The 71,852-nt window shown below is 47.1% G+C and overlaps 1 protein-coding gene across 4 annotated transcripts; it reads left to right on the top strand.

Annotated features, from left to right (window-relative positions):
- Positions 1 to 21,085: 21,085 nt before the first annotated feature.
- Positions 21,086 to 67,681, top strand: LOC137427757 (uncharacterized). Of its 4 annotated transcripts, XM_068117476.2 has the most exons (7): positions 21,093 to 21,336; positions 21,483 to 21,539; positions 21,651 to 21,707; positions 21,871 to 21,978; positions 60,501 to 60,557; positions 62,733 to 62,840; positions 64,628 to 67,681. In XM_068117476.2, the coding sequence occupies exons 1-7, from the start codon at positions 21,159 to 21,161 to the stop codon at positions 65,695 to 65,697; spliced, it is 1,635 nt and encodes a 544-aa protein (XP_067973577.1). In that variant the 5' UTR covers positions 21,093 to 21,158; the 3' UTR covers positions 65,698 to 67,681. The 4 variants fall into 4 exon arrangements, with proteins under 4 accessions (XP_067973574.2, XP_067973577.1, XP_067973575.2 ...); XM_068117473.2 differs by lacking the exons at positions 60,501 to 60,557; positions 62,733 to 62,840; positions 64,628 to 67,681 and adding an exon at positions 38,326 to 42,884 and having other exon boundaries at positions 21,086 to 21,336; XM_068117477.2 differs by lacking the exons at positions 21,093 to 21,336; positions 21,483 to 21,539; positions 21,651 to 21,707; positions 21,871 to 21,978 and adding an exon at positions 55,289 to 55,673.
- Positions 67,682 to 71,852: the final 4,171 nt, after the last annotated feature.

Genomic DNA, 71,852 nt, shown 5'->3' with positions numbered 1-71,852 from the left:
CCATCTTGGAAAAACGGGCAAAATTTGCACCACTATATCTCCGAAAGTACTGAACAGAAAAAATTGAGACATGGCTCATTGTGAAGAACTCTCCATGGGGAATAAAATATGTTAATGATAACGTCATATGTCACGTGGTTCGGCCGCCATCTTGGAAAAACCGAAACATTTTGCACCTCCACATCTCCGAAAGTGCTGAATAGAAAAAATTGAGACATTGCTCATTGTAAAGAAGTCTCCATGGGGAATAAAATATGTTAATGATGATGTCATAGGTGCCTCCATTATGACGTCATAATTCGCCAAGTACAAAACTTCATCCGATCAAGATGAAATTTCTTGAGCATCATCAAGGAATAAATTAGTTTAGAAAACAAATAATGATGACTTCAGCGGTCACGTGGTTCGGCCGCCATATTTGTCCTAAATGGCCGATAAAAAAGTACATTCCGGCAAGTCCTCGGTCTCTGACCGATTTTTCATTTGTCTGTCTGTCTGTTTGCAGCACTACGTCTACACCGTTGCACATAGAATAGCCAAACTTTGCGCACGTATTTGTCTTGCCCTCTAATATACTGTGCCCAAATGATGATGTCATCGGTCACGTGGTTTGGCCGCCATCTTGGAAAACCCAAAAATTTTGCACCTCCATATCTCCGAAAGTGCTGAACAGAAAAAATTGAGACATGGCTCATTGTAAAGAACTCTCGACGGGGAATAAAATATGTTAATGATGACGTCATTGGTCACGTGGTTTGGCCGCCATCTTGGAAAAACCGGAAAACATTCGAAAAGGAGAATCTTTCCATACGTAGAATAGCCAAACTTTGCACACGTATTTGTCTTACCCTCTAATATACTGTGCCCAAATGATGACGTCATCGGTCACGTGGTTCGGTCGCCATCTTGGAAAAACTTTGCAGCTCTATATCTCCGAAAGTACTGAACAGAAAAAATTGAGACATGGCTCATTGTAAAGAACTCTCCATGGGGAATAAAATATGTTAATGATGACGTCATCAGTCACGTGGTTCGGCCGCCATCTTGGAAAAACAGAAAAATTTGCACCTCCATATCTCCGAAAGTACTGAATAGAAAAAATTGAGACATGGCTCATTGTAAAGAACTCTCCATGGGGAATAAAATATGTTAATGATGACGTCATCAGTCACGTGGTTCGGTCGCCATCTTGGAAAAACCGAAAAACTTAGCAGTTCCATATCTCCAACAGTGCTGAACAGAAAAAATTGAGACATGGCTCATTGTAAAAAACTCTCCATTGGGAATAAAATATGTTAAGGATGACATCATCGGTCACGTGGTTCGGCCGCCATCTTGGAAAAACCGAAAAACTTTGCACCTCCATATGTCCGAAAGTGCTGAATAGAAAAAATTGAGACATGGCTCATTGTAAAGAACTCTCCATGGGGAATAAAATATGCTAATGATGACATCATAGGTCACGTGGTTCGGCCGCCATATTTGTTCTAAATGGCCAATAAAAAAGTACATTCCGGCAAGTCCTCGGTCTCTGACCGATTTTTCATCTGTCTGTCTGTTTGTTTGTTTGTCACCGGCCTACAGGTCACAATTCTAAACTGATCGTCACGAAACTTCACCAAGTTGTATAGGTCGTCCCAATTGAGAAGCCTATTGTTTTGGGGGTCAAAAGGTCAAAAGGTCAACATAGGCCAAAAGGTCAACACCGGCAAGATTTCTAAAATCCTCAATTTTCATCCGATTGACTTGAAATTTGAAGAGAACTTGCATATCTGGTCACTGAATTCAACCACCAAGTATCTTTGAGGTAAACATAGGCCAAAAGGTCAACATAGGCCAAATTTCTAAAATCCTCAATTTTCATCCAATTGACTTGAAATTTGAAGATGACTTGCATATCTGGTCACTGAATTCAACCACAAATTATATCTTTGGTGAACGTGGGCCAAAAGGTCAACATAGGCCAAATTTCTAAAATCACCAATTTTCATTTGATTGACTTGAATTTCTAAGAGGATTTACATATATGGTCACTGAATTCAACCACCAACTATTTTTGAGATCAACACAGGCCAAGTTTTTAAAACCCTCAATTTTCATCCGATTGACTTGAAAAGTCAACAGTATTTGCACATTGAGTCACTAAATAGGGAAACTAACTATTTTTGAGGTCAAGAGGTCAAAGGTCAACTCAAGGTCAACCTTATAAAATCATCATTTTTCATCTGAAAAATCGTCACTTTTCTTCCTGTTGACCCGAGCTTTGATCAAGATTGTCAATTTTAATCTTGATGAAATGGACAATTTGCTGTATCAATGGAATTTTTTTACTTGGGGGTGGAGGGCGGATTTTGCAAGTATCGTGCTCCGCATGACGTCTTCTTGTTTACTCGTTTGTGGTTTCGAGGGAAAACCCCGTGGTGGCCGTCTGTTCAGCTAAGGCTTCGGGGGGCCTTTCCCGCGTGTGCAAAAAGATAATCCCGCCAAGTTTCGAAATACACCTCGGAGTTAACTGTTCGGCTATCTGTCCAAGGCTGGTCTTCATCGTCTACGGACTTGACAATATTCATGAGAATGGAAAGGTACACAACTGTTGTAATTGTAAGAAATGGTTTATATGAAAGACATGAAATGATTCACGAGGGAGTAAAGCCACTCAAATTGTTACGGATCCGTCACTTCTGCCTTTGTTGTCATTATATACTTGTAGGATTTTTAGTTTCAGGTAATATTGTTGTTAAGATTTTTGTGTGAAATGGAGATGACTTTAGTGAAAGCTAAAAATAAGTGTTTGTGAAGGAAAACTCGGCAAAGAGACCGGAAGAAGAGCGATCGATATGGGCTGAGAGAGGAGGAGAGAGAGCTGTGAGTCAGGACGAGGCTGCGAGCGGACTTGTTTTTATATATTGGTTGCGAATGAGTTGAGGTTTCCCGTGAAAGGGATTGCGTGACATGGTCATATACTGTATTGCGAGTGCAATTAAACCTGCATCACAGGTTTTATCACCAAGTGTGAGTCATCGTTGGAGAAATCAAGCGCCTCCATTACGGGTCTATACGCCATTTTGTCCTCAAAGAAGAAGAGGCTGTCTGCTTGGTGCATCATGTTTGGCCGTTGGGATTTCCGTATCGACCTCATCGTGTTGATTGCCCTTGGTTTACCTATCGACACAATTCCCATATCGATCTCTCACCTCATAACTCCTTATCCACAGTTGCGCCAAAATCTGCCTGTTGTTTTGCCGTTCTGCACGACCTCGACCTTCACCCCGCGTGGAGATTCATACACCGACTTTGGGGAATGTTACATTCAACTCACTGTTAGCGTATTGTGAGTTCATTGCTTTGAGAACATTGGGGAATGATGTGTCCTGTGATTCCCCTCGGTGAAGACCGGGAAATCACGGATAGCAAATCGAGCGTTAATTGAGGTGGTGTTCAATAGCAGATTTTATATCTACACGCAGGAGGAAGAAAGAAGATGAAGAAGAAGAAACTGGAAGCTTTTACCTGTCGCGATCCCGCCGGGCAGTCTTCAAACCTGTGGAAATTAACTCAAACCGAGGCGGATTTAAAATGTACAAAAAAATTAACTGGTTTATTTAAAGGAACCTGAGAACAAGGAAAACGCGACGCTCAAATAAATGTCCTAAATTGGGATCCCTCACACCAGATTTATAACACACACGAGGGGAGAATTCAAATGAAAATAAAAGCGTCGTGTGTGTGTGTGTGTGTTTGTGTGTGTGTGTGTGTGATCAGCTCAACCACTCAGGGTTTCGTTGGGGTTCGTCAGCTCGTCCGGTGCGTTGGCGGAAACCGCTTGGTCGTTGGTTCAGCATACGGTTAGCCATGGTTCAGCATACCATATCATTCACAACGTGCTGGGGTTCCGCAAAGTGTGTGCAAGGTGGGTGCCGAGACAACTCGCATCCAAACTGAAAGAATGGCGAGTGGCCGCATGTGAAGAACGTCTGCGACGTTACGAAACAGAAAGCGATGCTTTCTTACAGCGCATAGTGACTGGGGATGAAAGCTGGGTCCACTACTGTCAGCCAGAAACAAAGAGGGCAAGCAAAGAGTGGTGCCATTCAACTTCATCGAAGCCCAAAAAAATTCCGCACACAGCCGTCCGCTCTAGAAATGATGCTGACACTCTTCTGGGATAGCCGAGGCCCACTTGTAGAGCATTACATGCCCTGAGGGACCACAGTCACCAGTGCATCATACTGCGACCTTAAAAATCATCTGAAACCAGCAATCAGATCAAAACATCGTGGACTACTCGCTCCCGGTGTTTTGCTGCAACATGACAATGCTCGGCCCCATACTGCCCGTGCTATAGCTGCAACAATCGAGGACCGGCATTTTGAGTGTCTTCCTCATCCACCCTACTTGCCAGACCTCGGCCCTTCAGATTACCACATCTTTGGGCCACTTGAGGAGGCGCTTGGTGGAACCACTTTCCGATCCGACGAAGAGGTCTAGGAGGTGGTGCACGAATGGCTACACAAGCAGCCAATTTATTTTTTTTTCTCGAGGAATCCAGGCCTTGGTAAAGCGCTGGAAAAAATGCATTGAATGCCATGGAGATTATGTTGAAAAATAACAGTTGTTACACACGTACAGTCGTACATGCAATAAACGAGTTCGGAAAAATATTTTAAGGTTACTTATTGACTGCCCCTCGTATATACTTCTACCAAGTTTGGTCAAAATCCCATCACTGGTTCACAAGTTAGCGCAGTAACAGAATTTTTACCGAACAAGACCTCTGACCTTTGACCCCTCGATCACATAATCAAATCCGTTTATCTTTACATCATTATACATACTTGTACCAAGTTTGACTTGGTTCCCTTCAGCCGTTCTTAATTTATCATGGAAACGAAAACCGATCACGAACGGACAGCCGGACAGACGGACAACCCGAAAACATAATGCCTCCGGCGACTTTGTCGGCTGAGGCATAAAAAAAAACAGTGGTGTGTGTTTTTCCGGAGGAGGTGTTACGGACAATCTGCAAGAGCAGGTAGCTCTGCAAGTACTCGCCTGACTCAGATGTTGGCTGTCCAATCTGGCTAATCTGATTGATCTGCCCTGGCTGGCCAAGAGGTGGTGTAGATCGCTGAAGCGTTCCTGCTGCAAACACAAGTATAACCAGGGAAAGGAGGATCATTGCAAATCTATTTCAAAAGGACCATGTTTGCGACTCATTTTAAAAGACATTCCCAAACAAATAAATACCAACTTACGCTCACTTGAAAGTTTGAAAGTGGTTGGATGTCAATGAAAGATAGTCTGTTGGGAGCCGTTGGTGAGGTATGTGGATGGACAAAAGGACCACCGTGGCACTGGGAAACATGGTGGTGGGATGATGAAGTTGGAAAGAGGATTGACGAGAAGAGGAAGAAGTTCAAGGAGTGGCAGAAGGCGAAGGGTACGGGGGCAGAAAAGGCAGAGCATGAAAGTTATAAGGCAACCAAGAAGGCTGCAAAGAAAGACGTCGCAAAGGTGCAGGAGGCATGAAGGAAAATGTTTGGAGAACGCTAAGATTCGGATGAGGGTCAGAGAGCGGTATTCAGGATTGCATAGCAGATAGCGAAAGAGAGGTGTGATGTGATGGGGGTGAGTTGCTTGAAGGATGAAGTTGGACAAATGGTTGTCGACCCAGATGAAATTGAAGGAAGATGGAAGAGATATATGGAAATGCTGTTGAATGCAGAGAATGAATGGGACGGCAACATCGAGAGTCACCCGGTTTTAGGACCGCCAGAGAAGATAACTGAGAAGGAAGTTGAGGAAGCGATAAAAGCAATGAAGGGTAGAAAAGCGGGAGGGCCGACGGGAGTTGTGGGAGATATGTTGAAGGCAGCAGGAAGTTGGGGTGTGAAGAGAATGACAGAGATCTGTAATCTGGTGCTGAAAGAAGGCCGCACTCCCGTGAATTGGGAACTGAGTACCCTCGTCCCTCTATACAAGGGAAAGGTTAACCCTCTGAACTGTGGCTCGTATCGAGCGATAAAGTTATTGGAGCATGGAATTAAGGTATTGGAAAGGGTGTTGGAGAGGACCATAAGGAAGAAAATGAAGATCGACGAAATGCAGTTTGGATTTATGCAAGGAAGAGGAACGACAGATGCGCTTTTCATTGTATGGCAGTGGCAGGAGAAGTACATGGAGAAGAGGGGGAAGTTGTTTCTTGGGTTTGTTGATCTGGAGAAAGCATTTGATAGGGTTCCACGCGAAGTAGTGACATGGGCATTGAGGAAGTTAGGAGTGGAGGAATGGTTGATCAGAGTGGTGATGGGAATGTACGGAAGAGCGCGCACAGCTGTGAGGACAAAGGATGGGAACAGTGTGTGTCTGCATTCCCGTGGATTGGGAACAGAGTACCCTCATCCCTCTATACAAGGGAAGGGTGACCGTCTGAACTGTGGCTCGTATCGAGCGATAAAGTCTGCATGAAGTCATTCAGTGCACAGGTCTCCAGATACACATGTGAACACACACTGGTGAGAAGACATTTAACTGCACCTTCTGCAGTAAGTCAATCAGTACACAGGTCGCCGGGCACCCATGAGGACTCATACTGGGGAGAAGCCGTTTATGTGCACTATTTGCAACATATCATTTATTCATAATTCAAAGTACCAAGCACACATGAGGACCCACACAGTTTGAGACATGAGGACCCACACAGTTTGAGACATGATGACCCACACAGTTTGAGACATGAGGACCCACACAGTTTGAGACATGAGGACCCACACAGTTTGAGACATGATGACCCACACAGTTTGAGACATGAGGACACACACAGTTTGAGACATGAGGACCCACACAGTTTGAGACATGAGGACCCACACAGTTTGAGAGATGAGGACCCACACAGTGACGAAAGAGCAGGAAAAACTTAAAAAGAGCTTCCCGGAATAGGGATCAACAAGGAAAGCTTATTGGAATGGCTAAGAAGAGGTCAAATTAATTGGGATGGAGAACATGTCATCAAAAATGCTCAAGACCAAGAACACTACATTAATACCTCAAAGAAAATGGCGGAATTTAACCAATCGGACAAATACAGGTTTTGTGAGGTAGAAACAGAAAGTGCCGGTCACTTCCTTTTGGGATATAAAAAACTCGTGTCAGAACAATTGTACACAGAAAGACATGACGGCATCTGAAGAGTATAATCAACTGGTACATCTGTAAACATTTCAACATTCGGATTCCAGAACAATCAAGCACAAACCACATCTGATTCTTGAAAATGAGTATATAGTGCTCATGCAGAACAAGATGATCCGATCAAGCGTGGACATTGCAGGTGGAGTATTGCGTCCGAACATAGTGCTTGAACACAAAAAGGAAAAAAATCGGCATTGTTGACTGAGGCTTCAGTTCCCAATTACTTTGGACTAAATACAGCAGGAATCAGGAAAATGACCAAATACAAGGATCTGAAAAATGAGGTGAAGAGGACTTGGAAATTGTAGAAAGCTGAAATTGTACCAGTGATGAATTGTACCAGAACAACAAGAGTGATGAAAAATCACTCATAGAGCGACACTTGGCAAAAGAGGAGAAAGCAGAATGGCACTCAGGAGAGCATCCTTTTGACCTCAAAAACAATCGGTGGTTGAATTCAGTAACCTGATATGTAAATCGTCAATCGGTTGAATTCAGCAGACAGACAAACACACAAACACAAACCGATGTGATCAACATACTTGTTAATAAAAAAAGAGCCAAGTAATAAAGAAAACGCTGAGTACTTAAAAATAATTCTGGGGAATATCACGACAACCGAGTCCTTGGAGCAAAATTATGAGAACGAAGTTTCACAATATGGTTCATAAATAATGATCCTTGACCGAAAAAGAAGGTGGAGATTTTGAGTTCTTCGAGAACTTCCTCCCACAAAACAACAAGTGCTCCATGTGCAGCAAGGCCTTTATTCACATCTAAAAATGCATACGGTTCAGTGACGATCCTGAAAAATTTTTGAAACAAGATATAAGAACAACAAAACTTAACAACTTGCTCCTTGAAACATGATCCTATACCGAAGTGAAGGCAGATATTTTGGAGTCCTGGGAGGACTCCGTTCCACCTGTGAATGGAGGTACAACCAATGAGAGAAACCGTGTCGGAGTGTGAGTAGTCCATCATTTGGTTATAATTTAATCTTGGAAGGCACACCAAATATAATTATTTGGTGCATATTTGTTGAATTAACTCGAATTTGTAAGAGTTTTCATCTCAACAAATGTCCACATTGTTTATATTATTATTATTATTATTATTATTATTATTATTATCATACTTGTTTACCAATTCCTTTATTTATTAACTGTCAGAGAATAAATTTCCTGTTTGGAAAACAAAATGCTGTGAACCTTACCTGTGCAAACAAGATAATAAAAACCTTTTACAACATTGATTTTCTTTAATTGTCGCTGTATTTCTTGAGCATTAATACTAACATTACTTACAGAACATTTAAGAGTTATAGTTGAAATGTTAAAAATAAGACGAATAATTTGCACCAAAACATCCTAATATTCAAAACTTGTGGAGATTGCAGTGAAGGATGGGTGATGAGAGGGAATGGCATTTGATTGGATGGGAAGGAAGAGAACAGCAACAATCATGACAGTCCCCAATAAATGGAGACGACAACAATTGAAAAATGTTTTTCCGATATGTGGCGGCGGCAGCTTTTCCAAACTTCTTCGAGTGATCTTCCAAAGTTAAGTAAACCATTTCGGATTTGTTTCTGTTCCCATAAATTGTTATGCACTTTGTTGGTACAGTATCGATTGTTGGTGGTGGTGTGTGCTCATTGGGCATTGAGGTGCTGTCTTTCCCTCACGGTCCCCCTGTGCTGTCTTTCCCTCGTGGTCCCCCTGTGCTGTCTTTCCCTCGTCGTCCCCCTGTGTTGTCTTTCCCTCACGGTCCCCCTGTGCTGTCTTTCCCTCACGGTCCCCCTGTGCTGTCTTTCCCTCGTGGTCCCCCTGTGCTGTCTTTCCCTCGCGGTCCCCCCTGTGCTGTCTTTCCCTCACGGTCCCCCTGTGCTGTCTTTCCCTCACGGTCCCCCTGTGCTGTCTTTCCCTCGCGGTCCCCCTGTGCTGTCTTTCCCTCGCGGTCCCCCTGTGCTGTCTTTCCCTCACGGTCCCCCTGTGCTGTCTTTCCCTCGCGGGCCCCCTGTGCTGTCTTTCCCTCGCGGTCCCCCTGTGCTGTCTTTCCCTCGCGGTCCCCCTGTGCTGTCTTTCCCTCACGGTCCCCCTGTGCTGTCTTTCCCTCACGGTCCCCCTGTGCTGTCTTTCCCTCGCGGTCCCCCTGTGCTGTCTTTCCCTCGTGGTCCCCCTGTGCTGTCTTTCCCTCGCGGTCCCCCTGTGCTGTCTTTCCCTCACGGTCCCCCTGTGCTGTCTTTCCCTCGCGGTCCCCCTGTGCTGTCTTTCCCTCGCTGTCCCCCTGTGCTGTCTTTCCCTCGCGGGCCCCCGTTGCTGTCTTTCCCTCACGGTCCCCCTGTGCTGTCTTTCCCTCGCGGTCCCCCTGTGCTATCTTTCCCTCGCGGTCCCCCTGTGCTGTCTTTCCCTCACGGTCCCCCTGTGCTGTCTTTCCCTCACGGTCCCCCTGTGCTGTCTTTCCCTCGCGGTCCCCCTGTGCTGTCTTTCCCTCGCGGTCCCCCTGTGCTGTCTTTCCCTCATGGTCCCCCTGTGCTGTCTTTCCCTCGTGGTCCCCCTGTACTGTCTTTCCCTCACGGTCCCCCTGTGCTGTCTTTCCCTCGCGGTCCCCCTGTGCTGTCTTTCCCTCACGGTCCCCCTGTGCTGTCTTTCCCTCACGGTCCCCCTGTGCTGTCGTTCCCTCGCGGTCCCCCTGTACTGTCTTTCCCTCATGGTCCCCCTGTGCTGTCTTTCCCTCGCGGTCCCCCTGTGCTGTCTTTCCCTCGCGGTCCCCCTGTGCTGTCTTTCCCTCGCGGTCCCCCTGTGCTGTCTTTCCCTCGCGGTCCCCCTGTGCTGTCTTTCCCTCACGGTCGCCCTGTGCTGTCTTTCCCTCGCGGTCCCCATGTGCTGTCTTTCCCTCGCGGTCTCCCTGTGCTGTCTTTCCCTCGCGGTCCCCCTGTGCTGTCTTTGCCTCGCAGTCCCCCTGTGCTGTCTTTCCCTCGCTGTCCCCCTGTGCTGTCTTTCCCTTGCGGTCCCCCTGTGCTGTCTTTCCCTCGCGGTCCCCCTGTGCTGTCTTTCCCTCACGGTCCCCCTGTGCTGTCTTTCCCTCACGGTCCCCCTGTGCTGTCTTTCCCTCACGGTCCCCCTGTGCTGTCTTTCCCTCGTGGTCCCCCTGTGCTGTCTTTCCCTTGCGGTCCTGTCTTTCCCTCACGGTCCCCCTGTGCTGTCTTTCCCTCGCGGTCCCCCTGTACTGTCTTTCCCTCACGGTCCCCCTGTGCTGTCTTTCCCTCGCGGTCCCCCTGTGCTGTCTTTCCCTCGTGGTCCCCCTGTGCTGTCTTTCCCTCGCGGTCCCCCTGTGCTGTCTTTCCCTCGCGGTCCCCCTGTGCTGTCTTTCCCTCGCGGGCCCCCGTTGCTGTCTTTCCCTCACGGTCCCCCTGTGCTGTCTTTCCCTCACGGTCCCCCTGTGCTGTCTTTCCCTCGCGGTCCCCCTGTGCTGTCTTTCCCTCACGGTCCCCCTGTGCTGTCTTTCCCTCACGGTCCCCCTGTGCTGTCTTTCCCTCGCGGTCCCCCTGTGCTGTCTTTCCCTCACGGTCCCCCTGTGCTGTCTTTCCCTCATGGTCCCCCTGTGCTGTCTTTCCCTCGTGGTCCCCCTGTACTGTCTTTCCCTCACGGTCCCCCTGTGCTGTCTTTCCCTCGCAGTCCCCCTGTGCTGTCTTTCCCTCATGGTCCCCCTGTGCTGTCTTTCCCTCACGGTCCCCCTGTGCTGTCGTTCCCTCGCGGTCCCCCTGTACTGTCTTTCCCTCACGGTCCCCCTGTGCTGTCTTTCCCTCGCGGTCCCCCTGTGCTGGCTTTCCCTCGCGGTCCCCCTGTGCTGTCTTTCCCTCGCGGTCCCCCTGTGCTGTCTTTCCCTCGCGGTCCCCCTGTGCTGTCTTTCCCTCGCGGTCCCCCTGTGCTGTCTTTCCCTCACGGTCGCCCTGTGCTGTCTTTCCCTCACGGTCCCCATGTGCTGTCTTTCCCTCGCGGTCTCTCTGTGCTGTCTTTCCCTCGTGGTCCCCCTGTGCTGTCTTTCCCTCACAGTCCCCATGTGCTGTCTTTCCCTCGCTGTCTCCCTGTGCTGTCTTTCCCTCGTGGTCCCCCTGTGCTGTCTTTCCCTCGTGGTCCCCCTGTGCTGTCTTTCCCTCGTGGTCCCCCTGTGCTGTCTTTCCCTCGTGGTCCCCCTGTGCTGTCTTTCCCTCATGGTCCCCCTGTGCTGTCTTTCCCTCGCGGTCCCCCTGTGCTGTCTTTCCCTCGTGGTCCCCCTGTGCTGTCTTTCCCTCGCGGTGCCCCTGTGCTGTCTTTCCCTCGCAGTCCCCCTGTGCTGTCTTTCCCTCGCGGTCCCCCTGTGCTGTCTTTCCCTCACGGTCCCCCTGTGCTGTCTTTCCCTCACGGTCCCCCTGTGCTGTCGTTCCCTCGCGGTCCCCCTGTACTGTCTTTCCCTCATGGTCCCCCTGTGCTGTCTTTCCCTCGCGGTCCCCCTGTGCTGTCTTTCCCTCGCGGTCCCCCTGTGCTGTCTTTCCCTCGCGGTCCCCCTGTGCTGTCTTTCCCTCGCGGTCCCCCTGTGCTGTCTTTCCCTCACGGTCGCCCTGTGCTGTCTTTCCCTCGCGGTCCCCATGTGCTGTCTTTCCCTCGCGGTCTCCCTGTGCTGTCTTTCCCTCGCGGTCCCCCTGTGCTGTCTTTGCCTCGCAGTCCCCCTGTGCTGTCTTTCCCTCGCTGTCCCCCTGTGCTGTCTTTCCCTTGCGGTCCCCCTGTGCTGTCTTTCCCTCGCGGTCCCCCTGTGCTGTCTTTCCCTCACGGTCCCCCTGTGCTGTCTTTCCCTCACGGTCCCCCTGTGCTGTCTTTCCCTCACGGTCCCCCTGTGCTGTCTTTCCCTCGTGGTCCCCCTGTGCTGTCTTTCCCTTGCGGTCCTGTCTTTCCCTCACGGTCCCCCTGTGCTGTCTTTCCCTCGCGGTCCCCCTGTACTGTCTTTCCCTCACGGTCCCCCTGTGCTGTCTTTCCCTCGCGGTCCCCCTGTGCTGTCTTTCCCTCGTGGTCCCCCTGTGCTGTCTTTCCCTCGCGGTCCCCCTGTGCTGTCTTTCCCTCGCGGTCCCCCTGTGCTGTCTTTCCCTCGCGGGCCCCCGTTGCTGTCTTTCCCTCACGGTCCCCCTGTGCTGTCTTTCCCTCGCGGTCCCCCTGTGCTGTCTTTCCCTCGCGGTCCCCCTGTGCTGTCTTTCCCTCACGGTCCCCCTGTGCTGTCTTTCCCTCACGGTCCCCCTGTGCTGTCTTTCCCTCGCGGTCCCCCTGTGCTGTCTTTCCCTCACGGTCCCCCTGTGCTGTCTTTCCCTCATGGTCCCCCTGTGCTGTCTTTCCCTCGTGGTCCCCCTGTACTGTCTTTCCCTCACGGTCCCCCTGTGCTGTCTTTCCCTCGCGGTCCCCCTGTGCTGTCTTTCCCTCATGGTCCCCCTGTGCTGTCTTTCCCTCACGGTCCCCCTGTGCTGTCGTTCCCTCGCGGTCCCCCTGTACTGTCTTTCCCTCACGGTCCCCCTGTGCTGTCTTTCCCTCGCGGTCCCCCTGTGCTGGCTTTCCCTCGCGGTCCCCCTGTGCTGTCTTTCCCTCGCGGTCCCCCTGTGCTGTCTTTCCCTCGCGGTCCCCCTGTGCTGTCTTTCCCTCGCGGTCCCCCTGTGCTGTCTTTCCCTCACGGTCGCCCTGTGCTGTCTTTCCCTCACGGTCCCCATGTGCTGTCTTTCCCTCGCGGTCTCCCTGTGCTGTCTTTCCCTCGTGGTCCCCCTGTGCTGTCTTTCCCTCACAGTCCCCATGTGCTGTCTTTCCCTCGCTGTCTCCCTGTGCTGTCTTTCCCTCGTGGTCCCCCTGTGCTGTCTTTCCCTCGTGGTCCCCCTGTGCTGTCTTTCCCTCGTGGTCCCCCTGTGCTGTCTTTCCCTCGTGGTCCCCCTGTGCTGTCTTTCCCTCATGGTCCCCCTGTGCTGTCTTTCCCTCGCGGTCCCCCTGTGCTGTCTTTCCCTCGTGGTCCCCCTGTGCTGTCTTTCCCTCGCGGTGCCCCTGTGCTGTCTTTCCCTCGCAGTCCCCCTGTGCTGTCTTTCCCTCGTGGTCCCCCTGTGCTGTCTTTCCCTCGCGGTCCCCCTGTGCTGTCTTTCCCTCGCTTCGCGGTTGTCAGCTCTTTCACGAGCCTCGATTCAGTATATATATTTTTAAAAAATATAAAAATTGTCCTGTCTTTTCTATACCCGTTTGGTTCTTTTGATCTTGTGTGTCTGTCTCGGCTCTTTGCGTTGACTTGTTTTTTTGCCCAAGCTGGCAACATGCTCTCATAACTGTTTGTTTTGCTTTCCTCTGATCGTCTCTGCATCCCATTTCCCACAATCACACCAATTCCTTCCTTATACCTTCAGTAAAATCAACAAAAGGGCCCCTGTCCTCATCTCTAGATTATCTGTCTCGTTCTATGTTGGCCATGTGTTTGCCATTTTCTCATTGCTGACCTTATATTTTGTCAAACTTGTCCTTTTCCACCCTACATCAAAACCTTTCCCTCGTTTCTTTCTTTCTTCTCAAAACGACCACAAAAATATAATGTAACGGTCGTGGGACTTCATTGACTGACGCGCTTGCCGGGGAAGAGGTCTCTGCATCCAACCGTTGGCATCTCAGACACACGACCGTTGTGAGTCAGCCTTTCAGAGATAGCCGAGCAAACCGTCACAGACGACTTGTTTTTTACTGCGCCGTATTTGGGCGGATCCCAAACAGCCCAAATGAAAGGGTTTATCCCAATTTTTTACGAGCTATTGAGCCAGTTTCCCGATGACCACACAAGTCTCATTTACAAACAGGGTTTATTGACAAAATTGGGTGGGGAAGAAGACAAACACAACCACACATGTGGTACAACCATTGGTAGGAAATGGATTATAAATAAATACACACGTGCCCACGGATCGTCACTGGAAACTAAAAAATATAGGGGTAATACCCCTGGTGCTCACCTGGTAGAATAAACAGCATACTGCACTGACTGAAGGTATTTAAACCAATTTCAATGGTTGCGAGAAGACAGGGCAGCATGTAGAATCATACAAACAATCATAATACTTCAAGCAAACAAACAAAAAAAACACCTATTTTGGGGGGCAATTCTCCCCTCCCCCCGCCCCCTACCCACCCTGTGTACCTCCTCAGACCCCAATTTTTCCAATGCCTTGAACAAACATTGGTGCATCAAGGATGATGAAGGTTGTTGTTAAGTTTCATCGAAATTGCGTGTGTAGTTTCTGAGAAAAGAGCAAATACCTATTTTGGGGGGCAAACCCTCTGTAGATCCCCAAAGGGGCAGATTTGTTTAATGCCATCAACAAACTTTGGTACATCGCGGGTGGTGAAGGTTGTGGTTAAGTTTCATCGAAATTGTTTGTGCAGTTTCAGTGGAAAAAGGAAATTCCTATTTTGGGGGTCAAACCTGGATCCACTTTGACCCCCGGTAAAGCCCCTCAGACACCGATGTATATATTTTTAATGCCATGAACAAACTTTAGTCACAACACAACAAATATAATTTGCGCCAAATTTGGTCGCAATCCCATCAGCGGTTTCGGAGAAGTTTCAAGTGTTTAAGGACGGACGACGCGCCATCGAATTAGCTCCCCTGAGCTTCGTTCCAGATGAACGAAAAATAACACATTACTTATTCATATGGGATGGGGTGATGAGACAGACAGATTGAGAGAGGGCAAGACAGAATGAAAGGAACCCGTCCGCGAGGCGATATCGACCACGTGGTGAGGGGTCGTCACAGCAGCTGGGCGGCTTACAATTCCTTCACCACCGACGTTCTGTTGTGGCCTTTGCTCAACAGCCAGGGAGGGTGTAGTCAAGGGTGTGGGTGGATTCAAGGGTGTGGGTGTATTCAAGGGTGTGGGTGGATTCAAGGGAGTGGGTGGGTTCAAGGGAGTGGGTGGGTTCAAGGGTATCGGTGAGTTCAAAGTTGTGGGCGATTTCAAGGGTAAAAGGGTATCATCACCATGTTCAAGGGTGAAACTTTACAATGTTTGGTGTCGCTGATGTGACGTCCATGTTCCACATTTGACTGAACTCGATCATCATAATCATAAATATTTTTTATTTTCCTCCATCAGAGTCCAGAAAATAAATAGATTTAATAAACCACACAGTTTGCGGTTATTGTGGTTCATTAAAAAGTACTTATATAAATGTAATTCACGAATGAATCAGCGCTGGCATGGCCGAGTGGTTACATCGCTTCATTTGACGAGAAGTTCCTAACTCTGTCTGCATTGAATCTCCGGTTCAAATCCGGGACCCACCGGCATTATCCAGCGTTTTATTTCCCGAAAAATTTCTTATTTCTTTTGCATAGTTTTCTTTGGGAAGTCATTTTTCACGGATCCAGGTCTTCAACAAACCAAGGATTGATAAAAATAAAATGTGGGAAAGCAATACGCAATTGAGAGCTTTCCGTGACGTCACTACTAACGGGCCCGTCGCTGGGACATCGCCATCTTGGAGGATACATGACGTGAGCACTGAGTTATAAATAGAATCTTGTTTATATAATGTTTCTATAATTTGGTTCTATATATACCTCCGTGTTTTAACCACATTTCAACCAGGATGTGACGTATGCCACGAAGCGTTCATGCTCAAAATTAATCACTTGTGGTGCTGGGCACACACGTTAAACAAAGCTAGGCCACAACGCTTTGGGTTAACTCGAGCTCTTTATTGCTTGCTCACTCGTCAGCACTGCCGTGCTCGGGGCTGCGAGCCCGCGTGTATATCTGGAGGCCACACCTCACCTGGGGCGTGGCCGACACCCACTGGTGCTCGGAATTATGTCACTGCGCCAGCGAGTCATCGTGTCCGCCACACGTGCCCCCCCAGAATTCCCGCGCACCTGAACGGTCAGTTTGCGGGGCAAACGGATGACCCGGCCGAAGCGCCCTCTGGCGGCTGGCGGCGTCTGGGATGCCGGGATGCCATCTGGAATGCCTCTGGCGGCATCTGGGATGGGTGCAGGGCAGGGGGGTGGCGTGACGGCGGGGTTGGGTGGTGCCGGGGGTCCGCCCGCCGGGGGGCGGCCCCGACGCGGGGGCAGAGCCGCTGGCGGGGGTGGTCCAAGTCGAGGTGGGCCGGCTTGAGGCGGTCCACGGAGACGCGGTCAGGAGTACCGCCGATGTCCAGGGTGAAATGCTTCGTCCCGGTCTCCAGCACGCGGAAGGGCCCGTCATACGGGGGCCGCAGCGGTGTCCGGTGGGCGTCGTGGCGGACGAACACGTACTCCGCCGTGCGAAGCTCCGGGGCGACGTGCGTTGCCGGGCAACCGTGGTGCGCCGTCGGCACCGGGGCGAACCTCCGGGCGGTCTCCTGCAGGGCGGAGCGCTGCTGCGCCGCGGACCATGGTGCCGTGGAGTCGGGGAGGAACTCGCCCGGCACCCGCAGCGGTTGTCCGAAGACCAACTCCGCCGCGGCTGCGCGCAGGTCATCCTTGGGCGCCATCCTGAGGCCCAGCAGGACCCAGGGGAGCCTGTCGACCCAGCCGCCATCGCGGAGGCTGGCCCGGAGCGCGGCCTTCATGGCGCGATGGAAGCGCTCGCACAGGCCATTGGCCTGGGGGTGGTAGGCCGTGGTGCGGTGCAGCTTGACACCAATCCCCCGCGCTACCGCCCCCCCCCCCCATAGCTCCGAGGTGAACTGGGGGCTGCGGTCGGACGAGATGTCCGAGGGGGCACCGAACCGGGCAACCCAAGTGGCGATGAACGCCTGCGTGACGTCCGCCGCCATCGTTGCTGCCAAAGGCACGGCCTCCGGCAACCGGGTGGTGCGGTCCACCATGGTGAGGACGTGGGTGAAACCCCGCGAGGGGGGCAGAGGTCCCACCAAGTCCACGTGAACGTGGTCGAACCGACGTTCGGGCACCGTAAACGGGGCCAGCGGGGCCTGGGTGTGGCGGTGAACCTTCGCGCGCTGGCACGCGAGGCACGTCCTGGCCCAATCGCGGACGGCCTTCCGGAGGCCATGCCAGAGGAACTTGTTGGCGACCTGCTTTTGGGAGGCCTTCGTGCCCGGGTGGGACAGGCCGTGGATGGCGTCAAAAACCCGGCGCTGCCAGCCAGCGGGCACGATGGGGCGAGGCCGGCCGAGGGAGGCGTCGCACAAGAGGGCCGCGCCCGCGCCGTCGAACGGTACCTTGGTGACGCGGAGGCCCGTGACGGCAGTCCGAAAAGCCTGGACGGCGGGGTCGGCGGACTGGTCCGCCGCCATCCGGGCATAGTCGATCCCAAGGTGGACCGCGTGGGCGACGGACCGGGAAAGGCAATCCGCCACTGGGTTGTCCTTCCCCGCGACGTGCCGGATGTCCGTCGTGTACTCGGACACGGCCGAGAGGTGACGCTGCTGCCGGGCCGACCACAGCTCGGCGACCTTGGCCATTGCGAAAACCAGGGGCTTGTGGTCGACGAAGGCCGCGAACGGGCAGCCCTCGAGCAGATGGCGGAACTGCCGGACGGCCAGGTGGAGCCTGAGCAGCTCGCGGTCGAAGGTACTGTACCGCCGTTCGTGCGGGCGGAGCTGCCGGCTAAAAAACGCCAGCGGCTGCCAAGCTCCCTTCACCCACTGCTCGTGCACTGTGCCCACCGCATAGTCCGACGCGTCGGTGGTGAGGGCGATCGGTGCATCGGGCGCCGAGTGCGCGAGCATGGTGGCGTTAGCCAAGGCGAGCTTCGCGCCTGCGAATGCCGCATCCATCGGCTCGGTCCAGGCAACGTCGCCTTTGCCTGGCTTCCCCCGGAGGGCCTCGTGCAGGGGGCGCAGGAGCTGGTTGATGCGGGGCAGGAAACCGTGATAAAAGTTCACCATGCCCAGGAACTCCTGAAGCCCCTTGATCGTGCGGGGGCGCGGAAAACCCCTGACCGCCTCCACCTTGGCCGGTAAGGGGATGGCCCCGTGCCTGGTGACGCGGTGCCCCAAAAAGTCGATTTCGGTGACGCCGAACCGGCACTTGGCGGGGTTGATGATCAGGCCATGTTGGCCCAGGCGTTCGAAGAGCGTGCGGAGATGGCGGAGGTGCTCCTCATGGGACGCGCTTGCGATGAGGATGTCATCCAGGTAGACGTACACGAAGTCCAAGTCGCGCTAGACGCTGTCCATAAGCCGCTGGAACGCCTGGGCCGCATTCTTCAACCCAAAGGGCATCCGCAGAAACTCGAAGAGGCCGAATGGTGTAATGACGGCCGTCTTCGGTATGTCCTCCGGCCTGACGGGGACCTGGTGGTATCCGCGGATGAGGTCCACTTTGGAGAAGAGGGACATTTTCGCCAACCGGGCGGAAAAGTCCTGGATGTGAGGGACCGGGTAGCGGTCGGGGGTGGTAGCATCGTTGAGGCGGCGGTAGTCTCCGCACGGCTGCCACCCGCCGCCGGGCTTGGGCACAATGTGTAGCGGCGATGCCCATGCGCTGTTGGAGCGCCGGACGATGCCCAGTCGCTCCAGCGTGGTGAACTCCCCCTGCGCCACGGCGAGCTTCGCCGGGTCGAGGCGGCGCGCCCGGGCGTAGACCAGTGACCCGACGGTGGGGATGTGCTGCTCCACCCCGTGCTTGACGGCCTCCGCCGAGAAAGTGGGCCGCGTGAGGGCCGGGAAACTGGCGAGGAGGCGGGTGAACTCATCCGCTGCCGTAAGCGTGCAGACCAACCTCGCCGGGACTGAACCGCTCAGCAAGCAGCTTGGCGAGCCGCCCAGGGAGCTGCTCAACGAACTGCTCAGCGTGCAAGCAAGCGAGCTGAAGGTTTCAGCTATGACAAGGCGTCTGTGCCTCACTTCCACCAGCAGCCCATGCGCACAGAGGACGTCCGCTCCGAGTAGGCCCATGGGGACACTAGCGGTAACGAACGACCACTGAAAGCGCTGCCCCCCGAACTGCAGCGAGAGACAACGCTTTCCAAACGTGCGGATGGGCGTGCCGTTGGCGGAAAGCAAAGCGGGGCCCCGGCCCTCAGCTTGCTTGTCGGACGCGGAGGCAGGGAGGACGCTCACCTGCGCTCCCGTGTCGCACAGGAAGCGACGACCCGAGGAGGTGTCTGTTATGAACAGAAGGCTGCCTGTATGGCCGACGCTCATGGCAGGAAGCGAGCGCCGGCCTGGCCGTTTCCCGACCTGCCAAAAGTACAAGGCGGGCGGCAGGACCTGGCCTTGTGGCCGAACCTGGTATGGAACTGGCACCAGGTCTGGCCCTGTGGTGGTTGTCGCACCGGTCGTGACGACGGTGGTGGGCGGGGCGTGGCGGCGGCCACGCGCAGATCTGCCAAACCTACGTCGTGTTCGGGAGGATCCGAACGCCATGCCATGTGGCGATCCGCCAAACCTACGCCGTATTCAGGAGGATCCGAACGCCATGCTACGTGGCGATCCGAACCACTCGCGCCGTGCACGGCGCCGGGATCCACGACGGCCGTGCTATATGCCGGCCGTGCGTCGTGGGCTGCGAAGAACTTGTCCGCCTCTCTGGCCAGGGCGCGCGGTTCCGTAATGGTCGAACCGGCCAGCGTGAGCCACACCTGTACAGGTAGCTGGCGGAGGAAGAGAGCACGGAAGAGGAAATCCGCGTGGCCGTCGCCGAGCAGGGACAGCATGTAATCCATGCGGGCGGACGGTCGTGTGTCGCCGAGGACGGGAAGGTCCAAAAGACGGTCAGCGCGGTCGGCCTCTGTGAGGCCAAACGTGTCGAGGAGAAGGCGCTTGAGCGCCGCGTACTTGCTCTCGTCCGGCGGGTGCCAGTGGAAGGACACGACTCGGGCGGCCGTGCCGGATCCAAGGGCAGCGACCACGTAAAAGTACCTCGTGTCGTCCGCCGTGACGCCCCGGAGCTGGAATTGGGCCTCGGCCTGTAGGAACCAGGTGTCAGCCTGCGATTCCCAGAACTCCGGTAGCTTGATCGTGACAGCGTTGGTGGCCACAGCGCGTTCGGGGAACAGCAACGGCTGAACCAGTCGGAGGTCACCAGTGTGGTGCTGGGTACACACGTTAAACAAAGGTAGGCCATAACGCTTTGGGTTAACTCGAGCTCTTTATTGCTTGCTCACTCGTCAGCAGTGCCGTGCCGTGCTCGGGGCTGCGAGCCCGCGTGTATATCTGGAGGCCACGCCTCACCTGGGGCGTGGCCGACACCCAATGGTGCTCGGAATTATGTCACTGCGCCAGCGAGTCATCGTGGCCGCCACACACTTACACTTCCTAAATATTGTACATTCTATTGGGAACGAATTCCTTTACAAGAGCCCGGTTGAGCCGGCTTATCTCCGAATTCTTTCATAAACAAGCGACACACATCGTGCAAAATCATGTATTGGCCAGACAACGAGACAGAGAACGTATACTTATTACGTACGTACGAGAGTTGTTTCCAGGAAAAGGAGAGGAAGAAGGATCGCAAGGGGGCACTGGAAGGAAATTAATTTTTGAGAAATAATGGAGGGAGAAGGGAAAATGATTTCTACTCTCGAGAAGAAGGGAAGAGCAGTCATAATATCCCATATGGGCGAACATAATAAATAAATGTCCCCAACGAATCTGCTGTGATGGTGTTTTGGTTTCTTTGTTGGTTCCATTTCATTATTTGTTACACTTATTAATTTCCTCCATCAACTGTTTTGTCCACAAAGGAATAAATGAGATGTCGGTGGAGGATCTCATTGTCGGTGTATATTTAAGCTGGGCTTGTACATTCTCCCTCCTTCCTTTTCACCTCTTGCTCTGTGAAAGTAAAACAAGAATTGTTGAAATCGGATGTGTTCATTTTGGGAATAACATGTGTGTAACAATAACAACAATAGTTCACCTGAATTATTTTCATATCCACATCCACTGGTAATTTAATTTATTTTTGTTGTTGTGAAGAGACGAACGTTAACCGAGGGGCTCAGTTGTGTAACCCTGTGGTGATTGATGGTCATGGATCGAGATCCCCCGATCTGCACGCACGATCCCAACTCCTCGGACTCCAAGTCGGTCTCTGATGGAGGGAACACGGGGGGTCCGGGAGGGGTCCATGGGATCTGCGGGTTCAGGATCCTGGACGTTCAGAAGCTTCGTGATGGAGGGGACGGGACGGACCAGGAACCAGGTACGGGGTTCTCTCATGATGGAGAAACCACGTGGATAAATATGGAGGAAAGAAAATAAAGGAAGAGTTTAAAACTACAGTAGTTTGTTTTAAATTAACAACTCCGAGGTTGATGTTTGTTTAAAACAGGTTTTCTTTCTCTGCAGATCCTATAGTGGTGGTGAAGGTGGAACCTGAACCTGCAGGTGGTTTCCCCTCACCAGGTAAGAATCCATAATAACATTGTACAAGTTGAAGATGACGATACTGGATGATGGGAATGGCGGGATCGGGTGTGTTGAGTTTGGTTTCAGACTCGATTTATCTTGTTGTAGATTTAAATGAGGAGGTGAAGGTGAAACTTGAACTTGGGGAGAATTGTTCTTCACAAGGCGAGTCCATAACGACATTTAAACATTTATTCGTCGAATTTAAACTACGTTTTCAAGTTATTATTTGTTATTTTATCATCGAGAAAACGATTTAAATTCCCACAAGATGTTCTCGGTATTTAAAATCCTCCACGGCCGTGACGTCAACTCCATTTCCCCTCAGATGAAACAGGTCGAGTGATACACCAAGGTTTCCATGGTAACGTTCCTCCGATGTTGAACATCACTCATGTGAAGGAAGAACCGTGTGAAGATTTATTCATAACAGAAGGTGAGCAATGACTGAAACTCTGACTCATTCCCGAGTGTTTTTAACCAAATGAATGTTTTTAACACACTCCCTTTGTTGTGCACCACTCCTTTCCTATTCCATCTCCAGGCGCTGTATGACGTCATCGCCGGGCACCGAGCTTAGTTTTTGCTCGGTTTATTTGTTTTCTTGCTTGTTTGTTACTTGCGAAAATCGTAGATGTTTCAAGTATATTGGTCGGTCTTGTGCGTTATGCTCTGTTTGTCTGTCGCCGACAGGTCACAATTTTTAACCGATCTCATAAAACTTCACCAAAAGGTAGAGTTCGTCATATGCAAGAAGCATTTTGCTTTTGGTGTCAAAAGGTCAACATAGGTCAAAGGTCACCAACTTTGTGGAATTTCTAAGTATCCTCAATTTTCATCCAATTTACTTGAAATTTGAATAGGATTTGCATATCTGGTCAGTAAATCTTGGATTAAACGCAAATAATTAAAAAAGTATTTATCGGAAACCGCTGAATGCAAAAATTTGAAACTGAAACTTGCATATCAAATAAAAAATGGATTTTTTTTTTGAGAACAAACAAACAAACATCGTCATGTACTTGGGGAGTATTGTTCAAATGGGGAACAAAAGCATGATAATGATGACATCATAGGTGAAGTGGTATACCAGCCAAAAATGTTTTCATCGAATTCCTCATCCTAAAAATCTGAAATTGCATGCACATGATCGATGGCCCATTTGTATTGAAATATTAAATTTACTAGTGTGACTCGTCACGCTCCGCGTTCCTCACCACACTTCGTTTCCGAGGGATAGGCATCTCTGATGATTTTGGTGTCTTTTGGGTCTTCAGGGTCTTTTGGGTCTTCGTGGTCTTTTGGGTCTGCATGGTGTTTTGAGTCTTCAGGACCATTTGGGTCTTTTGGATCCTCTGGGCCTTTAAGGGTATTTGGGGTGTTTTGGGTCTTCGGGGACTTTCGGGTCTTAAGGGTCTTTTGGTTTCTCTGGGTCTTTTAGGGTCTTTGGGGTGTTTTGGGTCTTCAGGGTATTTAAGGGTCTTTTGGGTCGAAATGGTCTTTGGGGTCTTCCGAGTATTTTGGGTCTTCCGGGTATTTTGGACTTCGGGGTATTTGGGGTCTTCAGGGTCTTTGGGGTGTTTTTGGTCTTTGGGTTATTTTGGGTCTTAAAGGATATTTGTGGTCTTCGGGGTGTTTTGGGTATTTGGGGTGTTTTGAGTCTTCGGGGTGTTTTGGGTCTTCAGGTTATTTTGGATCTTCGGGGTGTTTTGGGGCTTTGGGGTGTTTCGGGTCTTCGGGGTGTTTCGGGTCTTCGGGGTGTTTTGGGTCTTCGGGGTGTTTTGGGTCTTCGGGGTGTTTTGGATCTTCGGGGTGTTTTGGGTCTTCGGGGTGTTTTGGGTCTTCGGGGTGTTTTGGGTCTTCCGGGTGTTTTGGGTCGTCGGGGTGTTTTGAGTCTTCGGGGTGTTTTGGGTCTTCGGGGTCTTTTGTGTCTTCGGGGTCTTTTGTGTCTTCGGGGTCTTTTGTGTCTTTGGGGTCTTTGGGGTATTTAGGGTCTTCGGGGTGTTTTGGGTCTTCGGGGTGTTTTGGGTCTTCGGGGTGTTTTGAGTCTTCGGGGTGTTTTGGGTCTTTGGGGTGTTTTGGGTCTTCGTGGTGTTTTGGGTCTTCGGGGTGTTTTGGGTCTTCGGGGTGTTTTGGGTCTTCGGTGTGTTTTGGGTCTTCGGGGTCTTTTGGGTCTTCGGGGTATTTTGTGGCTTCGGGTCTTTTGGGTCTTCTGGGTCTTTGGGGTCTTCGGGGTCTTTTCGGTCTTCGGGGTGTTTTGGTTCTTCGGGGTATTTTAGGTCTTTGGGGTATTTAGGTCTTTAGGGTCTTCAGGGGTCTTTTGGGTCTTCAGGGGTCTTGGTGGTCTTAAGGGTCTTGGGGGACTTAAAGGGTCGTCAAAGGTCTGAGGGGTTTCAGCAGTCTAAACGTAATTAAGAGTTCATGGACTGTTTTGTGTGGTGTTTTATTCTTTGAAGAAGAAGACGTTTTGGTGGCACATAAACATGCAAAACCATTTCGGTTTTCTCTATTATCAAAAGGTGACATCATAGGTCACATGGTTTGGCAGCCATATTGGATTTAACCTAAAACCTTAAAAAATAATGTTCTGCCAAACCACCAAATTGATGACTCAAAACCTTATGTCCGCCATTGACTGGGCATGGCGATTAAAAGATGATCACAAAAACATCATTGGTCACATGTGTGGTAGCCATATTGGATTGAAGGGAAATATTAAATCATTATATCTTTGAAACCGCTTACCCTATCTATGCGAAATTTTCCAAATATCATTGAGCACCATTGTTGCATATAGTTTGAAAATGATGATGTTGTAGGTCACATGGTTTGGCAGCCATTTTGGATAGAAAAACCAACCTCATCCGGTCAACAAGAAACTTCACAAACGTGATCTCCGACCCATACTACATTTATTAAGGTCATATGTCATGTGGTATGGCAGCCATATTAGCTTGAAAGCCGATATTTTAAAAAAAAATCCCTTCTCTGAAACCGCCTCACCGATCAATGTGAAACCTGTCATGGCTGGTGAAAATGTGATATTTTAAAACAGCTGAAGGGATTTCAATTGAAATTGCTTATTTTTAGGGCAGTAAACGAGGGCATCTACCTGTTGTGGGGACTATGCAGAGGCATATTGGCGACACAGTCGCATTGCTCTAGTTATTTTTGAATTAATCAAGAATTTGATTCCTTAATTATTATGGATTTATTCATCACTTATTTATTTTCTTTCTCATCAGGGCAATATCTCGGGCACCTTTTGAGCTAGGAAGCTGATATTTGCACATGACAATAATCAATTTTTTGGCTGTAAAGGGTAGTTTTTGATTTCATGATTAATCGAATAATTATTGAATTATTCAATCAACTGCTTCATTAATTTTCAAAAAGTTACAGGTTTGGATGAAACGGTGGTGTTTTTGTTTGTTTGTTTGTTTGTTTTGTATGCAAGATCGAGGCTTGTGTAAGAGCTAACATTGATCAATAAAAAAGACAAACTGACACATAAAATATATGATAAAGGGAGCGGGAGACAAGATGGAGAGCAGGGAGATCTGTGGGAGAGAGAGGGCTTGGGGGGAGGAGGCATGGGAATGGGGGAGGGGAGGTGGGTGGGAGAGGTAAAAAAAAACACATGGACACTGCGAGGACTTCAAGGAAAGAAGTCGGGATTTCAAAAAAGTGTATCTGGGGTGAATTAACAGGGGTAGAAAAGATCATGGTTTTGGATGGGGGATTGGATTGCCTTTCCTAGGGCGACAATACCCCTTCTCCTCTTGAAGGAGGAGAGACAAGAGATGGTGGTGAACAGCTGTTTTAAAGACCTGTAGGGAGGAGTGGGATTGAAGAGAGTGTGGGGAGTTTGTTCCAGAGGCGGGAGAAAAGAGGAATGAAAGAGTGAAGGTGAGCAGAGAGTCTTCATTTTGGCAGGTTAACCATAAGAGGGTTTGCTGGCAGATCTTGTGCGACCTGTAGGAATATTTGGGGGACAGAGCACAGATAGAGCTGGGGGGGCAAGGCCGGAGAGGAGTGGGTAGAAGACAGAAAGACCACCAACCTGCCTGCGGTGAGTGAGTGAAAGGCCCTCGGAGTTAGCTTCATCGCGGGAGATTCCAATGATTCTGAAAGCTTTGGTTTCAACAGCGTTAAGGCGAGCTAGGTGTGAGGCAGGAGCACCGACCCAGAGGGGAGAACAGTATTCCATTGAGCTGCGGATGAAAGCCTTGCATGTGGTGAGGAGTTCAGGTGTGCCAAGGAAGGATTTCGCACGACGGAGGATGCCCAGTCGGCGACTGGCTTTGGAGACCAGCTTGGAAATGTGATTTTCCCAGCAAAGAGAATGGCAGGTAGTGAGACCCAAAAGCTTGAGCGACAGAACTTCTTGGAGAGGATTGTTGAGAAAGTAGATGGGAGGGTTGTCCAGTCCAGTTGTCCAGTCGTCCAGTTGTCCAGTCGGTCATGTTCCACTGGTTTGACCAGTCTGTGATTTTGTCCAGGTCTTCAGAGAGTGAGGAGGCTGCAGACTGCTGATCTGAGGGAAGAGGAATGGAGCGGCAGAGAGTGGAGTCATCAGCAAAGAGATACAGAGGATTTTCCAGAGAGTCGGAGAGATCATTGATAAAGACCAGAAAAAGCACAGGGCCCAGCACACTGCCTTGGGGAACTCCAGCCTGAACGGGAAGGGGAGATGAGAGAAATCCATTCAGGGCCACACGTTGACTACGACCAGAGAGGAAGTCCGCAAGCCATGCATGGAGATTTCCATGGATACCATAGGAGGAGAGTTTGGTGAGCAGAGCTGGGTGCCAGACCGTATCGAAGGCACGTGATATGTCAAGGGAGACAGCTCTGATTTCCTGTTTGGCATTGAGGACCTCCATCCATTGTTGAGACAGCAGAAGCAGCATGTCCAGAGTAGAGTGACCTGGTCTGAAACCAAATTGATGATCAGAGATCAAGCCATTGGAGAAGAGGAAAGATTTCATATCCGAAGCAATGATGGATTCCATGACTTTGCTGATAATTGGGAGCAGGCTGATTGGTCTGTAGTTGCAAGGATCTGTTTTTGCACCTTTTTTGTGTAAAGCGGTAATGTTTGCTGATTTCCAGGATGCTGGCAGATGACCTTGAGCAAAAGATAGGGTGAAAAGAACAGAGAGAGGGTGAGATAGAGCGGCAGAGCAGGATTTTAGGACCCGTGGGCTGATGCCATCTGGTCCAGTTGCAGAATCAGAGTCGAGGTTTGACAAAAACTCCTCCACCTTGACAGGAGAGAAGGTCACAGAGTCCAGGAGCAGTTTGGTTCGACTGGGAAAGGTGGGAACAGAGAGAGATGGGTTTGGGACTAAGGATTTTGAGGCAAACACAGAGTTGAGGCATTCGGCTTTGTCACGTGCGATGTCAACTGTGTGGCCATTTGAGGTAAGGGAGGGGATGGAGGGGGAACAAACACCAGAAACGGACTTGACCAGACGCCACCAGGATTTGGAGGAAGGAGACAGGTTTGAGAGTTCATTCTTGAGTGAGGAGAGATAGTGCTTCCTGGCACTCCTGAGGGTAGACACACACTTGTTCCGAGCTTGGTGGAAGGAACTGAGATTTCCTTCAGTTGGATTAGCCTTCCAAGAGGCAAAGGCAAGTTGTTTCAGGGCAACTGCCCCACCACAAGATTCAGTGTACCATGGACGGGAGGAAGGGTAAGACAACTGAAGGCGAGATGGGATAAATCTGTGCATGAGAGAGATCAGTTTGCTTTGGAAGTATTCCCAGGAAGAATTGATGTCAGAGGCAGTGGAGATGGGAGACCAATCCAGACGATTGATGGCTGCTTGAAGACCGTCCCAGTCGGCCTGAGTGAAATGCCAGACTCGTCGACGCTGAGGAGGCTCTCTGAGAATGGCCAGAGAGATGTCCACTTTGACAAGCACATGATCAGAAGAACCGATTGGAGCAGAAGAAGAGCAGCAGACATTAGCAGGGAAGTTAGTCATAACCAAGTCTAGAAGAGAAGATACTCCATTGGCTGAGATCCGGGTCGGGAAATTGACAGATTGTGTCAATCCCAGTGAGTCACAGAAGTCCTTTGCTGAGGTGCCATGACTGGTGAGAGAGGAACCCACACCCAACCAGGTGGCATGATGACAATTGAAGTCACCACATATGAGGAAGAGAGAGTTGGGATGAGTGGATAGAAGTTGGTCCATGTTGTCAGACAGTGAAATGTAGATGGAGTCATCACTGTTTGGGGGACGGTACAGAACACATATGAACAAAAGGTGGGAGCGGAGAGGAAGCCGTAGCCAGAGGTACTCCTGGGGGTGAGGAGGAGAGAGGGCAGTGCAAGGAGAGTGAGGAAGAGAGTTTTTGATAAAGATAGCCACCCCACCACCAGGCCGAGGCTCAGGTCTATCATACCGGAGGAGGGAGTAACCAGGAAGAGATATTAAGGAATCAGAGACATCTTGAAGGAGGAAAGTCTCTGTTAAGCAGATCAAGTCTGGATTGTCAGAAGCAACCTGTATGGAGAGATCAGTCAGGTTTGAGCGAAGGCCCCGGATGTTTGAGGTCCATACCGTTAATGAAGAGAGTGGGGGAGCATCGGGTACAGGACAGGGGAGGGGAGGAGTAGGGTAAGATGAAGGATGAGAGGGGGAGGTAGGGAGAGCAGTTGTTTGTGTGTCAGCGATTGCAGAAGAGTTCCAAGAAAGGGAAGGATGAGGAGGATGAAAGGTTTGAAGGTGAAGGGATGAGGCACAGTGAGGGGTTGTTTGAGGGGGGGCAGAGGAAAGAAGAAGGTTGGGGGGGGGGGGTGGAGGTATGAGATAGAAGGGAGACGAAGTGGGGAGGAGGCAGCTTTGAGGAGGAGGGGGGAGGAGGGAGAATTGGAGAGGAATGGTATGGGGGGAGATTTGAATGGGAGGGGTTGGGGGGGAGTTTTGAAGGGGAGGAGTGAGGGGGGAGTTTAGGAGGGGAAGGGCAAGGGGGGAGTTCAGGAGAGGAAGGGCAAGGGGGGAGTCCAGGAGAGGAAGGGCAAGGGGGGAGTTTAAGAGTGGCGGGGCAAGGGGGGAGTTTAGGAGTGTAGGTGCAAGGGGAGGGATTTGGATGGGAGGGGCAAGAGGGGAGTTTAGAAAGTGGATGATTAATGAAAGACGAACATTGAAAACAAATTGGGTTTGTTGTGATTTTCAAGTTAGCAATCCGGTTCAGAATGATGGAGGAGGGATGGAATGAATGTGAATTTAGACCAAGTAGTGAGGGAGACGTATAAGATATTGAATTTCTTTTTTTTGAGGTGTAATGAGTTGGAGAGGAAATTGAGAAAAGCCTTTTAAATAGGAAGAAGAACAGCGTGTTGTAAAATACCACTGAGTAAAACACTGAAGGGGAAAGGTTATACATATTTAAATAATATTTAAACAGAACCGTGAACAATCTTATGTGCACAAAAATACCAACGGGGGAAGAGCCGAGAGGGACCACCACGAGTCACGTGAAGGGCAAAAGGTGGATGGCAAGGAGTTAATGGGGGCGGGGCGAACAGCACACCTGGACAGAAAATACAGGATGAGTCAACAGTACACGTGGAGAAAGGAAAATAAATGTTTTTTTTTTTTTGTTTTTTTTTTTTTGTTTGTTTGTTTGTTTGGTTTTTGGGGGTGGGGGGGGGGAGGTGGGGATTTAGAACGTTAGACAGAGTATTATGTTCGGGGTAGAAGGGTAAAAAACTAAGAGCCAAGCAAAACACGATTAAGATAACAAACACCGACGGGGGTACAACTACAAGGCCGCACACGAGGAGCAGAACACGATTAAATAATTACAAGTTACAGGAAATTCAAACCAAAAGTAACTATAATCAAAACAATAACGCATGGACGATAAAATAACGAGTTGAAATTTGACAATCTATCTGGGGAAATGGGGGAGAAACACGTGGTCGAAGAACGAACGAACGAACGAATAAGAATGAATAAACGAATGAGAAGAGAAGGAAAAAAAAATTTTTTTGGATTTTTTTGAGTTGTGATTTACACAAGGAAGAGGGCTATGGGGTGAAAAGATTGGGAAAACAGAGAACGAAAGTTATTGGATCACAAAAACACGGACCGCTGAGAGAAAAACAAAGCCTCAAGGTTGTACAGTGTTCACTGTACAACTACAAGGCCTCAAAACACGACCCGAATTAACACGATTTTCAATACAGGTATGAAAGATTTGCACCGAAAATCTTCGTCGGGAGACAATATATACACCATAAAATCTTTCCTGGGAAAACCACATTTCCAAGCTGGCCTCCAAAGCCAGTCGCCGACTGGGCATCCTCCGTCGTGTGAAGTCCTTCCTTGGCACACCTGAGCTCCTCACCACATACAAGGCTTTCATCCGCAGCTCAATGGAATACTGTTCTCCCCTATGGGCTGGTGCTCCTGCCTCACACCTGGCTCGGCTTCACGCTGTTGAATCCAAAGCTTTCAGAATCATTGACATCTCCTGCGATGAAGCTAACTCCTGCGATGAAGCTTTTTTTTGTGTTTTGTGTCGGTTTGACTTTTTTGTGATTTATGTTAGCTCTTACACGAGCCTCGATCTTGTATACACACACACACACACACACACACACACACACACACACACACACACACACACACAAAAACTCATCCCAGCATGCAAAATATATTTTTGCTCTTATTGGTATGAAAGATGCTTTTTATTTCTTCAACAAAGCTCCAAAGCTTTGAGGTAATCCAAAACTTTTCAAACCGGAATACCTTCCCCTTTCCATGAAATACCACTTGAAAACACAACATGGTGTCGTGATAAAACAGTAAAACAAATTTTTTTTGCTTCTGTAGCCTTAAAATCACAGAGTTGTTTCACACAGAAAGTCAAGTACAGGTACAAATGCTAGACACGAGATAAATTATGATTACAACTCTTGTTACAGTATTTATATTGTGCAAATTTCGTGCAAATCTTCGAGATATAAATTTATCCTTTTCATGCAACACATGAAACCAAATATAGTCTGCTTCAGCTTCATATTGTTATGAATTTGGGTCGTGATATGTAGAGCAGAGTAGAACTGAGTAGGTAACATGCTTCAAGATGTCGCGGTAAGGAACACTTCCTGTAATAGGTCATGTGTAGGCGTTTTGTCGGCTAAGATATATAATTGTGAATCTACCAGGAGATTCGAGTGATAGGTAGTGTTGGGATTAAGAATAATCCCCTGTGTGTCCTCACCTGGTTAGCCAAACCTCTGTCCATTTTGGCACTGCACACCACTTAGACACTTAGTTAGGATCCCTTAGTACAACACCAAAGAACGCCCTCCCCCCTGACATGACCTCGGAAGAAATCAGGCCAGAACACCGCCACACGGCCGCCACCATTTACACCTCCAACAGGCCTATCCACCTCGCATAGCACGTGCTATAACACAAGGAACAGAGAACGAGAGTGAGAGTGGCGCAGTGAGCATACACCAGGCGAGCCGGCGAGTCAGGGGAGGCTCTGATTGGTTGCCAATGCTGACGTCGCCGGCCGGAGATATCAACGAGGGTGGAGCGCCATTTTCAGACAGTGGAGAGTTGAGCAGTTCAAGTTCAGAACGAGAGAGTTCGTTTGAGGTGCGCACGAGGAGAGTTGGCAGATCCCGAGTGCAGAGAGAGAGCCCGAGTTGCGTTGGCAGTTTGCAGTGCGCAGTTCGCAGAGTTGGCAGTGGAGCCACAGGGAGGTGCTGAACGCCAGTTGCCGAACGCCATTGGGCAGTCGAGTCGATACGAAGAGTTGTCTACAGCAGCCCGGTCGAGTCGTTCAGAGATCCCGACCCTGTGTTGGGCTGAAGTGTAGCCCGAGTGGAGCTCGCTGTCCTGCTGTCGACCTCGTGGTGATCGGTGCTTGGTGCATGGTGCTCGGTGCTCGGGGCTTTGGAACTTGGAGCGAGGCGTGCCGCGTGACGAAAGGAGCCGCGTGTTGGACGGCGGCCAAAGCCAACGACGAGACCAGATAAGGCCGAGCTTCGCGTTCACAATAACATAACGAACGTCTTTATTTTGGTATTCATATCCCCTCGTCTTGTCTCTGATATCTGTGTGTGTGGGATCCCAAATTCGGCATTAGATTACCGGCGCGTGCTTTTCCTGTCCTTGCTTTTCCTGAATAAACCCTTGTATTATTTTTATATATATTCCTGAACGCAGTTTTCCGGGTCGTTGATTTTAACAGTTACGGCTGCGGTGGCTCTCGCCGCTTGCCTTCATCCCGCGCGCTTGGGGTAGCTTTTGGTTTTGGAATCCGCCACTGAGTTTTCACCTCTGGAGTAAAGCCTTCGTGATCGGCATCCGCAACTCTGGTGTTAATCGTTGTTGCGCGACATTTGGTGTCAGGTAGTAGGGATTCGAACCCGTCGGACAATTTTTTTGTCCGCGGCGAGACATCGACACGGTCGGGTGTACATCGCGCCCGACGTTCGAACGCAAAAATTTTGATAGTCGAGGCGGAGAAATTTGAATAGTCAATTGGGCGTATGGAGCGCGATATCGCGTCTTCGACAAATTTAAATTTTGTGCTTTTGGAGTCAAATAAATATGCGGGCGGGAAATGACCTTCCGGAAAGCGGATGTCGGAGGTCGACGAAATGGAGGTACGTAGTGAGGCCTCCATCAGTGTAGGGAGTGAGCCGGAAATGGGGGAAATGGAGGATAGCGTTGGAACTTCCCCCGCCGGAGGGACGGCCCCCATAGACACCCAGGCCTTAATGCAAATTATGGAGCGATTGGGAAAGCAGATGAGGGCCGATAGTGAACGAATTGGTGAGCGATTGGGAGATCAAATCGGGGAATAAATGATAAAATGGAGGGAATGAGTAATGAGATGGGAGAAATGAAAAGCAAAATGGAGTCCCAGGGGAATGAATGTAGGGAAGGAATGCAGGGAATGAGTGATCGATTGGAGGGACAAATTGAAGGGATGGGAAATAAAATTGATGGGTTGAAGGGGGAATTGAATGCCCAGAGTGATAAAATTGAAGGATTAAAGGAAGAAATGGAGGGGCAAATGGATAGATTAAAGAAGGGATTGAAAGAACAAATTGAAGGGATGGACAGCAAAATTGAAGGCTTGAAGGGAAAAATGAAAGGGATGAATGAACAGCTGAATGAACAAATGAATGAAAAATTGGGGAAATGGCACAGCAGCTGGGGGAACGAATTGATGGCATGGAAGGGAGGGTGCAAAACCAAATTGCGGGCAGACTGGGGGAATTGGAGGGTGAAGTAGAAACTAAAATGAAGGAGATGGAAACATCCATGGGGAAAATAAGTGAATCGATATGGACAGAATCAGTGTCAAAAATAGAGGAGGGCGTGACCCAGGCTGTCCGAAAGGGGGAAGCGTTGGAGGGTCGGATTGGTGCCCGAATTGATAAAGCAAATGGGGACCTGGGACAGTGCCATGGAGGACGAGGTTGACCAGGCCCAAAGGAGTTTGGGGGATGAGGTGAGTTGGTCCGAGGAGGTGGTTGGAATGACCAAGGGGACCCTCACCGTACACTACGATTTGGTAACGGAGGCTCCAAAATTGAATGACCAGTTGGGGGAGTGTGTTGGCTCCGGGCTGGATTTGGATCTTGGAGGATTGGGAGATAGAGCCTCTGGAGATTTGCTCCCTGTAGGGAATGTGGACCAGCTGCAGGGAGGGGCAGAACAACCGGTGGTAGAGGTTGTTACCTGCAGCTGTGGTGATTGGACACCTGGAGCAAAACTTGGTAAAAGAAAATCGAAAATAAAATTAAAATGGGAGTTTGATTTGGAGCAGCCTTGGTTGGGGTTGGTCCCCGGGCTGCGGGATTTGGACATGGGGAGGTCATTGGTGATGGCCTCGGGCAAAAATTGCCACTTTGTAAATTTGGTGATGCCAGCCAACTGGGGGGCTGTGCTGGCGAGATTTGGACGTGGGGTCCAGCCATGGGTGGCATGGTACGACCTGGGCCCCACGGGGGTCTGGTGGAGTGTGGCGTCCCTTGTCCGACGGGGCGCCGTCCGGGCGTGTGGCTCGGGCCGGCAGGGTCATCAGACCCTGGTGGGGGTTAAGACCTCCGAAGGCATCCGAGGTGGTTTCTCAAGCCTGGGATGGCATATCTTGATGACCACTAGGGGGAGGTGTTGTGGGTCGCGCTTTGGTGGTGGCACCGCAGACGGCCAAGATGGGCCTGATGTAGTGACCACCCGGGCATGCAACCTGGCACCCTCCTCCTGAGATTCTGGGACAGCTGGCATGTGGTGACCTGACATGTTGTGCTGGGCTATGGACACGGGTCGAACCGAATGGACAGGGATGGACATAGCCTGCTGGACAACCATTGGGGCATCTGTGGAACGTGATGGTGTGAGAGTGACCTTCCACAGATGTTCCGTTATGATATATGGACTCTCGGGTTGGGAAGAGAGCCATGAGGTTGAGGAATCGGGAATGTGTAAAGAGCCGAGCATATGGGCCATGCTCGGCTGGCATGTGTATGGCAAAGCATCTTTCTTTGGTTGAGATTAGTGAAATGTGAGAAATGTTTGGCATGGGTAATCTGTGGTTTAGATGCAAATTTAAGGGGGAATTTTGTGAAGGGAAATGGTGGACACTGCATAGTGACGCCATTATTGATCCAGGTGTGTTAGACCAAAGTGTTGGAGGTTGTGATAAAATTGACAGGGTAACAGGACACAGCTTTCAACAGGTTGCGGGGGCGACTGTGCTGTTATTTGGGACGTGGGGCCATGGGGATGCAGTTGTGTAGTTGAGGGTCAACGTGGTGTTGCGTGTGTCCGAGGTGTGTGGACCATGTCTTCTGGAGGGTCTCCTGGTGGAGCATGGCTGTTGACTGGACCTTGGTGTGGTCAAGTGTGGGTGAGCACTGGGGGGGCTGCGGTTCTGTGGACTAGGGGACGAGAGGGCGGCGTAGGTGACGTGAGGGGAATGCCACGCACTGCGACCGTCTCCCCCAGGGCCGAGGTTGTGCGTGTGGTAGTGTGTGCAGTAGTGTGTTTTTGGCAGCAGGTGCTCACCACATTGGCCGGCTGGGGCTGGTGCAGCCGTGTTCCTCGCAGGGGGGGCGAAGGATGGATGGTGGGTCGCACCCTTATGGACACTCATGGGCCATGTTGGCGTTTTGACTGCTCACCTTGTCCCGATGACCCTTGCACGGTGGAGGTGCAGAGCTGTCGTGGCCACTGGTAGTTGTGTAGTGATGATCACCGTTGGATGCGGATCCACATACCTGCCAGTGTAGTGGGGACAAAAGAGAAATTTGGAGAAATTTGATTGGCCCAATGGTAAATTCTGGGATTGTGATGGGTGGATTGCACTTTGGACCTGACCAACCGGTAGTTACCTGCACTTGAGGTGAGTGTTGGATGGTTACTGTCCCAGGCTTCAGGACTTGCTTGGTAAATTGGGGACATGTAATTTGGAGTTGGGAGGCCGGTGAGAGTGATGACATGGTCGGTGAGGGGATGGAATGGTGGCCACACAGTGTCTTGTGGGTGGCGTTTGTGTTGGTGTTGTGGTTGTGTGTTTTGATGTGGTCGTGAGAGTGGAAACTGGAGAGTGAGTGATGATTATTGGAGATAATGAGGAGCGATTATTGTGTTTTGGAAATGGAAATGTAATGATTTGAACTGTGAACTGGGGAATTTCACATGTAGCAGGCCATGGCAAACCTTTGTAACATATTTTACACCATCATTGGAATTGTGCTGAGTTGTGTTGAGAATTGGGTGGCAGCGGGGGAGGAAGTGTGTTTTGGGGTCTTGTGGGTGGGGAAGGTGTGTGTGTCCGCAGGTATGGATCAAGCTCTGAGGAGCGATGCCTGCGGCCCCCCTCTGCGGCAATTACCCCTGACAGCCGGTGGTATCTGGAAATTGGAGCTCGTCGGTGGAGGGTCTGGTTGGGTGCCGCGGGGTGAGGAAGTCCCCCGGTGACCCGTGTTGCTGCGCTGAAGCAAGAGGCTGCAGAGGAGCCTGGTGTGTGTGGAGACCCTCACCGGCGAGGTAACGGCGGAAAGGGGCTGTTGAGCTGCCATAGGCCAAGAGGTAAAGGGGGGTGGGGGGGGCGCAATGAACTTGTAAGTCGGTTGACTTGTTTTTGGGACTGCGGGCACCACAGCCTGAAGCGCCCCCACCATCCTTTTGTGCGGTACCTCCCCACTGCCTAGTTGAGGAATGCACACACACGAATGACATCAATGCCATGGTCCTGCAGGGGGGGGTGTATTGAAATAAGTGCTGGTAATGATAAAGTGTAGTGATGAGTTTTGGAATGAGAATGCGTGGATAAGGGGTTTGTGTCGAATGAATGTGGGCAAAATCCACCGAGCCATGTCACTCACCTGTAACACCTGGACAGGGCCCATGGAAATTTAGGGGTGCATTGGGTATGGCCCCGCAGGTAAGGTTATGTCTTGTGGCATCCACCGGGGAACGCGGTCTGTGGACCGGGGTATGTACAAAGGTTAGAGTTTTGAATTTTTGTAAGTTTATTAAGTTTTGTTGTTAAGTTAGTTTTGCGTGTTGTTTGTTTCCTCCCTCCGCAGGAACAATGAAGACCAATGAATGTACATGCTTGCATGATTGTTAAGGGGTTTAGTTGTTAAGGAAGTGAAGGTAGGTAGTCCGACTCACTTCCCACAGCCATTCCTGATTTATTTTATAGGTTAATTAAGTGTGTGACATTAAGTGTTAAGGCTGGAATGGTAGCGCCTGCAGTGAACCTTGCAGGAGCTACGGTTCCAAGGGGGGTGGGGAGGCTGTGTTATGAATTTGGGTAGTGATATGTAGAGCAGAGTAGAACTGAGTAGGTAACATGCTTCGAGATGTCGCGGTAAGGAACACTTCCTGTAATAAGTCATGTGTAGGCGTTTTGTCGGCTAAGATGTATAATTGTGAATCTACCAGGAGATTCGAGTGATAGGTAGTGTAGGGATGAAGAATAAGCCCCTGTGTGTCCTCACCTGGTTAGCCAAACCTCTGTCCATTTTGGCACTGCACACCACTTAGACACTTAGTTAGGATCCCTTAGTACAACACAAAATAACGCCCTCCCCCCTGACATGACCGAGGAAGAAATCAGGCCAGAACACCGCCACACGGCCGCCACCATTTACACCTCCGACAGGCCTATCCACCTCGCATAGCATGTGCTATAACACAAGGAACAGAGAACGAGAGTGAGAGTGGCGCAGTGGGCGTACACCAGACGAGTCGGGGGAGGCTCTGATTGGTTTGCAGTGTGCCAATGCTGACGTCACCGACCGGGGATATTAACGAGGGCGGAGCGCCATTTTCAGACAGTGGAGAGTTGAGCAGTTCGAGTTCAGAATGAGAGAGTTCGTTTGAGGTGCGCACGAGGAGAGTTGGCAGATCCCGAGTGCAGAGAGAGAGCCTGAGTTCCGTTGGCAGTTCACAAAGCGCAGTTCGCAGAGTTGGTAGTTGAGCCATAGGGAGTTGCTGAACGCCAGTTGCCGAACGCCATTGGGCAGTCGAGTCGATATAAGGAGTTGTCCTCAGCAGCCCGGTCGAGTCGTTCAGAGATCCCGACCCGAGTTGGGCTGAGGTGTAGCCCGAGTGGAGCTCGCTGTCCTGCTGTCGACCTCGTGGTGATCGGTGCTTGGTGCATGGTGCTCGGTGCTCGGTGCTCGGGGCTTTGGAACTTGGAGCGAGGCATGCCGCGGGATGAAAGGAGCCGCATGTTGAACGGCGGCCAAAGCCAACGACAAGACCTTATAAGGCCGAGCTCCGCGTTCACAATAACATAACGAACGTCTTTATTTTGGTATTCATATCCCCTCGTCTTGTCTCTGATATCTGTGTGTGGGATCCCAAATTAGGCATTAGATTACCGGCGCGTGCTTTTCCTGTCCTTGCTTTTCCTGAATAAACCCTTGTATTATTTTTATATATATTCCTAAACGCAGTTTTCCAGGTGGTTGATTTTAACAGTTAAGGCTGCGGTGGCTCTCGCCGCTTCCCTTCATCCCGTGTGCTTGGGGTAGCTTTTGGTTTTGGAATCCACCATTGAGTTTTCGCCTCGGGAGTAAAGCTTTCGTGATCGTCGTCCGTAACTCTGGTGTTAATCGGAGTTGCGCAACAATATTATTGAATGATGGTGCCTGTATTGTGTGTAACACACATAATGTTACACACCAACCATTGCATTTAACCAGGTGCACCATTTATTGCTGAATTTGAATGTTGGTGTTGAATTTATAGTGAACATGTTCATCTTCAGCACTGACTACTGGAACTGGAGGTTCAGTTTTGCAGACCATATACTGAGGCTTACAGTCAAGAATGTCAGCTGGTACTGGCAACCTCCACAGACCATTATGCACTGATTCCATCACAGTAACTTCAGTGTCATCACCAATAATTTGGGTCACTTCCCCTGGAAAACTCTTGCCGTCATATTTAACACAATCACCCAATCCCTTACCTCAGTACTGATAGACTGTGGGTAAGCTGGCACATTGGATACAGTTGTATCGCTGGCACAAGCAGCTGCAATAGAGATATTGGAATATTCAATTCTTATTGAAAGTTGAACATGTTCAACATCACTGTTGGTCTTCCATAGCTTTAGGTGACAGCCATCATCACATTCAGTAACACGCATTTTGCTTATCACATGCCCTTCCTTTGCACCATCCCATGCAAAAAATATTTTGAAGATGGGATAATTTTTGAAAACATAAATGTGTTTTTGTCTTCTTTTTTTTCTTCTGTTGCAGAGACATCTGTGGAGCATCCTGTAAATTTGAGTTCAAGTCCTGCTGGGTCGTTTTCATGCAATGCAGTATTGAAAAGAAACATGGATAAGACGAGGAGAACCTCATTTGCTGTGAAGAAATGTGAAATTGATCACATTGGTGATAATGTACAGCAAGATGCTGTTTTTGAAAAAGCCTTCCCAATTTCTGCATCTACCTTAAGGATGTCTGAGACCATTCAAACTGACGAAAAGCTGTACAAGTGTTCACTTTGTGAAAAATCCTTTGGAACTTCTTCTTTTCTAAAGGAACATGAGATGATTCACGTGGGAAATAAGCCACACAGATGTTCTTTCTGCAATAGAGCATTTCAAACTTCTACTCTGCAAAGCAAACATGAGATCATTCACACTGGTGAAAATCCACACAAGTGTACCATTTGTAGTAAAGCTTTTGCTACTTCATTTGCATTAAAGAGGCATGGAATTATTCACTCGAAAGAAATGGCGCATGAATGTTCTGTTTGTCAAAAATCTTTTCTGTCTTCATCACACTTGAAGAAGCATGGGTTGACTCACATGGTGGAAAAGCCACACAAATGTTCTGTTTGTCAAAAATCCTTCATGTTGTCATATGACCTAAAGAGGCATGGGTTGACTCACAAGGCAGAAAAGCCACACAAATGTTCTGTTTGTCAAAAATCCTTCATGTTGTCATATGACCTAAAGAGGCATGGGTTGACTCACAAGGCAGAAAAGCCACACAAATGTTTTGTTTGTAAAAAATCCTTCATATCGTCTTATGACCTAAAGATACATGATTTGATTCACAGGAAAGAAAAGCCACACAAATGTTCTGTTTGTGAAAAATCCTTCATATGCAGATCTAAACTGAAGAGACATTATTTGATTCACAGTGGGGAAAAGCCACACAAATGTTCTGCTTGTGAAAAATCATTTTTATTACCACGCCAGCTCAAGATACATGAGATGAATCACAGTGGTGAAAAGCCACACAAATGTTCCATTTGTGAGAAATCCTTCAGAACTTCATCCTCCCTTAATACACACGAGAAGATTCACAGGGGAGAAAAGCCACACAAATGTTCTGTTTGTCAAAAATCCTTCATGTACAGATCGAAACTGAAGAAACATGATTTCATTCACAGAGGAGAAAAGCCACACAAATGTTCTGTTTGTCAAAAATCCTATTTATTCCCTGGCCAGCTCAAGACACATGAGATGAAACATTGGGTGGAAAAGCCACACAAATGTTCCATTTGTGAGAAATCCTTCACATCCTCTTCCTACCTCAAGATACATGAGTTGATTCATAGTGGGGAAAAGCCGCACAAATGTTCTGTTTGTCAAAAATCCTTCCTATACAGATCTAAACTGAAGAGACATCATTTCATTCACAGTGGAGAAAAGCCATACAAATGCTGTGTTTGTCAAAAGTCCTTTTTATTCCCATGCCACCTCAAGATACATGAGATGAACCACAGTGGAGTAAAGCCACACAAATGCTCAATTTGTGAGAAATCCTTCACATCTTCTTCCTACCTCAAGATACACGAGATGATTCACAGGGGAGAAAAGCCACACAAATGTAATGTTTGTCAAAAATCCTTCATGTCATCATACAAACTAAAGAACCATGATTTGACTCACAGTGGGGAAAAGCCACACAAATGTTCCTTTTGTCAAAAATCCTTCATAAGGAGATCCGACCTAAAGCGGCATGTTTTCATTCACAAAGTAGAAAAGCCGCACAAATGTACTTTTTGTCACAAATCCTTCATACGCAGATCCGAACTAAAGCGGCATGTTTTCATTCACAAAGTAGAAACGCCGCATAAATGTTCTTTTTGTCTAAAATCCTTCATATGGAGATCTCAACTCAAGAACCATCAGTTCATTCATAGGGGAGAGAAGCCACACAAATGTTCTTTTTGTGAAAAATTATTTGTAAGCAGATCCGAGCTAAATAAACATAGTTTTGGTCACAAAGTAGAAAAGCCACATAAATGTTGTTTTTGTCAAAAATCCTTTATTTGCAGATATAAATTCAAGAGACATGATTTGATTCACAGGGGAGAAAAGCCGCACAAATGTTCTGTTTGTGAAAAATCCTTTATATTTAGATCCGCACTGAAGACACATTATTTTGTTCATAGTGGGGAAAAGCCCAACAAATGTTCTTTTTGTGAAAAATCGTTTGTTTTCCCATCCCACCTCAAGCAACATGAGATTTTTCACATTGGGGAAACACAAACCAAACTCGATCCTTGAAAATGAACATATAGTGCTCATGCATGACAAGATGATCCTATCAAGTGTAGACATTCCAGGCAGAGCATTGTGTCAGGACGTAGTGCTCAAACACACAAAAAAGGAAAAGATGGCACTGTTGATTGAGGTTTCGGTTCCCAATGACTTTGGACTAAATACCTCATAGAGCAAGAAAATACTCAAATATCAGGATCTGAAAAATGAGGCCAAGAGGATTTGGAAATTGAAGAAAGCTGAAATTGTACCAGTGATAGTTGGAGCAACAGAGATGATCAAGAAACCCCTTACTGAGTATTTAAAAAGCATTCCGGGGAATATCACGAGAAACGAACTACAAGTGGAGGCTGTCAGAGGTTTAGTGAGGATTCTAAAATGAGCCCTTGGAACAAAACTATGAGAATGAAGTTTCACAATCTGGTTCATGAATATTGATCCTTTACCGAACTAGAAAGGCACTCTTTGACATAACGACATTGACTGATATGTCTCCGCCCACATTATTACATCATTATAATACTTGCATCAAGTTTGCTTTAAATCCATTCAGCTGTTCTCAAGTTATTACATTTTTACTTGGCATGACCTCTGACCTTTGACCTCTTGACCCCAAAATTTCCTTCGCTCATCTTTACATCATTCTACATAAGTGTACCAAATTTGGTCAGGATCCCATCACTGGTTCACAAGTTATCGCAGTGATAGGGTTTTTCCCTAACATGACCTCTGACCTTTGGCCTTTGACCATGTGCCCCCAAAGTCTAATCGGTTCATCTTTACCTCATTATACATTTAAAAAAAAAAAAAACACCTTTAGAGGCCATTTTTCCCCGCAAGCGGGGGTTGGCCTTTTTCGGTGACCGTGGTTGTTGTTGTTTTTTGGGCCCCTTTTTGAAACAATGTTTTACGGCCGGATGCCCTTCCTGCCGCCAACCCTTTTTGTCGCCTTTTTTTTTTACGACAAACAGGGAATTACCAGTGAACTGGTACTCAATTTGCCGACCTCGGAAGGATGACAGGCTGAGTCAACCCCCCTGACGTTAATTCGGCGATCGACCGGGATTCGAACCCAGGATCCTAGGATCCTAAGCTGGCACCCTAGCTGCTAGCCCAACACCAGGCTTCTACCTCATTATACATACCTGCACCAAATTTGACTAAGATCCCTTCAGCCGTTCTCAAGTGATCGCGGTAGCAAAAACCTATCACCGACGGATGGACAGCCGGACGGACAACTTGAAAAAATAATATGAAAGGAAGGGAGGCTTCGTTTCGCATGGATCGCGTGACGCGTTGAAAGCTCATTTCGATGTACATAAGTAGGGCAAACGTTGAGCTTAGGAGTGTTTACATGTCTCCTCACGGAGGGTGGTCTTGTGTTAATTAGTTCGAGGTAGGGTGTAAGATTACAATTTCCCAGTATGTAATTGCCTTCTGTGATTTTCCCGATGTTTTAGTTTCAACTAAAAAGGGCCGCCATTAGGAACGACAAGAACAACGAAAAGCTTCAGTCCCCCACAACACCGTCATGCTGACAGAGACCCGAACATTTGCCAATCAGCAATTAAACCCTGCCGCCCCAACATTCTTGATGGGCCTCAAAAAGGCCGTGAGGCTCCGGGCTCATCCCATGAAGGCTCATCCCATGAAGGGGATGATTGGTCGGGGAGATGGTATGAGTCGATGGGACGTCAGGATTGGTCGTTTGACGTCAGAGAGCTGGGAAGGTTCGACAAGAGGAAGAATCCGTTGTCTTTCTCTCTCTCTGTCCTGGGCTTCGTGGCTCGCGGTCACATTTCATCTCTCTCTGTCCTGGGCTTTGTGGCGGACGGTCACATTTCATCTCTCTCTGTCCTGGGCTTCATGACTAGCGGTCGCATTTCATTTCTCTCTCTCTCTCTCTAACGGGCTTCGTGTCGGGTGCGCCTGAGAGACCAATGGGAGCCTTGTGGAACGACCGGAGGAGGGCGGTATTCCTGAGCGCTGGTGCTCTGCGGACACATTTTGCTGCCGCTTCACGGCTAAGGTGCCTTGTAGCGATTGGCGCTATCTTGTGCGTTTCCCGAGCGGTGGTTCGAGGCGACCCCGCAATCAAGTGCTCGTCGAGACAAGAGCTGAGTGGCAACTAAAAGGGGGGACTTTTATTTTATTTTATTTGATTTCAATCTGTGTCGTGTTATTGTGTCTGAATGGAGGGTCCTTCACCTTAGCCTTATAGTTACCTCAACTTACATTTTTATATTTTTATTGCTTCACGTATATTTTCATTAAACCATTATTTGTTGCAGTTTACTTTTGTGTCGTGTTTGTTACTTTCAAAATCGAAGATTTTTCAAGTTCAACAATACCCCGGCCGACGTCATTAATTGGTTACATAAGCCGTGACGTAACTCGGTTTTTGACGTGAACCCGGGCGTAATGCCTTAAAAATGCCTTACAATGAAGACAAACACCGTAAAACTAGAGTAAACAACTCGTGAAAGTATATAACTATCGCTAAACCTTAAAGAACACTAAAAACACATTTTAGTCATATTTTTAAATGAGTAATGAACACAATTAATAAATGAATTTGTAAAAAATAAAATTAATAAAATTATGTTATTTACCTTAAACTTGGCGTCTCTTCTAAACACAAAAAACACATTTTAGCCATATTTTTTAAAGAGTAATGACACTATATGCGGGGCTTCTTCAGCGACTCATCAAAACTAGTAGAGGCCTTGCGTTTCTCGACATTAAGTAGGAACTGATCCAAAGTCCCTTGAATTGTGCGCTTCTTCTCAGTTAAGATGGTCCTACACAGCAGAAAAAGGTCGCTGGTGCCATTCATCATTTTTGCGAAACGCTCGGCATTTGGGTCTTGTGGCTAACATGGCTTACTTTAGGACCCATGGCTAACACAGACACAGTAAAGGAATAATCACAAAAATAACAGTGAAAGGCAAAGCAAGCACGCGACCGCAGCACAGGACAAAATGCATATGGCGTCGCCTTTGTTTTGAATGAGAACCAGCAGCTACGCGTACGTATACTGTACGTACATTTTAAAAATATTTTTGATGTGCTTTTTATTGTATTTTAAATTGTTTTTTTTAGCTTTTATTGTTAATTTTTATGTACTATTTTATTTATTTTAAATATATTTTAAAAGAAAGATTAATTTATTTCACGTCCTCCTATTATGATGTAGGAGTGACGTAAAGTCGCACATAATGACGTTTGCTGAACTGAAATTTACTCCAGAAGAGTGGCGTAAAGTCGGATTTGACGTAGGTCGAAATGGCGTAAAATGGGATAATGCTGTATATTGGTCAGTTGCGTTTGTGGTTCTGTCTGGCTGTCTTGTCTGTCTGTTTGTCTGTCTGTTTGTTTGTTTGTTTGTCACTGGCCTACAGGTCACAATTCTAAGCTGATCGTCACGAAACTTCACCAAGTTGTATAGGTCGTCCCAATTGAGAAGCCTATTGTTTTTGGGGTCAAAAGGTCAAAAGGTCAACATAGGCCAAAAGGTCAACATCCGCCAAATTTCTAAAATCCTCAATTTTCATCCGATTGACTTGAAATTTGAAGAGGACTTGCATATTGTTACGTGCTCCTCCCTGACCCCCTGGTCACAGTGTACCTCCGAGCCCCGAGAGGAGTCGTGGCAGAAAAATGTGTTTTTCTGTGTGTCAAAGATCAACGGAGAAGCCACCCCAATTGTTACTCACAAACAAATATTGTATTAAGACCACACAAGAATAACAGTACAACAACAATAGTATTCAAAAGTACAATCAATATGTCCTATGATGGTACCATCAGTTTTGTAATATATAACTCACTGTGCTCCAAGTGAGTGAAACAAGAACATTCCCCAATGTCTCTTATTCCCGGCTTCAAGATGAAGTTGATTCGCTCCAGCGATCGCCAGAACGATGTACAATCGAGACCAGAATCCTGTGCGGATGGCAAGTACAGTCACACCGCCGAAGCTGGACAAAGGTGCCCTCAAGGCGACTGGGAAATCCAAAGGCGCCCTACAGGCGACTGAGAGATCACACCCTCGGGTATGGACGAAGTAACCTTCAAAAATCCACGTCACACACACGCCCCAGATCGACGTCTGAATGCGGTGAAAATGGTCGAAAAGAGACAAAACCGCGAGCGAAGCACAAGTCCTGCACGAGTCAAAATGGCCGACGACCTGCTCTTGAGACGTAACGGCCCGGCGATAATTCTCCTGGGAATTCACCGCCAAAAACCTGACATGCAGGTTGATCGGTCACAGCGATGACAACTCTGTCACAGGGACCCCTTTCCCGGGAACCCGAAAGTTCGCTAGTGACTCTTTTGCTCGCCAACGTTCACTTCAGAACTCGGAGCAACTCGGCTTTCTTGTCTGACTCCCTCGCTCCGCCCTTTTTCCTCCTCTTCCTCTTCGCCGTACGGGTCCCGATCCGGTTTCCTGTTTCTTTTAACATTAACTTTTATACCTTTTGAAAACAGTTCATGAACAATAAACCTTTTGAACACAATAATAGTACATGGAATCAGAAATATTTACAGTGGATGCAAACCACCACAACGGAAGTTATGAATCCATAACAATATCTGGTCACTGAATTCAACCACCAAGTATATTTGAGGTCAACATAGGCCAAAAGGTCAACATCGGCCAAATTTCTAAAATCACCAATTTTCATTTGATTGACTTGAATTTCTAAGAGAATTTACATATATGGTCACTGAATTCAACCACCAACTATTTTTGAGGTCACCACAGGCCAACTTTTTAAAACCCTCAATTTTCATCCGATTGACTTGAAAAGTCAACAGCATTTGCACATTGAGTCACTAAATAGGGAAACAAACTATTTTTGAGGTCAAAAGGTCAAAGGTCAACTCAAGGTCAACCTTATAAAATCATCATTTTTCATCTGAAAAATCATCACTTTTCTTCCTGTTGACCCGAGCTTTGATCAAGATTGTCAGTTTTAATCTTGATGAAATGGACAATTTGCTGTATCAATGGAATTTTTTTTCTTGGGGATGGGGTGGATTTTGCAAGTATCGTGCTCCACATGACATCTTGTTTAATCGTTTGTGGTGGCCGTCCGTTCAGCTAAGGCTTCGCGGGGCCTTTCCCACGCGTGCAAAAAGATAATCCCGCCAACTTTCGAAATACACCTCGGAGTTAACTGTTCGGCTATCTGTCCAAGGCTGGTCTTCATCATCTACGGACTTGACAATATTCATGAGAATGGAAAGGTACACAACTGTTGTAATTGTAAGAAATGGTTTTTATGAAAGACATGAAATTATTCACGAGGGAGAAAAGCCACTCAAATTGTTACGGATCCGTCACTTCTGCCTTTGTTGTCATTCTATACTTGCAGGATTTTTAGTTTCAGGTAATATTGTTGTTAAGATTTTTGTGTGAAATGGAGATGACTTTAGTAAAAGCTAAAAATAAGTGTTTGTGAAGGAAAAAGGAAAACTCGGCAAAGAGACCGGAAGAAGAGCGATCGATATGGGCTGAGAGAGGAGGAGATAGCTGTGAGTCAGGACGAGGCTGCGAGCGGACTTGTTTTTATATATTGGTTGCGAATGAGTTGAGGTTTCCCATGAAAGTGATTGCGTGACATCGTCATATACTGTATTGCGAGTGCAATTAAGCCTGCATCACAGGTTTTATCACCAAGTGTGAGTCATCGTTGGAGAAATCAAGCGCCTCCATTGCGGGTCTATATGCCATTTTGTCCTCGAAGAAGAAGAGGCTGTCTGCTTGGTGCATCATGTTTGGCCGTTGGGATTTCCGTATCGACCTCATCGTGTTGATTGCCCTTGGTTTACCTATCGGCTCAATTCCCATATCGATCTCTCACCTCATCACTCCTTATCCACAGTCACGCGAAAACCTGCCTGTTGTTTTTCCGTTCTGCATGACCTCGAACTTCACCCCATGTGGAGATTCATACACCGACTTTGGGGAATGTTACATTCTACTCACTGTTGGCGTATTGCGAGTTCATTGCTTTGAGAACATTGGGGAATGATGGTACTGTCCTGTGATTCCCCTCGGTGAAGACCGGGAAATCACGGATAGCAAATCGAGCGTTAATGGAGGTGGTGTTCAATAGCGGATTTTATATCTACACGCGGGAGGAAGAAAGAAGATGAAGAAGAAGAAACTGGAAGCTTTTACCTGTTGCGATCCCGTGGGCAGTCTTCAAACCTGTGGAAATTAACTCAAACCGAGGCGGATTTAAAATGTACAAAAAAATTAACTGGTTTATTTAAAGGAACCCGAGAACAAGGAAAACGCGACGCTCAAATAAATGTCCGAAATTGGGATCCCTCACACCAGACTTATAACACACATGAGGGGAGAATTTAAATTAAAATAAAAGCGTCGTGTGTGTATGTGTGTGTGAGCTTAGCTCAACCACTCGGGGTTTCGTTGGGGTACGTCGGCTCATCCGGTGCGTTTGCGGGAACTGTCCGGTCGTTGGTTCAGCATACGGTTAGCCATGGTTCAGCATACCATATCATTCACAACGTGCTGGGGTTCCGCAAAGTGTGTGCACGGTGGGTGCCGAGACAACTCGCACCCAAACTGAAAGAATGGCGAGTGGACGCATGTGAAGAACGTCTGCGACATTACGAAACAGAATGCGATGCTTTCTTACAGCGATTAGTGACTGGGGATGAAAACTGGGTCCACTACTGTCAGCCAGAAACAAAGAGGGCAAGCAAAGAGTGGTGCCATTCAACTTCACCGAAGCCCAAAAAAATTCCGCACACAGCCGTCCACTCTAAAAATGATGCTGACGCTCTTCTGGGATAGCCGAGGCCCACTTGTAGAGCATTACAGGCCCAGAGGGACCACAGTCACCAGTGCATCATACTGCGACATTCTTAAAAATCATCTGAAACCAGCAATCAGATCAAAACATCGTGGACTACTCACTCCCGGTGTTTTGCTGCAACATGACAATGCTCGGCCCCATACTGCCCGTGCTACAGCTGCAACAATCGAGGACCGGCATTTTGAGTGTCTTCCTCAGCCACCCTACTTGCCAGACCTCGCCCCTTCAGATTACCACATCTTTGGGCCACTTGAGGAGGCACTTGGTGGAACCACTTTCCGATCCGACGAAGAGGTCTAAGAGGTGGTGCACGAATGGCTACACTAGCAGCCAAATTTATTGTTTTTCCAGAGGAATCCAGGCCTTGGTAAAGCGCTGGAAAAAATGAATTGAATGCCATGGAGATTATGTTTAAAAATAACCGTTGTTACACACGTACAGTCGTACATGCAATAAATGAGTTTTGAAAAATATTTTAAGGTTACTTATTGACTGCCCCTCGTATATACTTGTACCAAGTTTGGTCAAAATCCCATCACTGGTTCACAAGTTAGTGCACTAACAGAATTTTTACCGAACAAGACCTCTGACCTTTGACCTCTTGATCACATAATCAAATACGTTTATCTTCACATAATTATACATACTTGTACCAAGCTTGACTTGGTTCCCTTCAGCCGTTCTTAAGTCCTCACGGAAACGAAAACCGATCACAAACGGACAGCCGGACGGACGGACAACCCGAAAACATAATCCCTCCGGTGACTTTGTCGGCTGAGGCAAAAAAAAACAGTGGTGTTTGTTTTTCCAGAGGAGGTGTTACGGACAATCTGCAAGAGCAGGTAGCTCTGCAAGTACTCACCTGGCTCACAGATGTCGGCTGTCCAATCTGGCTAATCTGATTGGTCTGCCCTGGCTGGCCAAGAGGTGGTGTAGATCGCTGAGGCATTCCCGCTGCAAACACAAGTATAACCAGGGAAAGGAGGATCATTGCAAATCTATTTCAAAAGTACCATGTTTGCGACTCACTTTAAAAGACATTTCCAAACAAATAAATACCAACTCACGCTCACTTGAAAGTGGTTGGATGTCATTGAAAGATAGTCTGTTGGGAGCCGTTGGTGAGGTATGTGGATGGACAAAAGGACCACCGTGGCACTGCGAAACATGGTGGTGGGATGATGAAGTTGGAAAGAGGATGGACGAGAAGAGGAAGACGTTCAAGGAGTGGCAGAAGGCGAAGGGTACGGGGGCAGAAAAGGCAGAGCATGAAAGTTATAAGGCTGCAAAGAAAGAGGTAGCAAAGGCGCAGGAGGCACATAGGAAAATGTTCAGAGAACGCTTGGATTCGGAAGAGGGTCAGAGAGCGGTTTTCAGGATTGCATAGCAGATAGCGAAAGAGAGGTGCTATGTGATGGGGGTGAGTTGCTTGAAGGATGAAGTGGGACAAATCGTTGTGGACCCACATGAAATTGAAGGAAGGTGGAAGAGATATATTGAAATACTGTTGAATGCAGAGAATGAATGGGACGGCAACATCGAGAGTCACCCAGTTTTAGGAACGGCAGAGAAGATAACTGAGAAGGAAGTTGAGGAAGTGATAAAAGCAATGAAGATTAGAAAAGCGGGAGGGCCGACGGGAGTTGTGGGGGATATGGTGAAGGCAGCTGGAAGTTGGGGTGTGAAGAGAATGACAGAGATCTGTAATTTGGTGGTGAAAGTTGGCCGCATTCCCGTGGATTGGGAACTGAGTACCCTTGTCCCTCTATACAAGGGGAAAGGTGACCCTCTGGACTGTGGCTCGTATCGAGCGATAAAGTTATTGGAGCATGGAATTAAGGTGTTGGAAAGGGTGATGGAGACGAGCATAAGGAAGAAAATGAAGATCGACGAAATGCAGTTTCGATTTATGCAAGGAAGAGGAACGACAGACGCGCTTTTCATTGTAAGGCAGTTGCAGGAGAAGTACATGGAGAAGAGGACGAGGTTGTTTCTTGGGTTTGTTGATCTGGAGAAAGCATTTGATAGGGTTCCACGCGAAGTAGTGACATGGGCATTGAGGAAGTTAGGAGTGGAGGAATGGTTGATCAGAGTGGTGATAGGAATGTACGGAAGAGCACGCACAGCTGTAAGGACAAAGGATGGGAACAGTGGTGAGTTTGAGGTGAAGGTGGGAGTGCATCGGGGTCGGTACGAAGTCCACTACTATTTGTAGCTGTGCTGGAGGTGCTGGCTCAGAATGTAAAGGAGGGTTTACCGTGGGAGTTGTTGTATGCAGATGATCTGGTGTTTATTGCGGAGAGTATGGATGGACTGAAGGAGAAGATGAACAAGTGGAAGGAATGTTTGGAGACAAAAGGTCTGAAGGTGAATATCGGAAAAACAAAGGTGATGGCAAGTGGTAAAGCATGTGGTGAGGTGGAAAGAACTGGGAAGTGGCCGTGTGCTGTGTGCAGGAAGGGTGTTGGAGTGAACTCCATTCAATGTACAATGTGCGCTGAGTGGGTTCATCAAAAATGTAGTGGTCTGAGAGGGTCATTAACCAGTGTGGCAGCTACATTCAAGTGTAAGTTGTGCACACAGGGAGCTGCAGATGGAGGAAATGTTGAGTTGGATCTTGGAGACGGCATGAAGCTGGAAGGTGTGAAAACATTTTGCTACCGAGGAGACATGCTGAATGGAGAAGGTGGATCAGACTCGGCAACGGTTACTGGAGTGAGATGTGCATGGAAGAAGTTTCGGGAACTGAGTGGGGGGTTGACGAGGAGGGGAGTGTCGTTGAAGCTGAAAAGAAAGGTTTATGCTGCATGTGCGAGACGTGTTATGATTTATGGGAGCGAGACATGGGTAATGAACGTAGAGCAGCAACGAAGGCTGGAAAGGGTGGAAATGCGAATGATTCGGTGGATGTGCGGAACATCGTTGCAAGAGAGGAAGACAAATGATGAATTGTGAAAGATGATGGGAATATAGCCTGTGATTGATGCTGTGAAGAGAAACAGGTTGAGATGGTTTGGTCATGTGTTGAGGAAGGATGAAAGTGACTAGTTGAGAAGAGTGATGGAAATGAATGTCGAAGGCAGTAGAGGACGGGGAACACCAAGAAAGAATTCGCTAAAGATGGTGGAAGAAGAAATGCAGGCAAGGGGGTTGACAAGGGGAGATGCATAAAATAGGGGAAAATGGAGAAGATTGTCATGGGGCACGCAAGGCCATCCCCCGCTCTAGCATGGAAAATGGCCTTAAAATGCCCGTTGTTGTTGTTGTTTACGCTCACTTTGCTCTTTAGAATTCACTTCCATACCGGTGGGCATGCAATGCTCTGCAAAGATCAACTTACGAATAGTGATTTTACCTGTTACCTCTATTGGCATGGTTCTTGCAAAATGTTAAGTTAAAGGGCCAATCATGTGAAATGTCGAAATGGTGCATCACAGTCAGGATCCTCCATGTATTCCAAGAAAGTCTCTGAATTTGCATGTATGATTGAACGGTGGGTTGGTTTGTTCGTATCCTTTTTCATGGAAGCACAGTTTGCGAAAAACGAAATGACTATCTGACCTTGTGATTCTCTGTTTATTTATTTATGCTATAAATAATCCAGTTTGTGATCAGCAAGGTTACTTAAAATGAAGCTCGATTGTGAGAACACAGTTATAGACTGAGGTGACATTAAAAAGTTCAGAACAATGAAGTTGGACAACTGTGATAAGATGTTGCATTCATATCCACAGCAGCAGCACAAACAGACAAACAACTCTGCCTTGTTTCAGTAGCAGTTTCCTGCTTTCAATACAGTGTATCCAATCATTTCACAAGTTATAACAACCTCACACTACTTTATAAAGTACATCAAAATAACCAGAAAATGGAGTTTCTATCAGAATTCCATTGCCATCACTTGAATATATCGTTACATGCAGGGAAAATTGTGACGGAGGGAGACGTGCCTGGGCACACAAAAGAAAGAAAGAAGGAACGAGAATAGGAAAGATTGAGAACAAAGAGAAAGGATGAAGTTGGGTGCAACGTGCAACCGTTACTTTGGAATTGGCGAGAAAGAACCGCCCGTGTGCGGTACGATAAAACTTTTTACGTGTCTTGGTGACGTCCCATTTGAGCGCAATCTCCATGCCAGTGTGGTTTCACTTGAGGCTGGCGAGCAGCATGTCCTGCCGGTGCTGGTAAGATACCAACTTCTCATCAACCCCCAACATAGACTCGACGGATTTCTGAGAAATGTGAATGTTGGGTGCATTTTTGGGGAAAAGTCGGGAACCTCACTTTTTAACATAATTAGGTTATGCTGAATTCGATTAACCCGTTCCCAAGCCGAATTTTGAGGTTTTGACCTTCTAATTAGCATAAACAAAATGGCCACCAAATTGCCATTTTTGGACAATTTCTTTGAACAAGCATTTATCTCTCTATATTTATATAAAAGAAAGTTTTTGTTTGTTTGTCTGCGCAAGCTAATCTCCTGAACGGTGAAAGATAGGAGGAAACCTCGAATACAAAAAATGTCGGGACGGGCCCCGGGAAGGTTTTAGCTTAGGTGGCGAGGCCGGTCGAGGCCCACCTCGGCCAAGCTGGGCCCATTTCACAATTAAAAGCTGAGCTGAATTATAGTAGTCAATCTTCTTCGGCCACAAGTAAAAGCTGAATTATGGTAGTAAATTCATTCAAAAAGAACCAAAAATGTCGGGACAGGCCCAGGGAAGGTTATAGGCTAGGTGGCGAGGTCTTGTCGAGGCCGCGTCAGCCGAGCTGGGCCCATTTCACAATTAAAAGCTGAGCTGAATTACAGTAGTCATTCTTCTACGGCCGCGAGTAAAAGCTGAATTATAGTAGTAAATTCATTCAAAAAGAACCAGAAATGTCAGGACGGGCCCCGGGAAGGTTATAGGCTAGGTGGTGAGGCCGCGTCAGCCGAGCTGCTCCCATTTCACAATTAAAAGCTGAGCTGAATTGTAATAGTCAATCGTCCCCGGCCACGAGTAAAAGCTGAATTATCGTCGTAAATTCCTTCAAAAATAACCCGGGCAACGCCGGGTGCTTTCAGCTAATATATCATGTATATACATGCAGCTCTTTTACTTTAACTTTACAACTTTTACCCCCAAAATGCACCTAGAAGCTTATACATGCCCTTTTTTCATAAATCCGTCGAGTCTATATTATGGTTGGTGACATATTGAAAGAGACATTCAAACCGATATTGAAATTGGACACTATAAAATGGGAAATGCTTTTAATAAGACAATGTTTCATACAACCATTTATTCTAAAATTAAGTATACAGTACATGGCCATGAAGCACAAACATTCAGGAATGTCACACATGTTGTTTTGCCAAACTACATCAAATTCATACAAGGGGTCTGATCATCACACTGTTGCTGACAGGCACACATTGATGTGCACCTCAACTCTGAAAAGCGACATTTGCAGCGTCGAGTCTTGCATTGCTTCTGGCACGCACAACAAATCATCTCGAGGCAACTTTCTGGGATTGGACTCGGTGACATCAGAAGAGGCTGCATCACCACGCCGCCATCTCATTTCCACAGGTGCAGGAAGGTCAGGTACGGCACAATGAGTATTTCTCTATACCATGGCTCGATAGTGCACTCGCATCAAATGGAAATTAAGAGCATCACTTGTCGGTGACATTGCTTCTGGTTTACCAGTCTTGGAGAACAACATATGTCGTGCTGAATCAACAGAGGTTGTTCTGTGCACATTATATATTCTGCAGACGAACGCTTCTGCAGATTTGATCATCTCCTCTGTGAGTTCACCAATGCCAAAGTTCTTCAGCAGTTTATTTAAAACTAAAAAAAACCCCTCAAAATTCGGCTTGGGAACCGGGTTAATCGAATTCAGCACATCCTAATTATGTTAAAAAGTGAGATTCCCAAATTTTACTCAATAATGCACCTGGAAGCTTATACATGGCCTTTTTCCATAAATCCGTCTAGTCTATGAGCTCGACACTGCAGGTATGCCCAGCAGGTACCTCAATTTGTACCTTTGAGAATTTAATCCAGTTGATCACGTCGAATCTCCTCCATTTCACCAAACTCACAAGTGGTGGAAAGTTCACACAAGGCCGCAATGTATCGAATGATGGTCTCATCAGGTCTCTGAGCTCTCTGGCGGAATTTGTAACAAGGAAGTAGTTCTCCAACATTTTCCTCCATGTCGAGATTGGAAGAGGAGGTTCCCCCATGCAGAGCAGAAATGGAACAGGTAAGGGAACGGAAGCCACAATCCTTTGTTGTGTTTGTGAATTAATCAGACCCGGACCACAGGAGTACAAGCTGTACAATAACCAGGCTTCACTTGATCACCACCGCCATTTCTCCTTGTCTTCTTTCTCCTCAACTCCTTTATCCGCCCCCTCCACTCACCAGCGCCCTCTGGTGTCCAAAGTCACCTGAGCTTTCACATCATCAATGTAACAAGCATTCTGAGTATTGCGCTGCAATACATGTCCCCTGCCAAAGTTCAAAGTGCCATAACTTTGTCAAAAATGTTCGAATATGCAAATTTATGCACGGTTGATGCTGCTTTTCAAACTTGATCTGAGGTATGCTGAGACACGTGTGTCACGCCTCACCTCGTTGATAAGCCCGCAAGGTCGCTCCGTGGAGCGGCCTGCACGTATTGCACTTTGTGAATTATATAAATTATTACCAACTCACGGTCTCAGGTACTAGCGATTCAAGAGATATCTTTTTTTTTTCTTTTTTTTTTCGTTTAATTAACGATATCTGCCAAACCACGTGCCCTATCGCAAATTCCAAAAGGACATTTTAGTGCTGAACAGATCTCTGAAGTTTCTCCTCGATTGGATCAAAAATGAGGGAGGAGCTCTGTTTTAAAGGTTCATGCTTAAAAACGTCATAACTCTGAAACCATGTGACGCATGACGTCATGCTAGGTAACTTTTTTGTTCGTCATGGGTATGCGATTCTGCTGCAAAGTTTGGCCTTGATCTGTTCAGCCGTTGCAGAGAAAAAGGGGTTTTCGTGTTTTCACGAAAAACAATATGGCGGCCGAACCATGTGACCTGTGACGTCATAATTACCATTAAAATATTCTACAGATCGAGTCCCTCCTATGGTGAAAATTTTATCTCAATCGGTCCTATTATTGCAGAGAAATTGTTTTTTAAAGGAAATTAAAACTTAAAATGGCACCGAGTTAAGGATCATCAGAATTATCAGAATTCCCAAAGTTCAAAGTGCCATAACTTTGTCAAAAATGATCGAAACGTCGTGAAGTTCGAACTTGATCTGTAACTTATCATGAGGAAACCATGTGCCAAGTTTGAAATCATTAGCTTTAAGCGTTTAGAAAAAAAGTCCGGAAAACTGTTCTTTGCGTGACGGACTGACGGACTGACGGACGGAGGGACGGAGGGACGGCGTGCAAACCTATCGTCCCCTCCGGCGTACACCGGTAGGGGACTAATAACAGGACACAACAGTCGGGTTTGTGGTTGGGGTTGGTGTTCTGCAAGGCAAGGCGTCATGCATTGGGTCATTGGGTTGAGATTTCTTGATGTTCTTATTCATTTGTAAGGATTCGTATGTGAAGACCGAGAAACGGGGTTTTCAAAGAGGACGCAGCTGCATTCATCAGCCTTGGGTTCAATCACAATCTTGGTAACGATCCAGCCCCGTGCACCACACACTGCTCGTCCTGCTCAAGTCCAACAACTTCACGCCCATCCCACGCGTCACACTCCTCCGTCACATCTGGAAGTCCCAGACCCTCGCACATTCATCTGTGTGTGTGTGTGTGTGTGTGTGTGTGTGTGTGTGTGTGTGTGTATCGTGCAAGCTCAACTGGTCCATTCTCCCTCTAACCTCCTCCACATCAGACCGATTTTGTTCCTCAAGTTTAACGTAAAAATCTAAAACAAGAATCGCGGGTTTCATCCCAATCCGAGTGATTCTGATCAATCACAGGAACATTAAACTTGTTTTTCACTTCCGTTAAAATCCGAATCACGTGGTTCGACACGTTGAATTGAGGGTCATGGACCAAGACTCTACGACCTGCGCCCACGACCCAAGATCGAGATCCTCGGACTCCATGTCGTGTATTGATGGAGGGAACATCGTGGGTCCGGGAGGGGATGCTGGGATCTCCGGGTTCAGGATCGTGGACGTTCAGAATGTTCGTGTTGGAGATGCCGAGCCGGACCAGGTACCAGGTACGAGGTTCACCTTGCAGTTGCAGGGGATATCAATTTATGACGTACCGTAAACTGGGGGCTACTTTGAACATTTTTTTTCTTTCCCATAGAACCCTGGCTAATGTAATAAATATACCTCACTCCTTTCATTACTCAAATAGGGGGACTGAATGAAGCTAATGATAGCATGCATCAAAACTGCTTAGCTGTGCATATAAATTTATATTTTAAAGAAATTAGGTGTTCACAGTAACCCCGCGAATGGGGCTACTTTGAATCTGTGTGAATTTGCTATACATAGTCAAAGGAACCCCTCTGTTGGGGTGTCATTGAACGCTATAACTGTTTAAAAAAATAAAATGAATCAAAAACAACATTTCAGAAAACTTTTTTAAAATAATACCAGTACTGGATATCAATTTTGGATTGTGAAAAATTTGAAAATCGGCATAATGAGGAATATGACACCATTTTATCATAAAACTTCCGTTAACAATGATATTACTTGTATTGCGCTTTACCAAGGCAATACAATCACAAGAAACATGTGAAATTACAGTGATGCGGTTCCAATAGTGAAGAACAAATCGACGGAATGGACGGTGCAAAATAACCCTTTGTATAGAGGTCATATCACATTGGGGTATGTGTCCCCACCCTCCCCTCCTACTGCATTTTAAAGTTTTGCAGTTCCTCCGCATTGAATGTAAGTCCACCCCTTCTTTCCTCTTTTGGGGGACTCAGCAGTCTAACCAACTGGTTTACAGTAACATTACCCCCATCGGGTACGGATGGCCAAACAAATTTATTGTCAACTTTCTTCGATGACCTCATGAACTTCATAGTGCATTCATCTTCATCGACTATCACTAATTTGGCCACATAAAATTTGACAGAAGTTTTCACTTGGAATTTTACAACATAATAGTTGCCAATGGATGGTACCATGTCATCTGGCAGGACTTCCTCTTCAGACTCGATGCTATCACTTATCTGATCCTCGCTTTCTTCTACTTCGCTTGATTCTGTCTCTGCGTCATCAATGCTGCCATCATCACTCTGTGACCCATGACTGATTATGTCATCGATGGCATTGCTGGTTGGTTCCTGTAAGTCCTCTGCACTTATGCTTTTCCCCGGCTCTACAGATATTTTCTTCCTTCTCTTTTTGGGGGGATCTTGCTGGTCTCCAACCCCACGCATATTCTTCAGAATCCCTACGACTACTTCTGACACCGTCGTAGGTATGGCAGCATCATTTTCGTCACTGTCTGGTAGCCGCTTAATAACCCCGTGTCCGAGAGTGGGGTGACGCTTCATGAAATCATTTGCCCAATCAAATGATGGAAAATTATTGTGGAACTGCGCCACCATTCTCCCTTGTTTTTCCAGATGGGAATGTGCCAACATCCGGAGGTCTTTTAAATCATATGGAAATCCCCAATCGGTGACAATCTTCAAATGATCGGCAAAAGCCTGCTCCTCTTCAATAGCGAATACTGTAGGATGTCCGGGTTTTTTGGTATGTTTTCCCTTGAGTTTATTGTGCAGTGTTCCCGCTGGAATGTTGAATGATTTGTGTGCCTCTCTTTGGCTCATTGTGCCTTGCTCCACTGCACGGACTGCCATATGTAGTTGCTCAGTTGTGTAGTTGCGGTACTGCCTGGAACCTTCAACCCGTTTGTCCGTTCGGATCATGTTTTACCAGATCGGATACCTGAAAATGAACACGTGTAGGGTGAGGTATAGAATACAGACTTTAATATAATATTTGTGCTTACAGACATCCAAAGAACAGCTTTACATTTGTCAATCAATGTATTATTTCCTTGGTGTTACACGATTTTCTATTACCGGGGTTACTTTGAACACGTTCAAAATAACCCCGATTGTGACGAAAACATGCATGGGTAATGGTCAATTGACCCCTGTGATCCTATACCCAAACCATATTGACTAAGATTTGGTACCCCAATAGAGTAATTATTACTTAATATTATGTTAGTATTTTAGGAAAAAATGAGTTATACTTACAAGTCAGGAGGTGAAAGTTTAAGACAGTTTGCTGCATACCATGTGCTCAGCATGAGGTGTCGGCCATTTTGAATCGGGCTTGGTCAATATCATTAATGTCCACATTTTTAATAACTAGGGCATGCCCGTACTATATATATATCGAAAATTATATCCCCCCCCCCCTCTATTTACATGAAATGGTTTGGTCCATTCGCAAAGCCAAAGCGAACGGCTTGCGAGTACGGTGACAATCCCCCCCTCTATTTACATGAAATGGTTTGGTCCAAAGCGAACGGCTTGCGAGTACGGTGACAATCCCCCCCCTCTATTTACATGAAATGGTTTGGTCCAAAGCGAACGGCTTGCGAGTACGGTGACAATCCCCCCCCCCCCCTCTATTTACATGAAATGGTTTGGTCCAAAGCGAACGGCTTGCGGAGTTTGGTAAAGAAATCGCCATAGCTCGGTAACTACTTCTCCGATTAATATGAAACCTTGAAAAGGCACATCCTCAGGTCCCCAGCAATATACCTGGCAAGTTTCAAGTATATCGGACCCGTGGTTGTCGAGAAACAGCGGTCACAGACACACAGACAAACACACACACACACAGAGATTACTGGAATTATAGATAGACTAGGGCATTGCCCGTACGTGGGTGCCCGTTCCTTGCCCAAAAAAAACAAAAACGCTACCCGTACGCTCTACCCCGCCCGTACGCCCGTAAACAAAAAATAACAACGCTCTTCGCTTCCGCCCTTCGCTCTGACTGAATTGGGAGAAATAATGCGCATAAGAAATCGAATTACGTACCGTAATGGCGGTCAGCTCGTAACGCGCACACTGTCCGGAAGTTCGCATATCGCATATCTATCTATCTATCTATTAATGCCCATTTATTCAATTATCGCCAACGTATTTTGGCTTTTTGCAATTTAAGCGCAAGGAAAAGTAGAAAGAGAAGAGGGGAAAAAAGAAAAGCCTTGCCTTGCTGCAAACAGCTGCTGCAAACAACAACAACATGGAAGGCTGCACTGTCCGGAAGTTGGCATATCGCAGTTACGATTATTTTAGTGTTAATGGCCAATTATTCAATTAGCGCCAACGTATTTTGGCTGTTTGCAATTTAATCGCAAGGAAAAGTAGAAAGAGAAGAGGGAAAAAAAGAAAAGCCTTGCATTAACGCATTAACGCTTGCATTGCATTAACGGTTCGGCACACGTGATAGCTCGCTGCTCTCTGATTGGTTGAAGCGTTTTTTGGACATAGCTCGGTAGGTACTTGTCCGATTAATTACAAACCTTGAAAAGGCACATCCTCGGGTCCCCAGCAATATACCTGGCAAGTTTCAAGTATATCGGACCCGTGGTTGTCGAGAAACAGCGGTCACAGACACACAGACAGACACACAGAGATTGCTGGAATTATAGATAGATAAACAAACACAAAATCAATTAAACTAAACAATATCTTGTTTTATTTAAAACTTTTCTATTATTAACTAAGTATATCAGAAATCATTTTCTTACGTGTGTGTTCAAAGTAGCCCTGTGATTCAAAGTAGCCCCAGTTTACGGTAATCATGCATTAATATTCCCAATTAATCCCACTTAGTGGAATCGGCCCGACGAGTTTTCTTCTCTACATTCCTCGATCGAGAACATTCCATCTTGTCCCTCTCCAGCTCCACCTTCCTCTTCTTCTGCAATTTACCTTCTGCGAACTTTATCCATGTCAAAGGCAGATCTGACCAGATATCTAAAGCACACGTGTCCAAAATGGATATTCATGAATAAAGTTTCTTCTTCACCACCTGATACCATTCGGATTCCCAGGGACGCAGGGGAGCCAGCCCAAAGAGGAGAGCTGCACTCCATCAAGCCGTGGATGAAGGCCTTGTAGCACATATATATATTGTATATATATATATATTGTGTGTGTGTATAGTTATCAGATTTCTTCCCCTCGTGAAGAGTCCTTCCTGTCCTCTCCATCACCTTGATATTCCGAAGATGCCTGCAAGGTGTTTACCTGGTTTTCTCCACCTTATAAATAATATTTTCACCTTCTGAGTCTCAACTTCTCACACGACCCTCTCAATGCTTCCTGACGAGCGTTTTCCATTCGTTTCTGTGTCTTGTTTTTTCACCCTGCTTCTTTGAAGGCCGTTTCTTCAGACATGTTGAAAACGTGGTTATTTTGATTGATTTTCCATTGTTAACTCAACTGGACTATGTCCAGCTGAGTTTTTGTCGACACCCAGTGTCCGTCGTCTGTCTGTCTGTCCGTCGTCTGTAAACAATTCGACGTCTACGCTCTAAAAGTCACAAATATTGATCAAATTTGATGAAAATTGTTATGCAGCATCTCTAAGACATAAACTAGTTTGGGATTGCATTTGGGCGTTGCACGCCCAAAAATGGGCGCAGCAGGGCGGCCATATTGAAAAATCAATTTTTGTCAATCTGGTACTTCCTAATGTAGCTAGAAGGCTGAAACTTGGTGTGTAGACAGTATGTAACAAACCTCAACACATATCTTACGGGCTTTGACGATGTCCGAAAAATTACCTCGTCGTGACCTATGACATGACTTGACCCATAAACATCAGTTTGGACGACGTCCAAGCTCTAAAAGTCACAAATACTGACCAAATTTGATGAAACTTGTGCCTTTTGCCACTTAAAGATATTTGAAAATATATAGTTTGTGGTTCTATTACGCATATTCTAACCATATTGATATAGACCAGTTGAGTTCAGGTTCCCTGGAACCTCTAGTTTAATGTTATTTTGTACTTTGTTCAGGGCAGCTTATGTTTCTCTGCAGAATATATTATGGTGGTGAAGATGGAACCAGAATCTCCAGATGATTCTCTCTCACAAGGTAAGAATCCCCGCACGTGGTAAGGTAAGAATCCCCGCACGTGTCACCGCACGTGACAAAGCCGAATGCCTCAACTCTGTGTTTGCCTCAAAATCTTGTGTCCCAAACCCATCTCTCTCTGTTCCCACCTTTCCCAGTCGAACCCAACTGCTCCTGGACTCTGTGTCCTTCTCTCCTGACAAGGTGGAGAAGTTTTTGTCAAACCTCGACTCTGATTCTGCAACTGGACCAGACGGCATCAGCCCACGGGTCCTAAAATCCTGCTCTGCCGTTCCATCTCACCCTCTGTTATTTTCACCCTCTCTTTTGCTTAAGGTCATCTGCCAGCATCTTGGAAATCAGCAAACATTACCGCTTTACACAAAAAATGTGCAAAAACAGATCCTTGCAACTACAGACCAATCAGCCTGCTTCCAATTATCAGCAAAGTCATGGAATCCATCATTGCTTCGGATATCAAATGCTTCCTCTTCTCCAATGGCTCGATCTCCGATCATCAATTTGGATTCAGACCAGGTCATTCTACTCTGGACATGTTGCTTCTGCTGTCTCAACAATGGATGGAGGTCCTCAATGCCAAACAGGAAATCAGAGCTGTCTCACTTGACATATCACGTGCCTTCGATACGGTCTGGCACCCAGCTCTGCTCACCAAACTCTCCTCCTATGGTATCCATGGAAATCTCCACTCATGGCTTGCGGACTTCCTCTCTGGTCGTAGGCAACATGTGGCCCTGAATGGATTTCTCTCATCTCCCCTTCCTGTTCTGGCTGGAGTTCGCCAAGGTAATGTTCTGGGCCCTGTGCTATTTCTGGTCTTCATCAATGATCTCTCCGACTCTCTGGAAAATCCTCTCGATCTCTTTGCTGATGACTCCACTATCTGTCGCTCCATTCCTCATCCCTCATCCCTCAGATCGGCAGTCTGCAGCCTCCTCACTCTCTGCAGACCTGGACAAAATCACAGACTGGTCAAACAAGTGGAACATGTCTTTCAATCCTGACAAATCCCACACTCTTACTATGTCTCTCCGAAATGTCCGAATGGAAAACCCTCCCATCTACTTTCTCAACAATCCTCTCCAAGAAGTTCTGTCGCTCAAGCTTTTGGGTCTCACTATCTGCCATCATCTTTCTTGGGATAACCACATTTCCAAGCTGGCCTCCAAAGCCAGTCGCCGACTGGGCATCCTCCGTCGTGCGAAGTCCTTCCTTGGCACACCTGAGCTCCTCACCACATACAAGGCTTTCATCCGCAGCTCAATGGAATACTGTTCCCCCCTCTGGGGTCCTGCTCCTGCCTCACACCTAGCTCGGCTTCAGGCTGTTGAAACCAAAGCTTTCAGAATCATTGGAATCTCCTGCGATGAAGCTAACTCCGAGGGCCTTTCACTCACTCACCGCAGGCAGGTTGGTGGTCTTTCTGTCTTCTACCGACTCCGCTCCGACCTTGCTCCCCCAGCTCTCTTTGTGCTCTGTCCCCCTAATATTCCTACAGGTCGCACACGATCTGCCAGCAACCCTCTGATGGTTAAACTGCCAAAATCTAGACTCTTTGCTCACCTTCACTCTTTCATTCCCCTTTTCTCCCGCCTCTGGAACAAAATCCCCCACTCCCTTCAATCCCACTCCTCCCTCCAGGTCTTTCAAACAGCTGTTCACCACCATCTCTTATCTTCCCCCATCCAAAACCTTGATCTTTTCTACCCCCGCTAATTCACCCCAGATACACTTTTTTTGAAATTCCAAATTCTTTCCTGGAAGTTTCCTGGAATGTGTTTTATACCTCTCACACCTCCCCCCAAGCCCTCCCCCTCCCACAGTGTTGATGTGTTTTATACCTCTCCCACCTCCCCCCCAAGTCCTCCCCCTCCCACATATCTCTCGATGTCCTTGCTCTCAAATGTTGTGTGTGTGTCCTTCCCCCTCTCTCCCCATCTTGTGTTCCGCTCCCCTTATTTTGTGTTTTATGTGTCAGTTGCCTTTTTGTGTGATTAATGTTCGCTCTTTCACGAGCCTCGATCTTGTATGTAATAATAACAAACAAACAAAAAAAACCTTTTTTATTTCAACAATTTTTCAACAACAATTCAATATTTCAACAGCTCAATGCTGAACACAACCTGTATTCAATGATCAAGTTCCTCATCTAGGCTAACATTGGATCTTGTGCAGGTGAAACGGCTCCAGCGGAAACAGGAAGTCTTCCTGGTAATGCCCTTCAGCCTTCAAATGGCATCCAAGTGAAGGAAAAGCTGAATGAAGATTCTCTCTCTGCACATGGTGAGTGCAATGAGGCTTGTGTTTTCAAGAATGGTTCTTCGTGATGCTTTCCTGCAATCATGTTCCATTATTTACATTTGTGAAGTCTCACGAACAGGAAGATCATTCCTGTTTTGGGGAAAGCACGGTTTATTTTCATAAATAGTTCAACCATTACTAAAATCGGCTTCAATAAACCTTACAAAAGTTTATGAGAACAGCTTTGATTGTTGTGGGATCGATTTGCTTTGCGGTGCATCCTTGGTGGTTTGGGAAGCAATTACCTCACAGATATCTCTCGGAATGGCAGCCAAGTTTATCTGGAGTGTGGTGTTTGGTTTCTGGAATGGCTGTGTAAATATTACAAGACCAGTACAATGGGTTCAAGACCCACACAATGAGAGTGATTCTTGCACCTCTTGTAGAGATGTCATTTGAAATGTCAGTTTGGATTCAAAATTGGTGTGAAGAAGAAAATCAGGAAAAGGAAACCTCAACCCTTGCTTAATCTTTATGGAGACACCTGTCAGCAATCTCGGAATGTTATCGTGATGTCTGCGACACCTTTGACTCCCATGTAGATGCTTTAATATTCTCGAACTTGTCAGTGCATCAGAGATGTTTTGCAAACCATCCAGTGCAATACTTGTGGATATCAAGTACGTAGTTGCAGAGCACTTTGTTTCAAGAGGATTGCTGTCAGTCTGTGATGTGCACCGATACTGTCCACCATGTTCTACACACATGCATACATGATCTCTATCTGAGGTTGATCTGGATGTGTGCAAGGACATCGTAGAATGTACAAGGACACCCCCACCCTTTCCCACCCACAAACATTTTGCAACCATTTTCCCCTTTTTCAGGGGTTTCTCGAATGCTCACATTCCTCCTTACAGTTCTATCCATTGTATTGCTTTCATTTCAACCCAATTGTTCCTCTTTTTGACATTTTCAATCCATGTCTTTTGAGACATCCTCTCGGCTTTCTTCCTTCTGCCATGACCTTTTGAGCTTCATCTTCTGACGTTCTTGGCAAACGATTATGTCACCAGGTCTTCTCCTTCTAAGTTATTTTTCACTCATATAAATTTTTTATGGTCTTCTTTATTGCTGAGTTCGGAATCCCTTCTATTAGACACAATCCATTCATCCATCCATCTGATCATTCTCTTCTGTTCTTCCCGATATTTCTGAGTAGTGGTGAGCAATGATTCTGATTTTGTTGATAAGAACATAAGACTCGGCCTCATTGCAGGAGATTCCAATGATCTTCAAGGCCTTGGTTTTCATGGTGTTAAGCTGAGAAAGATGTGAGGCAGACCAGAGGGGAGAGCAGTATTCCATCAAGCTGCGGATTAAGGCCTTGTAGGTGGATAACACTTTAGGTGTGCCAAGGACTTTGCAGAATGGAGGATGCCCAATCGGCGACTGGCTGCGGAGGCCAATTTAGAAATGTGGTTTGCCCAATAAATATTTTAACCAATGGTGAGACCCAAGATTGAGTGACTTACCTTATTCAGAGGATTGTTAAGAAAATAGATTGGGGGAGGGGAGGGAGGTTTAACCGATGGTCCTTTCAGAGAGAGTGTGAGAAGAGAGAGTGTGAGTGTGAGAAGAGAATGTGAGATACTTTTCTGCCCCTTCCCCCACTGGCATATAATTGTCTTGTTCGACAATATAAATTGATAACCAGGTGAAGTTTTATTTTCCTCAATCTTTTATTTTTAAGATCCATACCATTGTATTGATGCCGTTTTTACATACCTTTGATACAATTACTGACTTTTTTTGTGAACGATCTTCAGAGAAATCAACGACGATGTTCAGCAAATTTTCCTGCTCCAAGAATGTTGAAACCATCACTGAGAGATCTGTGCAGCAAGACCAGAAGAATCAATGTGCGACTCCCAAAGAATACGAAAAAAAATCTCGTCTTGACCAGGTGCACGTGACTACTGACCCTTGTGAAAAGACAGATAAGGGCACTGAATGCAATAAAGTATTGAGTTGCTCCTCAGCCCCTCAGGTGCACACCAAAAACGATGCCATGACATGCATACATACATTTGGGCAGAACTCAACTCAACAGGTACATATGAGTATCCAAACAGGAGAGGTGGATCATTTGAGACCTGGGAGGGCTCCGTTCCACCTTCTGAAATCAGCATATGAAGATAACAACCAACGGGAGGATCCACATCCGTGCCTTTTGTGCAATGAATCGTTCAGTAACATGGAAGACCGCTGCATACCCAAGGGGACCCACACTGGGGTGAATCAATATAAATGCACCTTGTGCAATAAATCATTTACACGCAGGTCAACATACAACACACATTTGCAGACACACACCAGTGAGAAGCTATATAAGTGCGACGTGTGCAGTAAATCATTTACATCGAGCTACGTTTGCCGGATACACATGAGGATACACACGGGTGAAAAGCCGTACAAGTGCATTATTTGTAATAAATCGTTCGCTCATCAGTCAACACACATCACACACTGGAGGACTCACACAGGAGAGAAACCATATAAGTGCAATGTGTGCAACGGAACATTCAGTAACAGCTCAACCCTCCAAACACATATTAGGATTCACACAGGAGAGAAACCGTATAAATGCATTTTCTGCACGAAGTCATGCAGTCAGCGCTCAGGTCTCAAGATACACATGCGAACACACACTGGTGAGAAGCCATTTTACTGCACCTTCTGCAGTAAGTCATTCAGTCAGACCGCAGGTTGCCGTATGCACATGAGGAAACACCACACTGGTGAGAAGCCATATAAGTGCAATGTGTACAATGGAACATTCAGTGAGAGCTCAAACCTCCAAAAACATGAGGATTCACACAGGAGAGAAACCGTATAAATGCATTTTCTGCATGAAGTCAGTCAGTGCACAGGTCTCCAGATACACATGTGAACACACACTGGTGAGAAGCCATTTAACTGCACCTTCTGCAGTAAGTCAATCAGTACACAGGTTGCCGGGCACCCATGAGGACTCATACTGGGGAGAAGCCGTTTATGTGCACTATTTGCAACATATCATTTATTCATAATTCAAAGTACCAAGCACACATGAGGACCCACACAGTTTGAGACATGATGACCCACACAGTTTGAGACATGAGGACCCACACAGTTTGAGACATGAGGACCCACACAGTTTGAGACATGAGGACCCACACAGTTTGAGACATGAGGACCCACACAGTTTGAGACATGAGGACCCACACAGTTTGAGACATGAGGACCCACACAGTTTGAGACATGAGGACCCACACAGTTTGAGACATGAGGACCCACACAGTGACGAAAGAGCAGGAAAAACTAAAAAAAGAGCTTCCTGGAATAGGGATCAACAAGGAAAGCTTATTGGAATGGCTAAGAAGAGGTCAAATTAATTGGGATGGAGAACATGTCATCAAAAATGCTCAAGACCAAGAACACTACATTAATACCTCAAATAAAATGGCGGAATTTAACCAATCGGACAAATACAGGTTTTGTGAGGTAGAAACAGAAAGTGCCGGTCACTTCCTTTTGGGATATAAAAAACTCGTGTCAGAACAATTGTACACAGAAAGACATGACGGCATCTGAAGAGTATAATCAACTGGTGCATCTGTAAACATTTCAACATTCGGATTCCAGAACAATCAAGCACAAACCACATCTGATTCTTGAAAATGAGCATGTAGTGCTCATGCAGAACAAGATGATCCGATCAAGCGTGGACATTGCAGGTGGAGCATTGCGTCCGAACATAGTGCTGACACACAAAAAGGAAAAATCGGCATTGTTGACTGAGGCTTCAGTTCCCAATTACTTTGGACTAAATACAGCAGGAATCAGGAAAATGACCAAATGCAAGGATCTGAAAAATGAGGTGAAGAGGACTTGGAAATTGTAGAAAGCTGAAATTGTACCAGTGATGTTCGGAACAACAAGAGTGATGAAAAATCACTCATAGAGCGACACTTGGCAAAAGAGAACAAAGCAGAATGGCACTCAGGAGAGCATCCTTTTGACCTCAAAAACAATCGGTGGTTGAATTCAGTAACCTGATATGTAAATCGTCAATCGGTTGAATTCAGCGGACAGACAAACACACAAACACAAACCGATGTGATCAACATACTTGTTAATAAAAAAAGAGCCAAGTAATAAAGAAAACGCTGAGTACTTAAAATTAATTCTGGGGAATATCACGACAACCGAGTCCTTGGAGCAAAATTATGAGAACGAAGTTTCACAATATGGTTCATAAATAATGATCCTTGACTGAAAAAGAAGGTGGAGATTTTGATTTCTTCGAGAACTTCCTCCCACAAAACAACAAGTGCTCCATGTGCAGCAAGGCCTTTATTCACATCTAAAAATGCATACGGTTCAGTGACGATCCTGAAAAATTTTTGAAACAAGATATAAGAACAACAAAACTTAACAACTTGCTCCTTGAAACATGATCCTATACCGAAGTGAAGGCAGATATTTTGGAGTCCTGTGAGGACTCCGTTCCACCTGTGAATGGAGGTACAACCAATGAGAGAAACCGTGTCGGAGTGTGAGTAGTCCATCATTTGGTTATAATTTAATCTTGGAAGGCACACCAAATATAATTATTTGGTGCATATTTGTTGAATTAACTCGAATTTGTAAGAGTTTTCATCTCAACAAATGTCCACATTGTTTATATTATTATTATTATTATTATTATTATTATTATCATGCTTGTTTACCAATTCCTTTATTTGTTCATTTTCGGAGAATAAATTTCCTGTTTGGAAAACAAAATGCTGTGAACTTTACCTGTGCAAACAAAATAATAAAAAAACTTTTACAACGTTGATTTTCTTTAATTGTCGCTGTATTTCTTGAGCATTACTCTGGACATTTTATTTTCTTTGCGCTTCTTCAAAATTGTGTTGAACAATAGAACCATTCGACATACTTGTGAACCAGAACATTTAAGAGTTATAGTTGAAATGTTAAAAATAAGACGAATAATTTGCACCAAAACATCCTAATATTCAAAACTTGTGGAGATTGCAGTGAAGGATGGGTGATGAGAGGGAATGGGATTTGATTGGATGTGAAGGAAAAGAACAGCAACAATCATGACAGTCCCCAATAAATGGAGATGACAACAATTGAAAAATGTTTTTCCGATATGTGGCGGCGGCAGCTTTTCCAAACTTCTTCGAGTGATCTTCCAAAGTTAAGTAAACCATTTCGGATTTGTTTCTGTTCCCATAAATTGTTATGCACTTTGTTAGTACAGTATTGCTTGTTGGTGGTGTTGTGTGCTCATTGTCCTGTCTTTTCTATACCCGTTTGGTTCTTTTGATCTTGTGTGTCTGTCTCGGCTCTTGCATTGACTTGTTTTTTTTGCCCAAGCTGGCAACATGCTCTCATAACTTGTTTTGCTTTCCTCTGATCGTCTCTGTATCCCATTTCCCACAATCACACCAATTCCTTCCTTATACCTTCAATAAAATCAACAAAAGGGCCCTGTCCTCATCTTTAGATTATCTGTCTCGTTCTATGTTGGCCATGTGTTTGCCATTTACTCATTGCTGACCTTATATTTTGTCAAACTTGTCCTTTTCCACCCTACATCAAAACCTTTCCCTCGTTTCTTTCTTTCTTCTCAAAACGACCACAAAAATATAATGTAACGGTCGTGGGACTTCATTGACTGACGCGCTTGCCGGGGAAGAGGTCTCTGCATCCAACCGTTGGCATCTCAGACACACGACCGTTGTGAGTCAGCCTTTCAGAGATAGCCGAGCAAACCGTCACAGACTTGTTTTTTACTGCGCCATATTTGGGCGGATCCCAAACAGCCCAAATGAAAGGGTTTATCCCAAATTTTTACGAGCTATTGAGCCAGTTTCCCGATGACCACACAAGTCTCATTTACAAACAGGGTTTAATGACAAAATTGGGTGGGGAAGAAGACAAACACAACCACACATGTGGTACAACCATTGGTAGGAAATGGATTATAAATAAATACACACGTGCCCACGGATCCTCACTGGAAACTAAAAATATAGGGGTAATACTCCTGGCGCTCACCTGGTAGAATAAACAGCATACTGCACTGACTAAAGGTATTGTCACGCGGACCCTTCCGGTTAAGACCAGGGACCGCGGATGGACCAGAACGGATTTACTGGAGGCGACGACCAAACACTGATTTTGCTTATGTAGCACGGGAAGAGGAAGAAGCAGGAGCGCTTAACTGTGGAAGGGGAACGAGCTCAAACGGGCACAATATTTGCAGGGAATGGAAAATAATACAAGGGTTTATTAAAATATAAGGTAGGGACAGGTAAACGCGATACTAATTCTAAATTGGGATCCCACACACCAGACTGCAGATACGAAATGAGGGAATGAGTTACCAAAGAAACACGTTCGTCGTGTATTTGTGAAATGGTGCGTCCTTATTTGTCTTGTCGTCTTGCGTCCGTCGACCAATGTGGCTGGTGTCCTGCTCCCGCTCGTGCGCCACCAGGCTTCGAGCGATCCGCTCGCCCCGGCCTCGTCTGTTCAGCGGCACACCACGAGGTCCCTCGCTCCAAAGCACCGAGCACCGCTCCAAGCACCACGTGTCCAACGCCCTAAAAGCACCACGCGGCCCAAAGCGCTTCCAGCGATCTCCACACTAGGTCCACCGCGAGGAGAGACAGGAGAGAGAACAGCGTCTTGACGAGGAAAGCCACAGGGAGGAATGCGACTGCACCGCTAATAGCCAAGTCCAAGTGAGCTGCTGCTCCGAGCCAAGCACGTCCTTTTTATAACCTTCCCGGTGACGTCAATCTTGGCGCGCTCTCCAATCAGCGTCACGTAGATTCCCACCAGCCACCGAACCTTCCAGCGACTTCCCTCCAATGAACAACCTCCTTCTTAGTTGCGTCTTCGCGCCTCCCGCGCTGGTTGGCTGGAGGTTTACGCCTACCGCGCTGACCAATCACAGGCCTCCTGGGCATGTTGCTATGCAAGTTCGTGATGCGACCGGCGGCAGCCATCATCGGCGGTGTCCTGGACAGGTTTCCTGTCCGTTTTCTTCCAAAGTCATTGTCAGGGAAGGGAATTTAATTACAGTGTGCAACAAGTGAATCCTCTTGGATTGCGCTGAGGTTCGGGCATGGAATTTCTAGGAGGAAGTATAATTTGTATGCAATGAAAGTACATGTAATATGGGATCGAGTAAGATTTGACATATCCACTTTTGTTATTCCCGATTCCTCATTATTTCAGAGTACATAGGCATAATGAAGAATATGACAATAAAAATCAGTATACAGAATTATTTTATTTAATTAATGCAAAGGAATTGGAAAGTCCGCCACGAATTTTTAATATATCTCGCCATTTTCCCGTCTGTTATTTTAGGCGGTGTATGACCGACCGTGCAGCGATTTAAAAAAAATATATCTTGGCAATTTTTTCAACCGAGTCTAACACTATGTTAGCGACTGTTAAAAATGAAATGATATATCGAATTAGAATTGAAATAAACCTGTGTGAGGGAGAAAGACAGCACGGGCCTAACTAAGCAGGCCTCAAAGCTATGCGAGTTAATAAAATGGTGGATATTTGTTTATGAAGCCTCTCCCAGAAGTCCCCCAACACGAACCAATCAGGAACTGCCACGCCCACTTATATGATCTCAGAATTCCTGTGACAGGAATTAGCGTTACACTGGCTGGAAGTCAATCGCTAGAGGCGCTTCCTCAGCGCCAATAAAGCGCCTATCTAAGTGTTTACAGGTGTGCGTTGCCAGAAGGGACAAAGGTTTGATTACCAGGTGTGACACAAGGGTTTATCTTAATCCCGACACTATCTAACACTCAAACATCCTGGTATGTTCACAGGTATACTCTTACCCGACAAACCGGACTACACATGGAACTTATTACAGGGCAGATTCCCTATCGCGACAGACGAAGCAGGTTACCTATTCAGATCTACCTGACTCTAGATATTGCTCTACCCCACTGACATAACAGTATTTTAAACCAATTTCCATGCTTGCCAGAAGACAGGGCAGCATGTAGAATCATACAAGCATAATCATAATACTTTAAGCAAACAAAAACAAAAAAACTATTTTGGGGAGCAATACTCCCCTCCCCCTTCCCCACCCCCTCTCACCCTGTGTACCTCCTCAGACTCCAATTTTTCCAATACCTTGAACAAACATTGGTGCATTGGTACATCAAGGATGATGAAGGTTGTTAAGTTTCATCGAAATTGCGTGTGTAGTTTCTGAGAAAAGAGCAAATACCTATTTTGGGGGGCAACCCCTCTGCAGATCCCCAAAGGGGCAGATTTGTTTAATGCCATCAACAAACTTTGGTACATCGCGGGTGGTGAAGGTTGTGGTTAAGTTTCATCGAAATTGTTTGTGCAGTTTCAGTGGAAAAAGGAAATTCCTATTTTGGGGGTCAAACCTGGATCCACTTTGACCCCCGGTAAAGCCCCTCAGACACCGATGTTTATATTTTTAATGCCATGAACAAACTTTAGTCACAACACAACAAATAAAATTTGCGCCAAATTTGGTCGCAATCCCATCAGCGGTTTCGGAGAAGTTTCAAGTGTTTACGGACGGACGACGCGCCATCGAATTAGCTCCCCTGAACTTCGTTCCAGATGAACTAAAAATAACACATTACTTATTCATATGGGATGGGGTGATGAGACAGACAGATTGAGAGAGGGCAAGACAGAATGAAAGGAACCCGTCCGCGAGGCGATATCGACCACGTGGTGAGGGGTCGTCACAGCAGCTGGGCGGCTTCCAGACCTTCACCACCGACGTTCTGTTGTGGCCTTTGCTCAACAGCCAGGGAGGGTGTATTCAAGGGTGTGGGTGGATTCAAGGGTTTGGGTGGATTCAAGGGAGTGGGTGGGTTCAAGGGTGTTGTTGGGTTCAAGGGTGTGGGTGGATTCAAGGGTATGGGTGGATTCAAGGGAGTGGGTGGGTTCAAGGGTGTGGGTGAA

The sequence above is a fragment of the Myxine glutinosa genome, chromosome 5 (genome assembly GCF_964187855.1).
Source record: "Myxine glutinosa chromosome 5, kmMyxGlut1.1, whole genome shotgun sequence".
In the NCBI taxonomy this organism is placed as follows: Eukaryota; Metazoa; Chordata; class Myxini; order Myxiniformes; family Myxinidae; genus Myxine; species Myxine glutinosa.
This window is presented reverse-complemented; position numbering and strand designations above follow the sequence as displayed.

What these genes read in the sequence shown, in the direction of transcription:
- LOC137427757 (XM_068117473.2), top strand. Translation starts at nt 21,159, where the DNA reads ATGGTCATGGATCGAGATCCCCCGATCTGCACGCACGATCCCAACTCC. An exon ending in GGAGAATTGTTCTTCACAAG is followed by an intron (nt 21,708 to 21,870) that starts GCGAGTCCATAA and finishes ATTTCCCCTCAG; the next exon opens with ATGAAACAGGTCGAGTGATA. An exon ending in AGATTTATTCATAACAGAAG is followed by an intron (nt 21,979 to 38,325) that starts GTGAGCAATGAC and finishes CTTCTGTTGCAG; the next exon opens with AGACATCTGTGGAGCATCCT.